This window comes from Peromyscus californicus, unplaced genomic scaffold (assembly GCF_007827085.1).
Source record: "Peromyscus californicus insignis strain IS unplaced genomic scaffold, ASM782708v3 Scaffold_7__1_contigs__length_154581171, whole genome shotgun sequence".
Classification (NCBI taxonomy): domain Eukaryota; kingdom Metazoa; phylum Chordata; class Mammalia; order Rodentia; family Cricetidae; genus Peromyscus; species Peromyscus californicus.
Genome location: NW_026294595.1, coordinates 125,301,289 through 125,362,236, shown reverse-complemented (window position 1 = coordinate 125,362,236; position 60,948 = coordinate 125,301,289). Strand labels below are relative to the sequence as shown.

The 60,948-nt window shown below is 45.6% G+C and overlaps 1 protein-coding gene and 1 pseudogene across 1 annotated transcript; one reads left to right on the top strand and one right to left on the bottom strand.

Annotated features, from left to right (window-relative positions):
* Positions 1 to 3,800: 3,800 nt before the first annotated feature.
* Nsfl1c (NSFL1 cofactor) lies at positions 3,801 to 21,496 on the bottom strand. Its single transcript, XM_052724317.1, has 9 exons — positions 21,342 to 21,496; positions 19,010 to 19,107; positions 13,082 to 13,156; positions 10,348 to 10,513; positions 9,762 to 9,854; positions 8,486 to 8,595; positions 7,482 to 7,619; positions 5,492 to 5,656; positions 3,801 to 4,317 (listed from the first exon to the last, which is right to left on the bottom strand). Exons 1-9 carry the CDS (start codon positions 21,444 to 21,446, stop codon positions 4,155 to 4,157), a joined length of 1,113 nt encoding a protein of 370 aa, XP_052580277.1. The 5' UTR covers positions 21,447 to 21,496; the 3' UTR covers positions 3,801 to 4,154.
* Positions 21,497 to 33,089: 11,593 nt separating this feature from the next.
* Positions 33,090 to 39,135, top strand: LOC128101000 (sperm motility kinase X-like; annotated as a pseudogene).
* Positions 39,136 to 60,948: the final 21,813 nt, after the last annotated feature.

The following is a 60,948-nucleotide window of genomic DNA, read 5'->3' as shown; positions in this document are numbered from 1 at the left end:
GTGTGGACAGCATCTTACCTTGGGCTGTAGGGAGGCTGGGCCCCCTATTGTCTCAGGGACACAGTTTCATCACAGTTTACCATCATAGGGGGTGTCACACTAAGCACTTCCTGCAGTCTGCTCAGCTGGAACTTTCCTTGAGGCAATGAAGGTCTGCTCAGGGCAGAGAGGGCACAAGGATGAATGTGTAGGATCCTTGGTTTGAGTCTTAGCTCTACTATTAAAGATGTGTTCTTGAAAAGCTTTTTCCTCTCTGATTCACCTGCCCAAGTGTTCAGTGCCTGGCTCTGCTAAGGGCCTAATAGATGGTAGCTGAACTCATCAGAAAGTTCTTCCTAGAGATAAATGCTTCTTAGGTATCTTTGGCCCCCACAGTGTGGGATGAGGGGACTATGATTTCTCTAATAGATGAGAAACAAAGATGCAGAGAAGCTTAGGTGACTGCTCTTAAATCACACCTAGCAGAAAATGGAACCTAAGCTCAAAGTCAGATCCACCTGTCCACATTACCTGTCTGCTAGATCTGGCCCGTGAGAAAAAGTCCTGCCCCATCTATCCGTCCATTCCCACCTCCTCTCCTTCTTTCTGTGTTTTTGTTTTGTTTTTTTGAGACAGGGTCTCTTTACATAACCCTTGCTGTTCTGGAACTCATTATGTAGACCAGACTGGCCTTGAATTTAGAAGAGATCCACCTGCCTCTGCCTCAGAGTTCTAGGACTAAAGGCAAGCACCACCACACCTGGTGGTTTCGCCTCTTTCAAAGAACCAATCCCCAGCTATCCTTTACCACCCAACTTTCTTCCACTGACTCCTCCACCCCTACATATCCTTGTCATCCCTGCCACCTCTGTCCTTAGGCCTTTTTCACAGCAGAAGAGCCTTGAGGTCAAGGGTCATCATGGCTTTTCAAACAAGCAGTGAGTGGTTCAAATGTAGTGCTGCCCATTTTTTTCCATTGGTATCATCTTCCATAAAAGGGTCCCCATGGTTGGTACCTGAGTGTTGACAAACTAAATGAGGTAAAGTACAAGGTTAGTACTCAAATAATGGCAGTAGCTGGCATTATTGGTGATAGCGAAGTCCTGGTGCTGGCATCAACCCCAGGTTCTCAGTGGGCAGTGACTGGCAGGCCAGGTGCTGGAGTGTTCTCTTCACAGAATGCCCCACCTCCTGAGTACATCTGGTTAGTCTACATTTTTTACCATCTGCACAGGAAGAAGTAAAAGAGACCAATGTCCTGGCAAAAAGCTACCTTTCTGGCTGTGAGCCTACTGGGGAGACTGGGGTAGGAACTGTAGTTACCAAGAATTTGCTACTCAGGGCACTTGCATCCTTTAGATATGAATCTCAACTCAACTTCAATTTCATCTGCCCTACTACTGCTGACCAGTCAAGGTGTGGGTGAGGGCCACCGAACACTGGACCCTTGTAGAGCTTAGGATCCAGTGAGGGCCAAAGTAAACACACACACAAATGGAGAGTATATGCTGTATCAGGCAGAAGTGAAAGACGAGGCAAGGGATGACAAAGGACAGTGGGCAGGGGCTGATCTTGCAAGATCCCTTAGTTGTTTCCAGGCAGAATCCAAGGCACCCGAGGGCATTAGAAAACGAGGCTGTAGCATCCAGTTAAAGTGGTGAAAGGAGCCTCTGCTGGGTGTGACAGAACTGCTGACCACAGGGCAGAGTCAGGGGAGCTGTGGAATTACTGCAAACTGCATGTAAAGTATGACGGAAGCTGGTCAGGGAGCTGAAGGGGAGGGTGGCAAGGAGCACCTATGAGGCACCAAGGGGTAAAGCTGCAGAGACTGATCATATGCAGGAGCTGGCTCAGACTTGGAGCAGGTTAGATGCTTTAACCATGTGCTTTCTACCCTGCTTCTCAGGCTTGACCTGAGCGTGTTGCCTGGAAGGAGATGGGAAGTCAGAGTCAAATCCTAAGACAGAGCCACATCCATTGTCAAGAAAGAAGACCTTTTATTTGGGCCTGAGAAGGGGTCTCAAGACAGCAGCTGTCTTGAATCTGGTAGTTAGGACAGAGAGGGCAGCAGGGAGCCTATAAGTCTGCACCAGCTGCTTCTTAAGATTTCCAAGTAACCGTGTAGGGTCTGGCAGGGGAAGGGCATCTCTGTAGTGCTGGTAGTAGGAAATAGCTAATGACACTCGGGAAGGAACTGTGGCAGTATCATCTAAAGCCAAGAATGTGCCCAGTCCCTGCCCACATGCTTCCTTCCTTCCATAATCATCTTCTAAGGAAGCCAAATGTATACAACCCCACCTGTGAGCTTTTTGGTGTAGTCAGTAAGACCAAATATGTTCCAGTGGACAAGCTTGAACTGCAGTTGTTAGAAAAGGCATCATGAAGCCAGGCATGGAGGCGCATACCTGTTATCAAGGGTAGCCTAGTTTCCACAGTAACTTCTAGACCAGCCAGAGGTAACATTGGGGTCCTGTCTCAAAAAAGAAAACAACAAAAGCAGGCATCATAATTAACTTACCTTTACTCTGGTGAATATGAGGTATCCTCCTGACAGACCAAGACATATCCAGGCACTGTAATACATGCTTTACATGGCCCATTTAATTTCAAGTGATTCTCCTACTTTCCATGCAATGCTGGGGATGATCTAAAATGTTCCAGTTGAGGACAACTGCCCTGAGTTCAACAGCCCAGGATCAGTGGTTGGAATATGCTATAAAAGCCCATTGGTGTGGACAGATGTTTCCATCTGAGCCTCCAGAACAGAAGCCTGAAGCTAGAAACAGCGTTCCTGGGCGTGGAGCCCATTTTATGCAATCCCTCTGGCCTTGGGCCAGGCCCAGAACTGGGGCAGTTCAAGCAGCTGCCACCCATATTCACAAGTAGGGAAAAACCCAGGACCCCTTGCAAACCACTCGAAGATGCAGGCTGCAACCAGGTGCTGGAAGGGGACTGAATTACGCAGCAAGGCCTGGGCATTACAGCAGTTTCTGGAACCTTGCCCATGGCATTCCACTAAGACCTGGGCCCCGTGAAGCACTGAACAGAGGTGCTGCTAACTTCCTTCCAAGAAACTCAATATAAAGGACAAACTCTAGTGTATTCATTCTCGTTTTAAATGGCCAGTTTTGTTTTCCAGACCTTTGTTGCTGGTTACCTTCACATGCTGGAGACCATATCATGGTAGATGCTGCAGCCACAGCAGGGAATTGCTTGCCATGGCCCTCTCTCAGGATGTTTCTTAGCTCCCAGTGTCAAGTTGGCTCCTGGCTCAGGGCAGGGCAGGAAACAGCATAGTATAGTCAGGGAGGCAGAAGAGTTCTAGCTAAGGTCCCTACTATCCTCCTTACACCTTCAAGGGTGGGGAGGTCTTTGCCAGGCTGGGATGTGGCTCAAGCGGCTATTAAGTCAGAGGTCAGCAGGGCAGGGAACAAGTGTGAAACAGAACTTATGACCCAAAGCCACATGCTGACATTAATTACATATGCCTGAAGAAAACTAGCTTCTCATAAGACTCTTGCAATTACCACCGCAGTTAAAGGTGCTCCAGACACGAGACACTTACCGCCATACCTAGATCTGCCATTAACATTAGTGACACTTTTTTTCTTTTAGACAAAGACATCCTAACTAAACTCGGTTTTGTGCATCCAGCTCTGGCCCCAGATGTTGACTCCTAGTTTGACTGGGGCAAGTGAGATGTTCCTATGGAAGGGAGTGGCTGCAGTCTCTTCCTGCATGTCCCCCTCCTTCCTTCTCTATGAAGCGGGAGTCCTCCACACAACCACCTGTGGCAGGAGGAACACACCAGGAGATGAGTATGTGTGCCACAGTGACTTTATGCAGAGGATAAATGCACAGTCTCCAAGATAAGATTTTCTAACAATCAAATATAGTTCCAGTGGAAGAGTTTCTGTACAACAGGGTTGGTGGTATTCCTTCAACTTTTTTGGTTGTTTTTATTTTTTTTCTTTAAAGTCCATTGATCACCACAAAAACCCAGGAAATACAACTAAAGAGAAAACATATGTCCAACTGAAGTCTAAGAGCCCAGAGCTACACATAAGACGTGGCACTGGAAGGGCTGGGTGTATACAGGGGGCAGGAAGGTGATCCCCATGGGCATGGCTGCAGTCATGGGAGACACATAGGAAGGTGAGGCAGCAGCTGGGCGGTTATGTTAACCGCTGCACGATGACAGCGTTGAGAAGGTTGGCTTCCTTCAGGGTCTGGTTCTCATCAGCCAGCTCTTTGTTAGGAAAGGTAGTCATAAGGACAAAGCTGGTGGCAGCCATGGCTGGCCGGGCATCCACGATGAAGAGCCGGATGTCGCTGATCCTGGAGGAGTAGGGTAAGTGTGAGGTGATGAGCAGGGTTCTCTGCTGCTGCCCTTAACCCTAGCCCTTGGGAAGAGGAACACATCTGGAGGACCCTCTCACCATGCAGGCCTGCTTCCCTTCTCTATAGAGCAGACACAGCTGTCACCCAGAAGCACACCAGCTCATTCCTTCCCCTGCCTAAGCTCTCTCTTCCTGAAGTCCTACGGCCTGCCCTATTCTGCTCTCCTTCCTTGTCCTTATTTCTCTTCTCCTTCCTTCCTCCTATATTCTGCCTTCTTTCATTATCCTATTCCACTTCAGGACTCTTTGCAAGGCTGCCTCCTATTGCCCCCAATCTTGCCATAGCACTGGCTGTAAGCACACATTTCTGGGACCACCTGACTCCTGCCTATGCCTACAGACCATGAATCCCAGCAAGGCAGACACATCACAGGAGACATTTCTCAACTGTATGCCAGCAACTCCTTAGTCCTAGGAATCCCTTCTCCAGGCACTGTCCTGCACCTGGGAGTCACAAGGATGGAGTCAGTGGAAACAGCATTTTTTTTCTAGATACCATCAACAGAAACTTCTTTCTGCCACTATGTAATGGTGACCCATGAGAGTACATCATACAAGATGTAGCCTAGACCTCTCATCCACACTCTGCACAGGCTGTCACCTGGGTAGGGTTAACCAGTGAGGTAAAACTAAAGTAGTAACTGGTTAAGATGGATCCCAACTCTTTCAGAGGGAAGCACCAATATTAAGGACATTTTGGAAGAATCTAGGAAGATCTTTGGACTTGCTTTACACCTTTATCCCATAAGCACATCTGGTTAGCACTCAAGAATTGCCAGACGACTCACTGATCCACACCTGGCTTAGCTGACCCACCATGGATGAAACTTAGAGGCCCTGTTTTAGAGAAAGGTGCCACCAAGTATCTTCACTGTTAACAACTCACTGGCACCTCTCCAGCTAGTCTCTTCATTCCATGGTGCCTCAGTTTCACTATCTTTAAAACCAGAGGTACTTCCTTTGAATAAAGAGCCTGGTGGCTTAATCCTGATGAGGAATGAGACCTACAGATGAGATGTGAACGGACAGACCCCGCTGCTGCCTGCTTCCCACAGGTCTATGCCGGACTCTAGGACATGCTGACAAAAGGTAGTCCAGACAGTGCAAAATACCTGTGGCTGTGGTTGAATTTCTGTACCAGCCTCCCACCATCTGCAAGGCGGATTTGGATGTTCGTAGTAGGTTCTGCCTCATTGATTAAGATGGACGAGCTGGCTTTGGCTTCATTTTCTGCTTGCTGGGCTGGAGAGCTGGTGTTCAATACCTGGGGGGCCGTGCTGAGGAGAATGGAGCACATCAGGGCAGAGTAGAAACAAGGCCCTCTCAGGCAGAAATCTCTGGGTTCTCACTGAGCAACTGTTATGCGCCCGAACTTGCTTCTGATGCTATTGTCAGTGACTAAGAAAGGTAGAATCCTGTCACCTAATATATTTACCTCAGAATCCAAGCAACAACCACTCAGGTCAGGTGCTCACCCTGCGTGTCCTATACGACAAAGGCTAGAAAGAGGACCGCCTGTGGTAGCAGAGATGAGACTGTCGAGAGGCTAACGAACCCACAGATCAGGATGTCTCAACCTCAGTGAAGTGGTGCTTGGAGGACGCAGTCCAAGTCCGTGACCAAGGCAGCCTTGGCACAGCCTGACAAGTGACTGGTTGTGCTACGGTCTTCAGGAAGTCATCCTCTAGTATGTCCACCTGTACCTGACTCAGTCTCGGAGGATGAACTCCCATGTCACTTGGCTACATAAAACTTTTTATGCTCAGTCTTCATATGCAAGCTAAAAGTGAAGATTTACTTACAGAGACTTGCATTGCAATGTTGTTCTTAGTGTTAGCAAATGTCCTAAATGTTCCAGCAAGCACTGCTACATTATAGGAGAGCAAACTATGCAAGCAGTAGAAATGAAGGAGTAAAAATACAACCACACTCCACTGATTAGACCAGAAGTAGGGGAAAATATTATGTATGGACATTAGTTTAATGTCTATCCCTACTCTGGCCTAACCAGTGAAGTAGAGTTATCATTCTGTATCAGGAGATGCATTGATGTATTTTATTTCTAACACAGTTTTTCTGTCAGGGGTGAGGACATGAGAGGGGTGAAGGTGTAGAGGAAGAGAAGGACACAACTGACAGGAAAATGGAAAGGTGGCTATGGGTGAGTGGTGGGAAGGGTATAAGGAGAGTCAGGAGAAGAGGAAAGAGAAGAAAAAGGAGGGATAAAAGAGCACATGTAGCAGTCAGCCTCTCGTCACTGTAACTAAGTACTTGAGGGAATGAACTTACAAAGACTTTAGTCAGCTCAGTTCTGACTGTCTGTTTCCAAAGGTAGGAATACCAAATGACAAGAGCAAAGCCTAGACAGCAGAACAAACTTCTGTACATCTCATGCTCAGGAAGTAAAAGACAGGAAGTGGAAAGGGTCTTAGAATCCTTGTCTCCAATGAACTAAGGAGCACCCAAGAGTGTGTGCAAGCACATTATACAAGTAAGTAAGAGTAGAAAGGCGTCTTTTCAGATACTAACTGAACATTTCTGGATGTTAGTGTTAGGCAGTATCAAAAAACAGTAGTCCTAAGAGTCGCTGAGCTGCCAGGACAGTGAGCAGCAGCCTTTCCAAGGGTGACAATGTCCCCGTGCTCCCGTGCATCCTGAGCAATACTCTTGGGAGGCAGTGTTGGATAAGGAAGTCAGAAGTTCCTTAACCCCAGTATGCTTATTCTAGGCTTAGCATCCAGGAGATCCCAGCTTCCCCAACACTCTGATTCTGAGTCAAAGCAGCAGTTATGTTACACTTACTGCTCATGCCAGGCAGTTCTACATACATCAGCTCCTTTATTCCCCCCAACAATAGTTCTGTGGGGTAAGGACTCTTGTCAATCCCAATTTACAGCTGAGGAAACTGAGGCTATGCAACCTAAGGGCCACACAACTATAAAGAAAACAGAGAGAGACTTAACTCAGGTCTGTAGACTCCACAACCCATACTGTCCTTTCTCTCCCTCCCCTGAAATAAACTCACTCTGTAAGCAATGAGGAGCTCTTCACAGTGAGCACATGGGATTGGCTGGTGGGACTGACAGTTCAACTGCTTCTCACCTGCCCAGTTTCTGGCCCTCGCCAGTGAATGCTTTGAAAGCTCCCTTGGGCTTCACGAAGTCCTCATCCCGATGGTCCTCCATATCCAAGTTCACCTGCCCACCGTGAGCTAACCTCCGAAGCTCTGCAGGCACCTCCCTGAGGGAAAAGGCAATGTTGGGTTTCATTGTAAGCAGGATGGACACTCTAGCCATGGTGTGTCCTGGTTAAGTTTTTATTATCAACTTGATACCACCTAGAGTCATCTGGGAAGAGGGAACCTTAAGTGAAGAACTGCTTTGCCCAGACTGGCCTGTGGCCATGTCTCTGAGAGGTTTTCTTCATTGACAAGTGATGTGGGAGGGCCCAGCCCACTGAGGACCACACCATCTCTCAGCAGGTGAATCTGGCTATGTAAGAAAGCCAGTCAACAGGAGTCAGTGAGCAGCTTGTTACCTGAAGGTGTAAGCTGAAACAAATCCCCTTCTCCCTTAAGTTGCCTTTGGTTGTGTGTTTACCCACTGCAACAGAAAGCAAACTGGGAAGAGTGCACAAGGTGAGAACCAACCTCTCAGTCCCTTTGCTGTCTCAAGCCCTGCTCCCTCCTCTTTGTCTCTCCATCTCTCTGTCTCCCTTCTACATCCCTGAGGACTTTCATGAGGAAGAGAAGAACTGGGAAGAAGGTGAGGGGGACCCTACCCCCACAGCTGGCACAACATCTCACACCTAACGGCCTGAGGAGAGGGAGACTGGTCATGGTAGAATCACCAGGGTCTGGCTTTGTAAGTGGCTACCTGCCTGACTCTACCTTCCCCACCTGCTCAGTCACAGCATGGCCTACTTAGCTTTGCCTCAGAGCAAAAGGCAAAAAATGGACAAAGTTTTTTAGAGTGACCTGTGAATCTTTATGCCAACTGTGCTAAATCTGCTTCAATAATTTTATTTTCCAAAGAAATACTGTTTCTTCCTTTCTTACCTAACATCTCATTCATTGAATCGAGACTAACGTGGGCTTTTCCACTTACCCTCTACGGATAGACTCCAGAAACTGGGCATTGGATGGGTCTTGGTAGCTTCTGAGTTCACCATTGTCAAGGCTGAATCCAGTTTTCCAGAGCTTTAGCACTACATGGACCTGTGACAACAGGAGGGAAGCAGTAAGTGACAATGACAGGAACTTAGAGAACGCACTAGGAACCTGCAAATGAGTGGGTTGTCACTATTTCACCACAGTACTATAAACCAGCAAGTCAGACAGATGTGCACACGAATAAAAAGGAGTACAACCAAGTGTGTAAGCACCAACCTAACTAGGAACATGTTATGACACAGGTTGGGAGAAATGGGCATTGTTTTAAGGAGACTTTGCTAGCAAGGTGACTATACAGTAGATGACGCAAATCACACCTGGGATCCTTAACTGTAGGGCTGCCAATGTGCTTCATGTATAGCTTGCACTACATGCAACTCCAGTGTCAAATCTAGTCCTGACCTATTTTTGCAGTTATTAAAAATGATACCTGGGGTTGGAGAGATGATGCAGTGCTCTTGCAGAAGACCCAAGTTTGATTCCCAGCCCCATGTCAGATAGCTCACAAATGCTTGTAACTCCAGCTTCTGAAGCTCAAACACCCTCTTCTGGCCTCTGTACTCAATGGACATATCCCCTGCCCCCTCTACACAATTCAAAAATAAGGGTCTGGAAGACTGACAACCAATGCCTTGATGACCACGGCTACAAGCCTATAAAAGTTTTATTCTCTTAAACCTGCTTGACTTTATTTGGAATAAAACTTAAACTATTTAAATTAATAGAAATGAATTGACACAAGACAACATCAAAGTATTTTGTAGCATACTGTTAAAAAAACTCAAAATTATATAGTATCATTACATGAGTGTGTGTGTGTGTGTGTGAATGTACGTGGAAAATAAAGAAAACGCAAGCAAAATGAAACAAAACAAAGCCCTTCCATATTTCAGGCCCTCTTTGGTATTCTCTTCACTCTATGCCAATTTACCAGAGGAATCTCCACACACTGCCCCTTTGTCTGAGATCCACAGAATGCTCAAAAACCTTCCTACGTCCATCCTTTTCCCTACCCTTTGCCCTGGCACTCTGCCCACCAAGTGAAAACTGTCTCATTCTTATGGTAAGTCCCCGTCCGGGCCACAGCAAGGACACCGCTCTGCAAGCTCCTCTTTCAGAGGCTGCCTGTTCATACACACGTGACCAATCCCTTCTGAAAATGGGCACAATAAACAGCCCACAAGTAATCCCCAAGGAAGACAGACACTTACATCTTGGCCTGAATGTCGCCTCCTTTCTCCTGCCACATAGGCAGACTCTTCCTCTGGTGCTGCTCCAAGGCGGTAGCCCCCTCCTGCAAACGGCTATAAAGGACACGTTCATAAACACTTGGGGGCAGAGTTACTCAGGTACAAAGACACATTTGGGATGAGGCAGAAAGCATGTTAACTACTGGGTATCAAACTCACTGGTCACAGGACCAGGTTAAGAGGTGAAAGCTGGAATGCCCAGCTAAAGGGAACAGCTACCACCAACCTCTCAGTAATAATGGCTATGCAGGAATTTGGGTTATAGGATAACACCAATGACTTTTTGATTTTCCCAAGGACAGAGACTTTTACATAAAAACTGGTAGTGAATTTAATTACAGTGAAATAAAGGAAAACACTAAGTTGGTCCAAATGGATAGGTGTGTTTCTAAGAACTGATCCAGAACACAGGCCACACTAGTCTTCTACACAGGAGAATAAGTAGCGAAGTGAGAAAAACAAAGAACCAGTCACTGCTGGAGAGAAGCAGGCCTCAATCACCACTGTGAAATTCAATTCCTTTAGGCACAACAACCCTTATGCTCACTCTCGGTTTACTGGTCTCTCCAGGGCTCTTGGTCACTCGCTCCACAGCTACAGCTCCATGCTCTTTGGCACCCTTAAAGAGATCATCCACCAGCTCGTTGGGACTTTTCTTCCGGGGAGGGCCAACAATCTGCTGTCCACTTCTCTCTGAGCCCCCAGCATAAAACCTGTGTAGAAAATGCCAAACAAAGCAGAAGATGAAGAGAAGATGCCCCAGGTTCTGGGTACACTGAAGCAAAGGGTACAATGTTTCTGTCTTTAAGGAACTTCCTGGCTAGCTAGGGACACATGTAAGGATGCAGGCAGGTATGATGCAATGGGAGCAGCCATGACATTGGTACGGAGGGTCTCTGGCACAATGCGGAGGGGGGTGGGGGGGAGACACGACACACAACACAAAAGTTAAGACTGTCTAGGTATTTCCTGAGCCCTTTGAGGATGATGTTATCAGGTGGAGAGATGAGGGAAGAACATTCCAGGCATGCACAACAACACATCAGTGCAGGAGAGTTTCAGCAAGGATCATCCATCTGGAGGCCCCGGACCAGAAGGCAGCAGCTATGGTCCAAGTCAGAAGCAGCTAACTCATAGAGCTCTGGATTAATGGTAGTGGTGCAGTTAGTACAAGCAGCTAGGATCCAGTCCTAGCTTGACAACTGTGTGACCTAAGTAATAAGCCAGTGCACTGCTCGCACATTTTCTTGCTTTGGAATGAGAGAAGGATTACATGCCCTACCTACCTGCTCCTTAAGTCAAGGTCGTGAGGTTCAAATCAGCAGATGTATGCAAAAGAACAAGCAGAACAATGCACACATGTGAGGCAGACTGACACCACACCAACAACTCCCCAAGACTCGCTGCACCTGCCAATCTGACGACGTACACTGGGAGCCTCAGGAGACATACTAGAAGCCAGGGAAGCTCCAATCTCAAAAATAAGCTCCAAGATACCTACACCAGGTGTTCTAGTGGTTCAAGACCAGCTTGAGATTAAGTTAGTACTTTTTCACTAATCTGGACCTAAGAATGAGTTGTCATGTAGCTGCTTCCTCATCTTATTTTTGGTTTTTCAGAACAGGTTTTCTCCGTGTAGCCCTGGCTGTCCTGGAACTCACTCTGTAGATCAGGCTGGCCTCGAATTCATAGAGCTCTGCCTGCCTCTGACTCACAAGTGCTGGGATTAAAGGCATGTGCTACCACCACCTCTCTTCATCATTCTTAAGCTAATTCTGCAATATGTCTCTAAAAGGGGCCAGTGGGAATTTGTAAAAATTAATCTTGGTCTTCTAATTCCTCATAATTACTCTAGAATGGGAGAAACAGGTTAAGCTCTGTTTACAGTTTCACGTCTAAAGTGTGTAGGAGCCTGAGAAGCTATAGGGATGGGATTAATGGAAGGTCAAAATGGCAGACATGACCAAGCTGGAAAAGGTAGAGGTGGTATTGGGGAACTAGGCAGTCAGACAGGTGATAGTCAGTGCCTTCTACTTGAGGAGTATAAAACCTTGAAATGAACAACACCCCAGAGTCTCCAGTATATTTAAAGCAAAGTTCTGAGGCAGTGTGAAGCACTACATGGCTGAAACAGAACACACCTGACTTCTCAGACCTCCACGGTGAGGTCACTACATTTCCACAATGGTTATCTTCTACTCTCTGAGGAATGTTTGGCAGATCAAAGCAGACCCATGGAGAATAAACACCTGAGAAATGAGGCTACAGCCAGTTTATTCTTGTTCAATCCAGGTAAATACAGTTCTGCCTGGACTGAAAGGCCTTAGTTAAAGGATCTTTAAGTCTTGGCTTAAGAACTGGGAAGCTGTGATCAACAGCCTTAAAAGTATTTACGTTCCTGACCTGGTATTTTTGTTAGAAGAATTACTGTAAAAAAAAAAAAAAAAAAAAAAGAAAGAAAGAAAAAAATTCAAAAGTGGTCAAAGATGAATATACAAAGATGCTCACAGCATTGATATTTACAGTAGTACAGACACACTATAACCACTGGGCATAGGGGCTAGCAAAGTTATGGAAAACACAGGAATTCCAATGTCAGCAAGGAAGTGTCTATAAGACCTTGAGTAATGCAACACAAGAAAACAAAATCATCTTCACCATGTAAAACACAAAAGTCTATTCTCAGAACAAGGACTGCATGGGAACATACCAAAATATTAATGATAATTATCAAATAAATGCTATAATCTTCATTCTATGAGTCTCATATTTTCCACAATGAAACAATAATTCCATTACAACATTCTAAAAGTGAAAGCAATATGATTGTGTTGTGAGAATACATATTTATAACCCCATTTTCCTACTTATTGTGTGATTTATTTATGTGAATAGAAATATATCACAAGTAGCTACTTGGCTATTTCTGCATTGTGATCTTATGGGTAACTTTTCCATTATTAGAGCTTCTGTTTCCCTTCCCATAATATTCTTCAGCAAACATTGTAACAATTAGAAATAAATAAATAAATAGATTGAGCATGGCCCAGAACATTTTTTTTTTTTGGTGTGCGGGGGTGGGGGTTGGGCGGCCGCACATACGTAGCAATGAGATAGAGATTACTTCTAAACTACATGGAGCAGACTGTTCTTAGGCTATCATACCCCTACACACAGCAGTGAGGGCTGGCAATAGTGAACATGTCTCTCACACAAAATCCTAGGTGATTTAAGCACCACTTTATACGCCCTATAAACTGTGCTCCCTTTCAAAGCCTTACCTCTGCCCCTCCTCTTCCTCCTCCTCCTCATCTTGGTCATGAATAAGGTCTCTGAAGGACGTCACCCTATTATCACTGGAGACAGAAAGGAGCAAAATTATTTCAGTAATAGTTGCAGAAAAGCAACGCCTATGGTCAGTTGGGGAGTTGGACACTAGGGTAAGATGTTGTGGTGTGAAGACAACACAGATGGAAGATTGACCTAAGTTTAGATAACAAAGAATGTGGCATTTGTCTGTTAAGGTCACACAGGACTGAGACTAACGTAGCAAGTACTACTGTGAGGTAAAGTGGAATCCAATTTAAGCTGTTCTGGGAATGAGGCATTTACTAATTTTAAAACTTACTATTGAGGGTTAGAGATGGCTCAGTGGTTAAGAGCACTTGATGCTCTTGCAGGGGACCCAGGTTCAGTTCTCAGCACACAGATGGTGGCTCTCAGTTCTAGGGAATCCAACACTCTTCTGACCTCAGCAGGCACCAGGCATGCACATGGTGCACACACATACACATAACTTTTCTATCATTTAATTTTTAACATGCTAGGCACCAACTAAGTGTTGGGTTTATAAAGATAATTAGACATAGTTCTTATAGGCTAGTGGCATAGACAAGTCACGAAACTATCTACTATAGTGCTGCACAACAGCGGCTGTGACAGTACATGTGACCTTATGAACACAAAGCCTCTTGTCTAGTGTGGGGGAGACACCAAGAAAGGCTTCCTAGAAAAAAGACACATTTGGACCATCACTAAGGACTGGAGGAGAAGCAACTGAGTGGGAAAAGGATGGTGGAGACAGTGGGAAGGGACTAAAATAGCATTATGGAAACACACATGGAAACGCAGAAACAAGAGAGTAACATACTAGAGAAAGGTCAAGGAGTCGTGGAGAATGAATGTGCGGCTGGCAGGCAGCCCTGGAGAAGAGAAGCTCCCTGCCTGCTTCTACTGCAGGATAAGTCAAAAAGGTTCTGTTGTTTAGATCCTCATGCCTCCGTCTCCCAGGTGCTCAGATTATAGGCACGAGGCACCTCACCTGGCAAGAACAGTATTATTATTAATATTCAGGGGGAGAAAACAGAGTCCTGAAGGCTGCAGAGGGGAGGCTTGAGGGGTTAGCTCTGCTAACATTGTTTTCAATTGCTAATTTCTTCCTTGTTTGGATGTCAGTGAACAAAAGTTTAAGGACCGTGAGACATGCATTTCATTTATAAAGAGGAAAAAAAATTCCATTATTCCTTGGGAAAAGTAGCTTTCCTAGAATGCAGAATGAGAAAGGGGAAATTCAGGTTCACAGGGCCAGACAGAGGAATAGCTGTCTACTAACAAGGAAGTTACAGCTATGTCTTAAAGATTTGTTTCCATGAAGCAATCAGAGGACAAGAGAAACTCTGAGGCTTCATCCGTTAGAAACGAGAAGATAAAACCCACAGCAAACACAGATGCTGCTTGAGTTAGTTGGGAGTAACCTCCTAGGTATTCTGTGAGGGGATATGACAGCACAAAGGGTCCCAGTGATAACGACTACACTAATACCTGGAGAGGCAACTTCCACTCACTTTCCCAGGTCTCTTTGAATGAATGACAGGCTAGGACAGAATCTATGGAAAAATTGCTACTGCTTTGTTGTTAAACACATTCATATACACAAATACACCTGCTTGAGCAAATAACACACTCTCCATATGGATTTTCCCTTTCTCCTAAACCTATATACCCAAATCCAGAAGCAATTGACATATTTTGGTGTTGGTACAGATGGTTTCCATGCTAATTCTGCCCCCTACTTTGGGATTTTGGACATTTAATTCTCTATTTAAATTCTCTAAGCCTTCACTTTCTCATATGTAAATGGACATAATGCCAGCACCAACCTCTTGGGCTTTCTGGGTACTGCTGGGGTGCTGATACATGTAGAGACCTCTGCATGCTATGGTGCACTTAGGGACTACTTTTCTGAAGCAATTCTAAGTGCAATACTTAGATCAGAAGTGCCAGGAGCTCCCAAAGTGAATCTGTGAATCCTCAACCCCACACTAAATCTCTAGACTCAGAACTCTGCAAGTGGTGCCCTGCACAGTCCCTGCTGAAGATGGAAAGGGGCCTCAAGTTTGAGAACAACTACTCTGGGGTAAAGCTTTGGAGAATCACCTTATGGCACAAATGTGCTGGAGGCATTATCAACGTCAGAACCTTCTATTCAGTGATCTTCATTTGGAGGCATTAACTACCTACCCTGCCCCCCAGGGTCCCTGGTACCCTGAAGCAGCACAAAAGTCCAAGTCCCTTAGTACATGCTCTGCTTTAAAGCTGGCCATCTTAGTTCTATGGCAGCTCCTTTCTGTGACTATGGAAATGCTCTATCTACATGTTCAACCAGAAAGACACAGGATATCATTTTGGCCATTCAGCATCTGAAATGTGGTTAAGGCCCAAGCATGGTGGTACACACCTATAATCTCAATACTTAGGAGGCTGAGGCAGGAGAACAGCAAACTACTTTATATGTAGCCAGCCCTCGCTACATGTAAAGAGCCTGTCTGGAAAAATAAAATACAGTGAGTGCAAATAAATAACTAAACATTTGCTTTACTTAACTTTAATTAATTTAAGTAGCTACAAGATGCTAATGGTAGCCTACTGAACAATATAGTCTTAGGGAAGGGGATAATGCAGGTCCTGAAACTTTAACAAGCATAGGTTCTGTTAGATCAAAGAGGGATTAAAAAATAACTGACGGTTACGTTTTGTTGGATTCAGTGACGGGGTGGGAAGTGCTGGGCAGGAAGGCAGCATGTGGCAGCTTTGGATTTAGATAAACATGGGCCTGAGAACACCAGGGCAGCAGCTGTGACTCAGCTTTTCTAAGACTCTACATGTTGACCTGAGACTGGTGGTCGAGAACACAGGTGACACTACCTGGCACCACTAGACAGATGGTGAGTGAAATACTCATGCTCTTCTAATTTTATTAGAAAATTTTCAGTTAAACTTCAGATGAAATTTTTAGAAATTAAATTTTCAGATAAAAAATTTCAGTGAAATTGTGAGAACAAGGGTTCAAGACAACATGGACGGATATGACTTAGTACATGGATATGGCTAGAGTGAACAGATTGGAGTTGCAAGCGGAGTTCTGAGAACAGGGCTGTGGTGTGCTGCTCAGCAGAGAACACAACTGGAGGCACACATGGGAATGGGAGGTGCACTGAGATTGACAGGCAGAGAGCAAGAGAGCCAGCATGCCTATTTAGAGAAGAGACACCAACAGAGACAGAGCCATACATGTGACAGGGATGAGTCATCAAAGAACTCAGTTTGGTTGGAACAAAGGATTTAAGAAAGGAAAAGGGGTTCAGATGAGGAAGGCAGAGTCAGGGAAAACTTTGGAGGACTTCTGAGCGTCCATGAGAAGTATCCTGCTGGGGCTGAGGGCTGAGATTCAGGAAGTAGGACAGCTCTGACCTTTTATCTCCGTTTGACTGGCTTGTGTGATCTGGGGAAAAATCCCAGCTCCCGTGTGTCCTCATCTATATAAGGGGGACAGTACAGTCTCACCTCACAAGGTGGTTAACAACTAAAAAACCATGTACAAAGGCTTAACTCAGGAGCTGGCACTTACTAAGTGCTCAGTAATGACAGCGATTCATAGTGAACTTCCATTTCCTCCCAAAGTAACAGTTATGCAAAACACTTCATGCCTTGAGAATCTAATAGACTCTCTTGCCAGAAGACAGCTGTCAAAGTATAGTTAAACCTGTACCTACAGTCATTTCAATCTAAAGACATTCTTCTGCCCCTTTCTAGACCCCTCCTAGAGGCTCAGGGGCTCCACACTAAATGCTCCATTCTAGAGTCAAAGGAGGAGCATAGTGACTGAGTCTTCTTGCTTGGCATCAGATACAACATGAAAGGTAGATCACAGATGAACAGGGATCAGTCAGCAGCAGGCTAAGTGTCCTGTAACAGCTAGGTCAAAGGTTGGAGAGCAGCTCCTCCCACCCCCACTCCACACACACATCAAATTCCTTTGGGCTGCCAGTACAGTTCAGTTTCTCCCAAACAAAGACAATGACCCCTTTTCCTTCCTTTCCTTGCTTCACCGAAACCCACTATCAAGTTTAGGGCTTAACCAAAACAGTAAGGTGAGGCCAATAGGCCTGAATATGCGTCCAGTCTTATATTCTTTTCAAGCTTAATGCTAATGTTTAGCTGTAGTTCCTTGGTTGTTTTACTTTAAAGCACACATGCACACATATGCACGTATGTATCTGCCTATGATGGAATGAGGCAGGCTACAGTGTCAGTACTAGCAGGCAACATATTATACTCTAAGTGCTACATAAAGTTATTGGATTTTTTTGTTGTTTTTGTTTTTGGCTTTTGGGGACAGGGTTTCAGAGATCCACCAGTTTCTGCCTCGAGTGCTGGGATTAAGGAAGTATGCCACCATGTCCGGCTTGTTGTTGTTGTTTTTGAGTCAAGGTCTCTTTACATAGTTGTGGCTGTCCTGGAGCTCACTATGTAGGCCAGGCTGGTTTTGAACTCAGAGATCCACCTCCCAAATGCTAGGATTAAAGATGTGTGCCATATGCCTGGCTTGCTATATAAGTAGTAATTCACTGACTCTGCCAAGTGGCAGACACTATTAGCATTTCCATTTGACAGTTTTAAAAACTGAGGGGCTGAGATAAACATCCAGTTTAGAGTCACAAGTCTCTGAGCTGGGGTTCTGAACCTGGCAATCAGCCTCCTTGGCCCTATTTTAATAAATCCTGCTGTGCTAAGACTTTTGGACTGCAGGGGAAGAGAAGGGAGCAAAAGACTAACATATGAGGCTACATTTCAACTTGTCCTCCATGGTACTTTTAACACACCAATAACCCAACAGTGAGGTTGGATCAAAGAGCTGGATCCCAAGAAATTAGCCACCTTTGCCAGTAACCCATACCTTTAAAATGTCCGTCCATCCCCCGTCGCCCGCGCCCCCCCCCCCCCCCCCCCCCCGGCAATAACATTATAATATTTTATCAATACCTCATAGCCTAGCACCTGCAAATAAACAAAAGATCACTTTCCTATAATCTCTCTTCTGCGGAAACCAAAGGCAGGGAAAGGTGCGAAGAACCAATGAGATTTGGTGTTATGTTTCTCAAAGGGAAGAAATGTACTTTAAAGCTCAGAGGCCCTCCAAGAGAGAATTCACCACTTCATGGCAGAGACAGTCTTTCTGCATTTTTGGAGTTAAATTCAAACCCAGCAAAGTTTTCTGGCTAAAACATACACTAGAGAGTTAGTGCAATTAGACTAAAAGCATATGAGTTCTGGGAGCTCAGACACTTCTGTGGGAAGAATCCCTGACTGCAACTGAGAGGACTAATGTTCTCCTGCAGTGAGCCAAAGGTCTAAGAAAGGTGATGTACCACACCATGTTAAGTTTACTTTCCCTAGCCAACTTCAGGAAAGGTGGATCACACAGATTTTTTTCCACAATCATCTTAATAGGGTGTTGGGCATTCCTGAAGTCATCTAAGCTCATTGATATCGCAGCACCCACAAAGGAATGAAAACTTCAGAGACGAGACAGTCATGAACACAAAGACCTTAAGCAGGAGCTAAAGACAAGGCCTAGTGGTTAGGAGCACTGAATGCTCTCCCAGATGACCCCCAGTTCAAGTTCCAGCATCCACATGGTGGCCCACAACCATCCATTAATTCCAGTTCCAGGGAACCCAATGCCTTCTGGCCTCCACAGTGCACAGACATACATGTAGGCAGAACACCCACATACATTAAAAACAAAAAACAGGTAGGCCCTTACACCCCTCTGCTTTCTTAAGTAGATCTTCAAACCTCTTCATATACCTAGGCCTGAACCCTCTGTCAAGTCAGAAACTCATGTAGCAACTGAAGTTGGTCCTTACCTGGGAGCTGTGCCTCTGGACACTGAACTTGGGGTTGCCTGTGAAATGGTCACAATGTCTTCATCCCCTCCATCCTCATAAAAGCTTGCTAGTGCAATCTGAAAGAGAGAGAGTACCTTGGGACCCTCTAGTCTTTCACTTGACACTTATCTGACAATGGAACAAAAACATGAAAATATAATTTACACTTAAAAAAGATGTCCTATACCTGGAACCAAAGAAAATTAGACAGAAAGACATCAAATAACCTATATTGCCTGAAAAAAAAAAAAATCCACCCACTAAGGGGGAACAAAGATAACAAGTAAGATTAGTAAGGAAAACAAAATAAGATCACCATCTATTTATTATTTATTTGTGTGTCAGTTTGTCTGTATATTATATATGTGTTAATTCATTTAATCCATTCAGAACTCCATTATTAGTATTATTATTATCTCATTTTTACAGCTGGTACAGAAGAACTGAGTAATGAAGACAATTTCTGGAGGTAAGAAGTGGGATCAAGTTCAACCCCAGGTAAGATGATCAGGTGCTCTCTCTTATGTTTTTATAGCAGAAGTGATGCAGTATAGGGATAAGATGCTGTATTTCCTTTCTTTGTGAAGCCCAATTTCCTATTTTGTGAAATGGGGATACCATCCCACCAACCCTCTAACACCAAATGAGATAATCATTAAAATTAATGCACTGTCATTTTAGCTTTACACATATGGAAGTCCTTTACACGTGAATCCTTTGGCCATTTGAAGCTGTCACCACCTCAATGAGTAGGCATTTATTTATCACATATTCTCTACACAAAGAGACAGGACACTACAGTGAGGTCGCACACAGATGAGGGAAGCAGATCTGGTCCACAAGGTGACAAACCAAACAGGAGGAAATGAGCTGTCATGGGACAATCAGTCTGAAGGTATCTTCATGTAATATAACCAGCCTGCTGGGAGGTAGTGTGCCATCTTACGACTCGCACTGAACTGCCATTTAGAGAATGTGCATTCAAATTCTGGCACTGGTAGCCAAGTTACCCACAGGTAAGAGCCTCAGTTCAGAGGATCTACTGGGACAGAAGCTTTTCCATTTTGTGTTTCTGTTCAGCACAGAGGTTTCACAGTGCCTGTAAGAGCATGTGATCTCTTTATTTGTTTTGTTTTTGAAACAGGGACTTTCTATTTAGTCCTGGCTATTCTGAAACTCACTATGTAGACCAGGCTGGCCTTCAATTCAGAGATCTTCTGCCTCCGAAGGATTGCTCCACCACACCCATCAAAGAAAGGCTTTATCTCTAATGTTTGGGAAGACATTTAAATGCTGCAGTTAGCAGACACGGTTAGGTTACACAGCTCACACACTGAGCACATTCTTTGTCCCTTTGAGGGTCCAATTCCTCATCCATAAAATAGGGTTCGTCTTTACCTGTTTAATTAGTAGTTAGTGAAGTCTTCAAGTTACTTATCCTCCAAAGTCTCAGCTGCAAAATGTGAGACATGTAAATGAGACATTTTGTAATGCTGAACAGTGTCTGGCTTGTAGTAGGTATTCAAGAAATATTAGTCATCATCATCTACCTAAGACGTAGGCTGGCCAAGGACATTTATGCAATCAGTTCTTTCTCACATTAAATACTGAGTGTTTCTGAGCACTGAGAGATGGGTATTGGATTGCTCTAGGGATCAGAAGTGTACAACATTCCCTGCCTGGTGAAGCTTATCTTGTCTTCTAAATTAATCAAGTACTTTGTGACCATTTATCACATGCCAGTGAACAAGACGTAACCCCCGAGACCCCCATTTTACAGGTAAATTAACTAGGAAACGTGGAGAGGCCCCAACTTTGCGCCACAATCCCACAGGTAGTTTCTCGCAGCCATTAGGCAAAAGGGGGGCGTGGGCCGACTACCAGGCAAGGTTCCTCCCTCCAGCACCACACCGTTGCAGCTGCGGAACTGGACGACCACCGCGTCCTAAGTGGGGCTCCATCTGGCAGCCGGTCTCTCGAATCCACCCGGCCACCCGCAGGCACTCCCCGCGGCAGCCACGCCCCCCAGGCGACTCCTCCACGCGGACTGCCGCAGCGCCCAAAGTCTCGCCGACACTGCGAGCCCTCGGGGAGACCGAGGCCTTGCAGAGCAGGCCGGGACCCGCCCGCGTCCCCCAACTCCCAAGCCGAGCCGGCGACGCGTGGCAAGCGAGCCCAGAGACCATGAGGCCTGGACTAGGGCCCTGGCCCGCAGGGATGACTGTGCGCTTCGGACGCGTAGAGATCAGAGCGCGGACTTCGCGCTCCGCATTCCCCAGCCCGCCTGTTGCGGCCCGCCTCGCGGCGCTACCTGCAGGTCCCAGCCGGCTGACTCCAAGAAGAAACGGGCCCGGTCCTCCTCAGCGCCCGTCACCGCCACGAACTCTCTCAGCGCGTCCTGCCGCTCCGCCGCCATCTTCGCCCCGTGCACTTCCCAAACCGCTCCGGCCGACACTGCAACAGCCCCAACCCCACAGCTGCGTTCCGCCCTCCGTTCTACCCGGTCCAGCCGCTGGGCGCCTGCCCGTAGGCTCCGCCCCTCGCGGTGCCTCACGCAAAGCCTTCCGTGCGGGAAACCCAGCCGCTTCCCGCCCTCTGGTGGCTGCTATGCGAACCCCACCCTAGTGGCGAAATAGAAGGTTGATGGATGTGAGTAGGGAGGAGCTGGTTTTCCCAAAGGATGTAGGACTCCAGAAGAAGTCAGATCCCGCAATTACTCATGGTCTCATCCCTTTATTTCGTTAATTTATTTACTTGTTCATTCATTTCCTTCTTGAAGCATTACCTGAGAGCTGTCTATGGCTTGATGTTCTTCCTAAGACTGTGGATATAACAGAGCAGAACAAAGTACATTGTCTTTTTGTTGCTTTTGTTCTTTGAACCTAACAGTCCAGTGCTCACAACCTCTCCATGGTTTCCTATCTTACCTTAGGAAAAGTCTCATGGCTTGCCACTTGTGTATGAAATAGGACAGTCCAAGCCGGGCTGTGGTGGCGCACACCTTTAATCCCAGCACTTGGGAGGCAGAGCCAGGTGGATCTCTGTGAGTTTGAGGCCAGCCTGGTCTACAGAGCGAGATCCAGGAAAGGCTCCAAAGCTACACAGAGAAACCCTGTCTCGAAAAACCAAAAAAAAAAAAAAAAAGAAAGAAAGAAAAGAAATAGGCCAGTCCTTCCAACTTGTTTCTATAGCTTCCTCTGATTCCGGTTCCTTACCCTTGATGGTTCTGAAATGTATAGGTATGCATTGGTGCTTCCTCACTTCCTCCTGGCCTTTGCTTCAAGGGTATTGTCTCAGACATAATTCTGTCTTTTAGGTCCTTGATTTCTATGCTCTACCCTGCCTAGGATGTTTTTCCTTTCCTCTTTACTTTGTTAACTCTTGCTCATTTTCAGGTTTTGCTTGCTAAGGGGGCTGGAGGAGCTCCTCAGCTCAAATCCTGCTCCCTTTTGATACGGAGTCGTGCTTTGTAGATCAGGCTGGCCTTGAATTTCTCATCTTCCTCCTGACCTCACGTGTGTGTGTGTGTGTGTGTGTGTGTGTGTGTGTGTGTGTGTGTGTGTGTTGAGAGACAGGATCTCTCTTTGTAGTCCTGGCTGTCCCCTAGAATTCACTATGTAGACTTGGCTGGCCTTGAACTGAGAGATCCGTCTGCCTCAGGCCTCCCAGGTGCTGAGATTAAAGGTGTACACCAAGCCAGGCAGTGGTGGCACACTTTAATCTCAGTTACACAGGGAAACCTTGTCTCAGAGGACCAAAACAAACAAACAAATAAAAGGTGTGCACCACCACATTTAGTCTCTGATCTCACAGCCTGAATTCTAGAATTAAAAGTGTGTGCCACCATGCCTGGCTTCCAAACCCTCTTAGTAAAGTTGTTAACTAAACAAAGTCCAGTTTTCTATTAACACTGTAGATATTTTTCTTGGAAATTGAGAGTATGCCTCACCCCACCACTAACACACTCCTACTTCATCCAGTGTTTCTCCCCTATTCCCTGTCCATTCTACATTCCTTCCCTCTCCAGCTTCACCTCCAGCCTTTTCCCCACCCAGTCCCACCCAGCCTTCCTTTGCCACTCCCCCTGCTGTTGCTTCTGGCCTGGTGGCTTCACTGTGGTATAAACTGGAGTGTCCTGAAAAAGCCACATCTGTGTTGAAGTGTCTATGGACTGAGGATAGAGTTGGAAGGTTGGAGATCAACAGCCAAAATGATCTTGGGCCATCTCTAGTTTCCCAAGTAGCCGCTCACCACCTGCTTCTGTCGATGACCTAAGACCCTTGTTGATGGGTTTTTGTTGTGGTTTTGTTTTTGTTGGTTGGTTGGTTTGTTTTGGTTGGTTGGTTTGCTTTTTTGAGAGCCATTGAGCCTTTCTTGGTTCTTGGCAGTATTGACTGGGGGAGGTAAGGTGCTTGATGAACAATGGTCACCAAAGCTACCCCATGCTTTTCAGTTCATTGTCTCACACTCAAGATGAATAAAGAAACACAGATAACTAGGAGAGAGAACTTCCAAGAGGGGGCAGGGTCCCAAGGGAGGAATACTGCAGGGCTGCCTGCCCAGTGATCTTTTGTGGATCTAATGGTGGGAACTGGATGGAGACTGAGGTCATCTTTATTGGGATTGGTCAGCTTTGGATGCCTTGCAGGGTAGGCTGATACTGGATGACAGGTTTATGTGTGTTCCTTCAGCTCCACTGGAGAAATGATTGTGTTTTACTAGCTCATGACCCATTACAATCTCTGGCCTTTGCAGAACTTCCCTGCTTTGCTGTAACCCACTGATATATTAGGTAAATGCATTTATTTATGACTTCTTCTGTGCCGTGACCACAGAATTTCACATGATTCTCTTCCATAGTGGAACATGTCATTTTTGGACAATCTGAATCCTTGTTCCTGGGACATGGTCATTTATATTTAGCTCAGACTATATTATCTCCTGTACTATTTGGAACAAGAGCTGTGCTTTTAAATTTAAAAAAATTGTTGTTACAGTATGTACATGATGGGTGTGCATGGGCTCATGTGTCACTATATTTGGGTGAAGATGTGTCTTTGGTCAGTGATTGGATGTCATATGAGAATTTTGAGTGCTTGGGAGAAAACTTCAAGAAAACAAGACAAGATTCTTGTGATCTCAGTTTCTGCAAAACAGAGACTTGTTCTTGGAATGTGCTTTCATGCTGCTCCCAGGTGTAGCAGATAGGAGTGAGTTCACTTTAGATTATTCATTGCAGCTGGCTGTGTTATTTGTTTACATGCCTCTATGAGAAAACATGCTTTTCCCACATGTGGCTTGTCCTTGTGATTGGACACTTTACCTGGGTGACTCTTCTTAACCCTCAGAGTATAAATTGTTTGATGCTCTGAGTAAAGTTGGCTATCACACAAGACATTAATTACTCCTCGTTTATCAGCACCATTCTCCCAGGTCCCACCAATGCTAGGACAGTAAATGCTTGGGGGTCTACATTGGATGGATAAGCTTTTTTTGTTGTTGTTATTCATGGTTCCCCGGAAAAAGGTCACTAAACACCCACGCTGGTCTTGAACTCACTCAATACTAGGCAAGCCTTAGATATTCCATCCTTCTCTATCAGCTTCTCTGGCAGCAGGTACTGAAAGGCTTGTGCTAACAGAGCCAACTTAAAGGTGTAACAATCATTCTGCCTCCAAGCCCCAATCTCTGCTTGATTGAAACTACTTGTACATCGAAATAAAGCTTTGTTCCAGGCTTGGTGCTTCTCGGTTCTCTCTGCTGTTTTGAGGCTGAAGTGTATGTATGGGAATGAGTACTTCACTGACACTGGCCAGATTACCTGGGAACTGTCTCCAGTGTAAGCACAGCCCTAGCAACTCAAGAGCTACTAACATCAAGTCTTCCCAGGATGCAGTTCTGCATTCCTTGAGGCAATGCTCCCTGGCGGGGCAAATCTGCTGATAGTGGTGTGTGTGTGTGTGTGTGTGTGTGTGTGTGTGTGTGTGTGTGTGTGTGTGACAGAGAGAGATGGGGGAGGGGAAGAGAGAAACAGAGACAGAGAAACAGAGAGACAGAGACAGAGAGTGACAGTGAGGGCGAATGGTTTCTCAGTACTCTAATATACAGACACATAAAAGGTCAATAGTAAAAGCAGAAAATCCCCACACTTTTACCATTAGACCCTGACTGCTTGGTACCTGACCCAGTGATGTCTTATACAAATGTTTAAAGCTAGCTTCCCGTGGTACCTTGTTTCAGATGTTCAGCTTCAGGAAACAATTAGTGCTGTAAAATGTACTATTTAACTAGATAATACAGACTCCCTCATCGCCTCTGATACAGACTCCCCCTGCAAATGGCCCACAAGATAAAACTAACCCACTCCTCATCTGTTATAAGACTTCCAGCCCCTCTCAGCGTCACAATGCAATCCTTTCTCTGGGTACTCACCGGCTGTGGCCTTACCAAGATGTATTTAATACACTTTTCTTCTGCTGTTTTTTTTTCTTCATTTTGGGGTGGTGGTGTAGTAAATTCACTTATAACACACTCATAACCAACCTGTCACTTTCCACAGCATCTAACAAGTCACCTTGCATCTCCTCTGGCAGGCTGGACCTGGAAAAGGAGGCTCAGAGCAGAGGTAAGGTGGACATGTGTCCCTACAGAGCAAGCTCGGGGCTCTCTCTCCAACAGCAAGCTACAGTGGAGACAAGTTAAACTGGGGGTGGTGGTGCACACCTTTAATCCCAGCACTGGGGAGGCCGAGGCAGGGGGGAATCTCTGAATTCAAGAACAGCTTCGTCTACAGAGCGAGTTCCAGGATAGCCAGGGCTACAGGAAAACAATTAGTGTTTCAGAAAAAAATAAGTAAAGACAAGTCAAGCTGAGAGCCTCCCAAGTCCATTTATATATCCCTCATTTTCAAGGTTCAACTGTTATCATCCTAGACTCAGCTTAGCTGTTGACCAGAAATTCCTTCAGCTCAGAACTTATTGAATATTTACTGAGTCTCATGTCAGCTGATTGCATGCTTTGTCTTTCTCTTCTTCCTATACCTGATTCAGTGCATCGCTGTGAGTGAAACCCCTATCAATGAATGAATGAATGAATGAATGGATGGATGAATGAGTGAAGAATGAAATGACACACCGATCAGACAATGAGGATCTCACGGAGTTGGGATCTGTCATTTTCAGCTTTTTTGTTCTACAGAGTCATGCTTTGAGGATGAAAAGCAGGAAGAAAGCTCTGTCAAGGACGTCTCCAGCTTCTGAGCCAGCCCCAAGGCATGGCTGCTCATCCTGACACCACCGGGCTGCTGGGGACACCATTCTTTGCTGTAACTGCAGATCGGTTCCACTGTAATCAATTGAAATGGTGCACAGAGGTGGTTCAGAACAAGACACATTACAGGAAAGCAGATGCCCTCTACTGGGTGACAGAGAATGAACAGGTTGAGCCAGAGAAGTGGGAGGCTGAGTTTCTAGTCAGGAGGGGGGACCCTGCTATCTCAAATGAGTAGGGAGGATGGGGACCCCCATCAGCTCTTGATGCTGGGCCGGTTCTGAGTCAGCCTTTCTGCCCAGCCTGAGAGCCATCGAGACTATAGGAATGAATAACTGTGAATGCGGGTCCCTGTGGCTCCCTCAGCCTGCGGCAGGCACTATATTCACATTACCATCTGTTTCACCTTAAAAGAACCTCTGCTAGATAGAGATTATTACTTTCATTTTATAGGTAAAGACAGAGACCAGAAACTCAGTAGGACCACGTCCAAGGGAAAACACAGCACTCTGGAGAGGCCTAGTAGCCTAGGCCTAGCACCCCAGCTGCCCAGGAAGCTGAGACAGGAGGCTCAGGCTGCAGAGCACGTCCAAGGTCAGTCTGGGCAACATAACTACACCCTGTGAGAAAATGAAACCATGCTAAAAGGTCGAGGATGGAGCACAATGGCAGAGTGCTTGCCTGTCATGTGTGATGCTATAGGTTCAATCCTAGTAAAAAAAAACTCCTAACTTCGCAGTTCGGAGAAAGACTGGAGCAATAGGACCCTCTCTCTCCTTGCTCTCTTGTCTCACAGCTCCACCTGTGGTTAGGTTATGGTTTCAAATCAAATCTGACTCTTTGCCACTCGGGTATGAGGTATAATACCCCAATACCTACAGCTTCCCTTCCAGCCAGTCCATTCCACATGTTCTCCCAAATATCCAAGATGTTCCATACACCAGTACCCATGGATTCCAGGCTACACACACACACACACACACACACACACACACACACACACACACACACACACTCACACACACACTCACACACACACTCACACACCCTTACCCGTGGCTTCCAGGCTAACACACACGTATCACCATCATCATCACCCATGGCTTCAGGCCAGTCCACTCTTCAAACAGCACAGCATGCCTGGGTTTCACACCATGCACATTCTGCTTCTCTGTCTTCAAGACACACGCTGTCTACATTTCATTGGTCTAATTCCAGGTCAGTCTGCACTTACTGTCTGTCTGCTACCCTGCTGGTGGGAGGCTCTGGAGTCACACAGAGACTGCAGGAAAACCCAGCCCTTCGTCCTAACCCAGAAGACACAATGACAAGCATTGATGTCACTGGAGTGCCACAGCCACAGTGTCATTTCATGTAGCCCCCTCCTCTGCCTCAGGAAGTGGAAGACACCAGCAGGGGGGCGGTATGGCTTCCCAAATGGCAAGGAGCTCTGCATCAACAGTGGGGTGGGAAGAGAGACAGGTGGAGGGGAGAACTGGGGTGGAGGGAGGGAGATAGTGAGTTATACTATCAGTTGTGACAACTGCCTGGGAGAAACAATGTAAGGGAGGCAAGCTTTTTCTCAGTTTTGGGGTCCATTCTGGGGTGTTGTGTTCAGTGGGGTATGCCCACCCTGAGATGCTGTATTCAGAGAGGTAAATGGTCACCAGGGTACATCTGTCCATCCTAAGGTGTTGCCAGCTGTGGGGTACCCTCATCCTGAAGTGCTGCCTACAGTGGCGTATGCCTGTTCTGAGGTACTCTCCACAGGAGAGTATCCTGAGATGCTGTGGTTAGCAACACATACTCCAGCTTCTTGCCACAGTGTGCCCCTGTGCCTGGCATAGAGAATGGGGGTGGGGGGGAGACTTTGCATTTGACGCAGGTCTCCTGGCCAGCAATGTCATCCTGGGGGCTGCAGGAGGCCTGGGAATCTATAAATGAACAAGTCTATAGGTGAGGGCCATCAAATGGCCCTGGAGCCGCATTTTGGAATGCATTTCAACAAATTCGCTGGCTTTCACCTAGTTCTCAAACCTGAGCCCAACACCCCCCCCCAACTTCAAGGTCACCCCCTGACCAGCGCAGCCAGGAGATTCACCTTTCTTTTAGCACCAAGGCTGATCAATCACCTGCACCTTCAATCTGGAAGCCTTGAGTGCAGAGCTCTGGATGTGATGTCCAGAGACATTGGTGACCAGACTGGAGCTCAATGGGGAGGTGGCAAGCAGTCAGATGCTACAGAGACCCAGCTTCTAAAAAGTCTGCACTTATCCTGGAATAAAAGAAGAGGAACAAATGAAAGCTAAAGGGCTTGGGAGGGAGTTTGAGGGAGAGAGACTGACGGGGGATTGTGGTGCTCTGGGCTCTGGGAATGTTGCTGCAGCCTCCGACCTCAGCGGAGAATCCACCATAGGGAGCAGGGTCTACTTGACTTGCACTGGGACCTGGAGCCAGCTCCTCTCTAACAGAGTGGCCAGGGCCTCCTAGTCTGTGAATCGTTGGATTTTAAGAGAGACTTACCCTGCATTTGTGAACAGTAACTGTCATAGCCTCTCCTCCTGCCAACCCCTGTGCTAGGAGCTCAGTTAGGGAGCAGACACTGGAGTGTAGGCCCAGCTCCTGGCGGGATGATTTTCAAGGATCCATAGGTTTTACCCACAAAGGAGACACTTTGAAACACACTCACCGCCTGGGGACTCACCCAACTTTACCCTGGTCCACCCTGGAAAAGATCCCATCAGGGCCAAAGTTCCCACAAAAGTGTCACCTGACTGTCCTACCCCTATATTTCTCCCATCAGTGAAGAGGCAGAGGCATACTGGGGAGGAAACTGATAGAAGAAACAAAATTAGCCAGAGAAAACAGAGAGTGTCCCCACCCCCAAAGAGAGGAGGGTCCTGGGAATCGACATGGCCTCCTGGGTACATGCATTCATGGTGGGGAATCCACACAAGTGCCTAGTGAATGTGAATGAAAAAATCCAGGGCACAAACCTTGGCACTGCCCTCACCGGAGCAGCAAAGGGCTCTTGGCCCTGGGCTGCATGTGAAGTGGTATGAGGGTAGGAGGTACAGAGGGATATATACCATTTCCTTTCTCAGTGCCAGCAACCAGAATCCCACTGGCCAGAGACTAAGTCACATAGCCACCAACACATGCAAGGAAGGCTGGGGGAGTCTGTAGATGTTGGCTCCCTCTGGGCAAAAGCTCAGTGACTTCCACTGTTAAAAAAGAGGACATTAATGATGAGGACAGGTGAGTGTCTCATTCTGACAGTGGTACTGGAGAGCAAAGTGTCTGCCTTGCTGTGGAAAGGGGTGAGTCAGGGTGGCTGACCATATTTGATAGTTGTCATACATTCAAAACGTAGAACTGTTTCTTGTGCTAACTTTACACAGCAATGCCTGTACCACCTGTGCACGGGGCAAATACAAACAAGGATGCTGCAGAAGGTTAGTCCTCTGAGAAGGCCCCGCTTCAGTGGGGAACATCTCTTAGGAGCTTTGCTAACATGAGCAGGCTCTTCCAGTCCTGATAACACTAAGGACCCCGAAAGACTGTGGGACAACCGCTGGACCATGACAGAAAGAGGCCTTCTTGGGATCATAGTGGCCGGCCAGCCTTTTAGTTCCTGTGCCCTTCTCTGCCTCATGAATGACCGCCAAGGGGAGCTGAGGCACAATTCTTTTTGCTCTGCTAGGAAAAAGTGAATTCATACTGACGGACTCTCATGTCAACAATCCTTTGTTTCCTGGAAACTGTCCTATGGAGTGTTGTCAGCTTCAGGTTCCCTTCAGCTGCTTCCTGAGGATGAGCTTACCCCTGTGGTGGACTCTGATAGAAGCTGAACTTCAGCCTCAGAGAGTGTTGCTCAACCCTGGGTTCTGTGTAGGACTCTTTACAGCTTAGCTCTGGCAGCATTGCAGACACTCGGTGCTCCCCTCAGATCTGAGGCAAAGGCTTGTAAGCCCAACATCTGACTCTGAATGTGAGCCAGAGCTAAAAAGCAGGAGCCCAGGCCTTTGCTGCTACCACTCCCAGGAGCTACTCAGGAGAAAACTTCCAGAAGTTAGAGTGGAAACAGCATGATTTGGGTATGATGCTGAGTCTCTGAACATTTTCTTTTTTTTATGCACTTGCATGTTATTTATTGATTTATTTATCTGTCATGTATTCTTCTCTCAGACATTGCATCCCAAGTGCAGTTTTCCCTCCCTCCACTTCTCCCAGTCCCTCCTCCCACCTCCCCCTCTCCCAGATCAACTGCTCCTCTGTTCCCCTTTAAAAAGAGAAAAAAGCAGCCGGGCGGTGGTGGCGCACACCTTTAATCCCAGCACTCGGGAGGCAGAGGCAGGCGGATCTCTGTGAGTTCGAGGCCAGCCTGGTCTACAGAGCAAGATCCAGGAAAGGCACAAAGCTACACAGAGAAACCCTGTCTCGAAAAACCAAAAAAAAAAAAAAAAAAAAAAAGAGAAAAAAGCAGGCCTCCCAGGGATAGCCACCAAATACGCCCTGACAAGATACAATAAAACTAGGCATAAACGCTTGTATCACATATCAGGACTGGATGTAGCAACCCAGTAGGAGGAAAAGGGTCCCAAGCATAGGCAAAGGAGTCAGAGATATCCCCCATTCCCATTGTTGGGAGTCCCACAAGAACACCAAGCCACACAACCATATGTACATGCAGAGGACCTAGCTCAGACTCATGCAGGGTCCTTGTTTGTCACTTTTGAATATTTTCTTAATCATGTAAAATAAAAAGAGAAAAAAAATTCCTTTTGTGAGAACCTGAATTTGGATGCATAGTTGTGCTTTGCTCAGGGACCTTCTCTTGCTGCAGGCTAGGGCTCTACTCAGAGAGAGTGTGGCAGGTATGTTAGTGGACAACTGTTCAAGGAGGAGCCTCGAGGGAGCTGGAGGCAGCTAACAGCTTAGAGACCCTCATTGTCAGGACAGCTAGGCCACCAAGGTGTCACTGTGGGAAGGAGAACTGTGAGCAGAGGGACAGTAGCACCCAAGCTTTCTCGGTAGAGCAGATGGGTGGAATGCACTAGAATGAGAGGATTGATGTTGATGTGAGAAGGTGCGTTAGATCTAAAACCATCGAGCTAACCCTACAGTTCAGCACCAGGGAGCACTGGCAGTGGCCCTCTGGTCCCAGCCCTCATGTGTGGAAGGCAGGTGCAGAGAATTGGGCCTGGGTTGTCTGCACTGGGTGCAGTGAGTCAGCGGGATCATCCAGCTGGGAAAGAGAGAGGGAGAAGAGACCAGGCAGGCTGGAACCCAGCCGCTCTGCAGCTTGTCATTTCGCCCCTGTGTTGGCCGTGAGGAACCCTCCGTGTGTGCCGTCTTGTGAACTTGGGGTTAGAAAGGCTTCACAGAGCTGCCCTAAGGTTGCTGTTTACAAAAGTCACTGGGTGGGAGTTGGGGAAGGGACAGCCTTGGCTGACGGGCAGAGATGAGGATTTCTCAGCTCTCCATCCCCTCCACCCCACCGGCCCTAACAAGAGCCCACTTGGGCGCACACTGTATCAACAGTGCTGCCTGTGCTCCGCACCTCTTTTATTCTGGAGTCTGGAACTTGGCATGTGCCAGGCAGAGGTGCCTATGGAGCCCGTCCCCAACAAAACCCTCTACTCTGAGTCTGCCACATATTCCTGGTAGACAGCATGTCACAGGAGCCCTCACAGCTCTCTGCCGAGGATCAGGGATATCCTCTGTGGCTGCATGGGATGAGAACTCGGGGAGCTTCTGTACTCCGATTACTAAAAGGGGTAGGGAGGGGCTCTGGTCACACAATTTGGTAAACGTGGGCTTAAACCATGTTGAAAAAGGGTCCTTTGAAGCTGGAGGTCTCAGTACCCTTAATTTGGGAGTCTGAGTTTCCAAGGAAGAGGTTAAAGGGTATTCCCCAAATGTACTAAACTATGGGATCCTTCTTTTGTGAACAGTGCTTGTCAGAACCTTGCCAAAGCACAGACATCTATAAATTGACCCATTTGTCAAATGATCAGAGAAGGCTTGCTCTGCACCATGATGCATGTGGCTCTTTGCTAAATAAGATTTCATTGTCTGATACATAGATTCCTTTCTTTACTGCAAACACGTGGGAATCTGTTGGTTCTGTCTGGAGTGTCCTTCTTTTGAGGGCTTTCCACAGCATGCACACATCTTGACTCTTCTATCCTCAACACACCACGGGTGGGTACTTGGAGCCTAGACATCTGTGACCATGTCCCTGTGGAAGAGGATCACTTCTGAGCAGGACCAGTTGGCCCCTTCTGTGTCAGGCACATGGAGCAGCTGAGGAAAGACAGGATTTTGGTTCGCTGCCTGGTAAAATGTGGGAAGCAGAGAGAGCCACAAGGACATGAGAGGCAGTCACAAAACAACTTGGTGTCACTAAATGCCACTGCCTTGCTAATCAGTTGGCATATGTTGCAGCCCTTACAGGACTGGGTGAACCCGTCTTGATCATGAAGTATAGTCCTTTTAAGTGCTGTTGAATTTTGTGTGAAGTATTAAGTACTCTTACTAAGGACTGTTGCATCTGTGTTCACCAAGGACATTGATTATACCTTTCTCTTGTTACTTACTGTATCTGCTTGGTTTTCGCACCTGAGTAATACAGGCTCCTAGGATGAGTCTGGAAGCATCCTTCCCCTCTTCATTTCATGCAATCGTCTGAGAAGCATTGGTGTCTGTGCTGATATTTTGTGTATGCTCTAACAAAGCTTGCCTGAAGATCAGTTGGTGTTGATACTGAGCATTTATATCAACAAAGATGAAGAGGTGGGAAGCGGCCAGAGGTACAACCCTGCAGTACAACCCCTATGATGAAGAGCCTTTAATGGAACATTACAAAATCCTAACGACCCTTCAGAGAAGTAAAATTGGCTAGCCATCTACTCACCCAGACAAGGGTAGCAGTAAAAGTTCTTCCAAAAAGCACAAAGAACATCTTCATCAAATCAGAAATTGAAATAATAAAATCTCTAGACCATCCCAATATTATTAAACTTTTGCACATAATCGACACCACAAATAACACTTACATGGTTATAGAACATGCCACAGGGGGAGAGCTAATGGTCAGGATTGTGGAGTTTGGCTACCTACTGGAGTAGGAGTCCCGTAAGCTATTTAAACAGATGGTATGTGCCTTCCAGTATTGTCACAGGAAAGGGATAGCTGATAGGGATTTAAAGCCCAAAAATATTTTAGTGGAAGGCAAAGAAAATATAAAACTCAGTGATTTGGGGTTGGGCATCAAGCTTAACATGGGGCAGAATCTAGCCTATTTCTGTGGAACTGTAGCAGGAATCTTAGAAGGTCTTATCAATAAAATCAAACCTGAGCTAGGTATTGGGGTGAACACTGGAAGGTCAGAGAGACAGAACAAGCCATAGCTAACCTCACCTGGCCAACTTCTCAACTGATCTTGTTTCCTCAGACTGGAAGCCTCTCAGTGTTCATCCAGAATGAATCTCAGCTGAACTGCTGCTCAAAACCTAAAAGCTTAACCAGCCAAATGCTTAACCAGCTAAAAGCTTAACCAGCCAAATGCTTAACCAGCTAAAAGCTTAACCAGCCAAATGCTTCTAGTTTCTGGTCTTCACGCCTTATATACCTTTCTGCTTTCTACCACCACTCCTTGGGATTAAAGGCTCGCTTTCTGGAATTAAAGGCGTGAGTCACCATGCTTGGCTGTATCCTTGAACACATGGATTTCTGCCTCTTGGAATGCTAGGATTAAAGGCGTGTGCTACCACTGCCTATCCTAAGTATCTAGTGGCTTTTCTGTTCTCTGACCCCAGATAAGTTTATTAGGGTACACAATATTTTGGGGAACACAATACCACATTTCCTCTCTTTTTGTCTAAAATTTAAAAAAGCTATAACTAATAAAAGAAAACCTATCTAATAAGTATATACAATATATACAGTCAAAAATTACATTAACAATGTCTAGTCCATTAACATTTGACAGATTCAGACAAAAAACTCCATTATATATATTAACAATGCCCAGTCCAGTAACATTGGAAAAACTCAGACAAAAAATTTTCATTACTTATCCTATTTAAAACAAGTAGTTCCTTTTTAAAAGTATTTTTTCTTTTCATAATAGATTCAGTAATCTACCTTTTGTCATTTTTATATCTTCCCCTTTTTCTTCAGTGTAGATTCAGTGATCTACCTATTTATCCTATTATTTCTTTATCTTTTTTCTCAGAGTAGATTCGATGATCTATCTCATATCTATATTCTCTTTTTCTTTTTGCTTTCTAGGGGTGAAGATATCTTTAGGAAATCCTGAAAAGAAAATTTTTGGGTTAATTGTCAAGTCCTGTATTATTTGTCCAGTTGCTGCATAATGAGAAAGTGCAGGGCTTGTTACCCTTCCTTATTGCACCGCAGAACTCTTTGAAGGTAGAGGCTACGATGGCTGTGCAATCCACATCTGGAGCTTGGGGGTTGCATTCTACTTTATGTCCACAGGGTGCCTCCCTTTCCAGGGAAAAACCTCTGGAGTACTAAAGGAGAAGATCTTGGCAGGAATGTACTCTATTAAATTCAAGCTGTCGCCAGAGCTTTGGGACGTGATTGCTAAGTTGTTAACTGTAAACCCTGGACAAAGACCAAGAATAGGTGACGGTTGTGGGTTTCAATGGCTAAAGCATCACAATGAAGGTTCTCCCAATCCCTTTAGAGAGAACGATGAGGACAGCTACCCAGACCCCACTGTGATGGTCATCATGGGGGTCATGGGATATAAGCAACGAGAGATAAAGGAAGCTTTAAGGGAGAAGAAATTTGATCAGGTGATAGCCACCTACTTGATTCTTAGGCAGCAGTCACCCTGGGGGGACAACTTTATAAAAAATCTTCAGCCCAAGAAGTCGGCTTGAACTTTGGACCTTACAGGGTCCCACGATACGAAAAGTGACTATAAAGAGGGGATCTAGTGTCCCTACCCTTCCACCTCCATGTTGCCCACTCTCCCTGAGAGTCCTGAGAACGACTAGAAGGGGAGAGCGAGGTCCAGTGCGCCTCCCGCCCTGACTAACCTAACAAGAAAACAGACCCCATTCACAGAATCTGCCCTTCGCGTGCACACGACGCTCACTTCATGAACAGCACTTGGGGGGATACAGAAAGCATTATTAACACTTCCAATGAAATATGTACCAGCCTGTCTTCAGCACCAGAGACTTATTCCAACCAGTTATCCTTGGGTGTGTCCAAAGCCGGCCCTAACAAATCAAAGAGCAAGGCGTCCTCACAGGATGTTTTATCTCATCACACCTCTATGGAGGAAACTCGGTGCAAAGACATCAACATACCAGGTGAAAATATCAGTTCGTCTCTCCCACAAACCTTGCCTCAGGAGGACCTCAGAGCACAGCCCTACAGTGTGGCTACAGCTGGTCTGAGAGAGAAAAATATCAGCTCATCTCTCCCACAGACCTCGGCTCAGGAAGACCTCAGAACACAGCCCCACAGTGTGGCTACAGCTGGTCTGAGAGAGAAAAGTATCAGCTCATCTTTCCCACAAACTGAATCTCAGGAGGACTTCAGGGGACAGCCTCATAGTGTGGCTACAGCTGGTTCAAAGAACAACATGACCTCACGGGATAGATCACCTCCATTCTCCAGCAAGGAGGCCCAGGATGAGGGTCCCATTGTATAAGAAAAAGAGCTCAGCCCATCTTCCCCAGAAACACCCCAGGGACACCTCAGTGACTGGTGCCAGATTGCACCCAGAGCCCCCTTTAGAAAGCGGGTGTGGAAAAGCCCACAGAGCAGGATTATGAAAGGCCTGAGAAGTTTATGTTGCTGCCTACCAACAGAAAAGAGGGAGCACCTAGCCAGCAACAAAATCCTGGCTGTGAGCTTGAAGGGCCGGGGAGGCAGTCGAGGTAACAGGTAGGTGGAGAGGCTCCAATGTTGTACTTCTGTATCTAGGACTTTTTAAAAAAAGGATCTTTTCTTTAAAGAAAAAATATTTATTTACTATATGTGTGTGGAAGTTAACTTGCAGGAGTCAGTTGGGTCCTAGGGAATGGATTAAGGTCCCAGGCTTGGGGCCAAGTGCCGTCACTCCCTAAGCTCTTTCCTGAACTAAATGATATGCTTTTAAATAAACAGATTATAAACATACCTATTTTAGGGGTAGGTGACAATATATTATCACACTAGAAAGCAAATCCCACAGTATCCTTCCTGAGAAACTTGACCTAGCTGTAGATAGACAGCAGAGGATAGTGGCCCGAGGCTGGGCATGGATGAGGAGAAGGATTGCTGAAGAGAGCACTGGGGTGGCAGTCAGGAGGAATCAGACAAGTGCCCAGCACAGCACAGGGCCAGCACAGTTCAGGACCAGCACAGCACAGGGCCAGCACAACCAGGCAGAAGACCTGCATGTTCTCCCAAGAAGCCCCTTTCCTGTGTCTGTTTCAAGTGCTGGTGGAGGCACCCTGCTCCCTGGAAGATGAAACCAGAGAGTGGAGAGCAGCGTGCTGAGGATGCACACAGTCGCAGGAGAGAGCCAGGTAGGAAGTTCAGATGGCTGTATGCCAGCAGGAAGCTGTGCCCATATCACAGGCTGAAACTAGGGGCAAAGTGTTCCTGTGTCTGCAGATGAAGACTGGGGAAGAGGGAGCATGCCACACCCTTCTCAGACCACCTGGACCCTAAGGACTGAGAAAGGATTCTGGGAGGCAGCTCTGACAGACTCATGATCCTCCTGACTCTCCCTTGTAGTAGGTTCATGATGGCTGGGGGTGCCACAGTTGTGCCGGTAAAGTGAAGCCCTCTGTGGGACTCAGAAATCCTTTAAACAAGGATCCACAGAGTGCTGTGATCATTAGGAAAACAGGCCTCAGAGGACCTTCTACAAACAGTGAGATTGTCAGTGCAGCTACCTGTCTCCAAGTGTACCTGTGAGCCATTAGAAGAGACAGCGGCACTGGGCCAGAGGAGGACCCCAGAGGGCCTGACCAGTTTGTATGTGTTCACGATGAATACTGCTGACCAGGTTGGAGCCAGACACAGAGGGATGAGTTTGCAGGGAGTGTCCGTCTTGTGCTCATTTGGAAGGTAGCGTGTGTGGGAACAGGTGAGTCCATTAGTTATGGTGCGGCTCTCGACACCATCCTGAACTACTAGACAGCTTGCTTCCCATCCCCACCAGATCCAGACACCATCACAACTCACCCCAGCACTATTACTGGTGAACTGCTTGTTGCTTTGCAACCTGAGTCATATGGATGCACTCTTCTGTACTCTGTATCTGGACAGACAGGGACATGGACACACACACACACACACACACACACACACACAACTCCCGATGTACCTTGTGCACAAGTTGACACTAGTAAAGTTTGCTTGAACTGGAGAGAACTCCCATTCCAAGCAAGGTAATTTCATATTCCATATGATTTCCCTCCTGGAAGTACCTCAAATTCCTCTAACTCAGCTTATTCCTGTCTCCACCCCCACTGCAAACACTTACCACCCTGCTCTACTGCTTCGCAGGAGCCATGTGAAGCCAGCACATGCCATGGTGCACACCTTGCCCCAGGGCATCTGGTCCTGTGCAAGGTAAGACCCACCAGCTGTGCTTTGAGTGGAAGCAAGGTGAAGTCTCGAGTGTTTGACAGTTGGATTCAGAGATGGAGCTGGTTCCAAGCATGAGCACAGATAAGACCTGTTGATGGGAAAACCATGGCAACCCCCGGCCTGACAGTGAGGGCGTTCCTCTGGGTGGCTCATGGTCTCCTGGCATATTCCCACCTCCTAAGATAACTCAGAGACACTTAAAGAGATTTAAGGGGTCAGATTCACACCCCCCCTTAGGCCCACACCCTAGTACACCCCAAGACCATACTCTAGTATACCCCAAGATACTATTTTGAACAGTATCTCACACAAAGATCCCAGATGTTTTCTTTCTGACATCCTGTAGGGACATTGCTGCTGTGAAGCTTTGTGTCCCCAGGCAGCGGGCTGGGAAAGACTGGTGCCTCTGCTGTCTGTGTGACCCTATGCTGGGGCTACCAGAGAGACTCCTGGGACTATACCTAGCAAGGGACATTTTCAACTGGATGGTGCTTAGAGCAGGAGATGCCACACAAGCCCTAACACACTGGGTGGAAGAGAGACACACAGGTGATGCTCCTCTGCTCAGGCCATGGGGAAGGTATGATTGGCTACAGGGTGATGGACAACTGAATGTTTGGTAATCTCACTAAAATGCCTTGTTTTCAGGTCTCGTTGATGGAAGAGGCTTCTTCTGATTGACAGAGAGGTTGAGCCAGAGACTTACAAACAAATGGACTAGAGGGACAAGAGAAAATGTCTACTGATCCGGGTAGCACCCAGGCCCTTGTACTAACCCCAGTGTCTGAGGCAGCTCGGAGACTTACCTCACTGAGGGCAGTGCCTCTCTGTCCTGGCAGGAGCCGTGTGAGGGTGAGGCGCTGCTCAAGTCCCCTCCATCTACTGTATGAGTCAGCTGTTGTTCCCTTGGTCACCTGGGCAGGGACACCACTTCTCCATCAGAAAGACTGCCGGCTGCAAGGGACAGACCTAGAGAACACTGACAGTAATTTGAGGGCTTTTTATAGTGGGGCCCCTTTTAGAGAGTGACATCGACCAATACCTAGAGAACTGAACCATGAAGACAGTCCCTAAGAAAAGGTCCTAGACAGTGAGAGCTGAGTGACTGATGACTTTATGCCTTGTGTATCCAGGTGAAGATCAGCCATCGAGGATATGCTCGGAGAGCTGGGCATAAGATTGCTCTGCAGAAGTGTTACTGAGAAAGACAGGCACCGGACAAAAGGATATATGGTACAAATATCTCTGAATAAAGACTGTTTTCTTACTACAATAAATTCCTTTGTATATTTGAACCACATGCTCTGGTGTCCTGATTTATATCTATGTAAACATTCTGACAGTGGGATTGGTCAGCATGTCTGTCTTCTGAATGCACCATTTCTCCCTGTGGTGAGAGCCGCACTAATTCTCCACGATGCACTTGGGTCTTCATTCTGTGCATCAGATCTCTGCCCTCTTCCTCCTACATACTGCCTGCTCTACGTCCTGGAAACATCTCCCATCCCGCTGTTATCACGAATGGAGAGTTTTGTTTAGGCTCCTCATATGCAGTATTTCTCTCTTTTGAGGGTAATTTTTCTTAGCACAATGTCTTTCAGGTGGACTCAAGTTGACCCCAAGTCTCAGTATCCCTCCCCCCTTTCTTTTTCTGAGACAAGGTCTTGCTGTGTAGCCTAGGTTGACCTACAACTCCTGATACTCCTGCTCAGAATTCTGGGTACTGTGGTGACAGGTTTGTGCCCCCTGAATTATAAGGCCTAATCACATTATTCTTCAACAGACATGTGGATGTAGGGTAGACACATTGTTAAAGGATTAGGTTTTGATTCGTTCTTGAAATACTTCCAACGTTCTCTGCAGTTGTCCTATCTCAGCATCATCAAAAAGATCCTTATAATTGGGTGTGGAAGTGCTCACAAGGCCCCTGACTCCTAATCACAAGGCACTGCCTTTGTGTAGCCTGTAATCTGGTTCCTTCCTCAACTTGTATTTCTGCCCTGCCATTCATATCCTGTTGAGGGGGCAGAGTTTCCTTCAAGGGACGAGGGATGCTCCACACTGTGTCTCATGATGGTTGTATCAATGTTTGCTCTGCCAAAAATGTGCAAGGGTCTCCAGTTCACACACAGGCAAATGTTTTTTTTCATCTTTTGATAATATCCAGATTAGTTCATATGGTGAATTTATGACAACTTATTTATCAATGGTTGGCCTATTCCCTAAACAAATGGAGTTTAATTCACAAAGTTCTAACCTATGTCTCTACCTTGGTGAGTTTTCCCTATCTTTCCAATAGAAATTTCAGAGTATCAGGTCTTACATGAAGGTAGTTGGTCCATTTGGAGTTGATTTTTTATGCAGGCAGAGAGATAAAGATCTAGTTCACTCTTCCACATTAAATGCCCAGTTTTTTCTAGCACCATTTGGGGTCTACATAGAAAGATGCAGGCCAGTCTGGGCTAAGCAGGGAGACTATTATCTATAGATAGATAGATAGATAGATAGATAGATAGATAGATAGATAGATAGATAGATGATAGAAAATGCAAAATGTAGATATCGAGATTTTCCCAGGGGCCTGCCCTGAGAAAATTCCTCCCAGGGTCCTGGGGAAGATGCTACATCCAGCGTGGGGTTATCTGAGGGAAAAGATCTATGTACACCATGCTCTTTTGTCTGTTTACTTTATTTCTCTAAGACAAACTTCTATCTACACAGCTTCAGTTCCATCCTGACACTCAGCTCCTCTCTGTCCCTTCTTTTTCTGTCCTCTCATAGTATTAGTAAGCCCCTATGCTTTGATCTCGTCTTCATCTTCAGTTTCTCCATCCATGCTCATTTCTTCTCTTCCTACTCTTGTGACCTGACCCAATCCTTTTTCTCTACAAAAGATCTGCCTTGCTCCTTTCTCTCCGGCCATGCGACTCTGCCCTACCATCCACAGAAACTCTGCTTCCGGCCACTAGACTCCCTGGCCAGGAATCCTGCCTCCCCTTCACTCTCACCTGGATCTGCAAAAATCCTTTGTTCCGAGTCAAATGCTCTGGAATGCCATTTGGCCAGTCTGGGGAAGGAAAGTCTGAGCTTCATTCGCACAAGAAACAAAGCTGTGCATCTACAGTCTGCCTGTCTCCTAGGCTCTGTAGGGGTGTTACCTAGTAAGGGGTGTTACCTAGTAGATCAGCAGTAGGTCTCAGAAGCTTGACTGTTTGCCATATGGCCTTATAGTACACGAGCACACAAGAATTTTCATAGCAGAAGACAGCTGATATATGTTAAAAGCTGAATAACACCAAAATATTCCCTGATAAATGGCTTCTCTCTAGAAAAATTTCTTGATCTTTCTAGGTATGGCTTTATTATATACAGCTGAATCTCTACAATATATTCTTGTGGCTCACAGCAGGTCGATACCTAGGATTCACTTCAAATTTGTCTGTTCTCTTCCCAATTGTCTATTAACTAATCAACAGTAAAGGTTCATGAAGAAGCTGAATTATGAGACTGGTCAGTTTCTTGGTTCCTAAAATGTACAGTGGGTAGATATGAGCTCTGTTTAAGGAGTAATTAGTGCTTTGTACAGCATTTGTCTACTAAAGACCTGGGGGAAATGCAAGAAAGTCTATATGCAGAAACAGCTGTCTATCACCTTGTGACATTAGAAAACATTAGAATGTCATTTAATTGATACTGTTGGATCCTTGTGTACTTGTTAGAATTTGGTCTATCTTAACCTCAGATTTAGGTGAAGGCTAAGAAGACTATAAGACAGAAATTAGCATCCTAACTCCAGTTATAAAAATTCAGAAAGTGTGGGGTCAGAAAGATTGGTTAAGAGTACCTCTTGCTGTTGCAGAGGATGGATGTTCGATTCCCAGCACCCACACAAGGTGACTCACAACTGGTGTCATTTCAGCTCCATGCATCCAACACCTCTGGTCTCCACAGGTGCCTTCATTCACATGGACACACCCACTCAGACACACATGTAAGTGTAAGGGAGGGAGCAGTAAAGCACTGAACCAGGCCACACCACAGGTGGAAAGGAGGTTTACTTGGGAGAGTTCAAAGCTGCCATGTTACCTCTTGGGGGCAAAGAGAAGCAAAAAGCATTTGGAGGAGTCCAAAGCTGCCAGGACTACCCCCTGGAGGCAGAGAGACTAGCAGAATGGTGGGGAAAGCCTTTCCTATTTTAAAGAAGTGGGGGAGGTGTGCAGGCCAGAAGAGCCTGGAAGTTAAAAGTAGAGGTGAGGAGGTTTGTGGGCCAGAAGAGACCAGGAGCCAGCATGGAGCTTTGATGTTACCAGTATGTGCTTATCGGGACCTAGATGCCTCATTTGCTGAGGTAGAGGGAGATAAGGGAGTGATAGCTCTTCCTAGCACTCAGAAGCCCATTTCACAGGTTTCTGGGGAGTGCTGAGTGTATACATCAGTAATCCTCTGTTGAACCTGTCGGGAGTCTAGGCTGAGCTGAGCCCAGACTGTCATTTAGGACGTTGTCAGTGGCACTGCAATTGAGGGGGTTTGGAACATAACATTCTAACCTTTTGCTGATGACAGGGGCTGATTGTAGTTATCATCTGACTTCTTTAAGCTGAATTGGGATGTTGTAGGGGTTCCAGGAAGGCTGGGAAGTAGTTCTGTCAAAGGTTGAGGGTGAGGAGGCAGACAGGTGAGTGATAGTAGGAGACGCAGGGAAATTTTGTCACAAGTGTCTGGTTACAGACCACTGTGTAATTTTGTCAGTTTTCTCTGGAAAGAACCTGTAGAGATAGAGAGCAATCATGATTGTGTGTCACAAAGAGACTCCACCTGGGACCAGCTTCAAGCGTGGCAATACTGACACCTGGGCAGAGAACTGCCCACACCCCACCTGCTGCCAGGATCCTGTCAAATTGTGAACAAACAACACTGGAGGGTCAACTACCCAACTCTGCCTTGCCAAGGTAGGTCAGGTCCTAAGGCTTTAGTAGAATCTCTGAGTCCAAGGAGGAAAGAGACTCAAGGAGACAGGAAAAGGGAGGGGTAGGAGGAGCCAGGGGCCTAAGAGAGACCCAAAGGAAAGCGCTGCAAAGGAGTCAGCCCCTGGAGGACATAGTTTGTGAGTCAGCTCATGGAAGTCTTTAACCCTCTCTTTCACTTGGCCAGACTGGCTCCCAAACATTCTTCATCAGCATGTTGATGATTGCTTACTGGTTTGGGCAAAGTTTGCCCAGTAGTTGATTCCTGGACGCTGTCTGTCTTAGGGTTTCTATTGCTGTGATGAAACACCATGACCAAAAGCAAGTTGAGGAGGAAAGGGTTTATTTGGCTTACATTTCCACATTATAGTCCATTACAGAAGAAAGTCAGGACAGGAACTCAAACGGGGCAGGAACTTGGAGGCAGGAGCTGATGCAGAGACCATGGACAGGTGCTGTTTACTGGCTTGCTTTTTATGGCTTGTTCAGTCTGCTTTCTTATAGAACCCAGGACCACAGCCCAGGAATGATATCATACACAATGGGCTGGGCCCTCCCCTATCAAGTACTAATTAAGAAATGCATATAGCTCAATCTTATGGAGGCATTCTTTTAATGCCTCAGACGTACCCTTCTCTGGAGATGACTTTAGCTTACGTCAAGTTGAAATAAAACAATCCAGCAGTGTCTGTCAGCTAAGTGGAAATCTGAGACAGATACAGACTAGGGAGAGAGGACAGAAGGTAAAACTAGGGAGCTTAGAGGTATCTTTATCTTGGGCATATACTGGATCACCCAACGGAGTGGGGGCAGGAAAAGCCCATCCCCAGGGATAGGCTGTAAGTAGGAGAGCTTAAGCTGCTCACTGGAAGGAGTGGTAACTAAACAAGGGATCTAAAGTCCTTTTGACTTGTGGCAGATGGATCCAAGTCCTGGCTCCCTAAAGTTTACATGGATTTTTTTTTTTAAGTTGACAGAAAAGGTAAAAGTTTCAGCAGGACCACTGTCTATAATCTGCCCTGGAATCCTTACTGGAGAGAAGGCAGTCAACAAGTATCTGCAATCAGCTTGAGTAGACTCACGTTTGAACAACAGCAAAAAATAAAGCTTGAAAAGTTATCAACACGATAGAGGCATGGACATTCATCTCTAATAAGACAAATTTTCTGGCAGAAAAGAGACCAAAGGGAAAGAAGAGCCTGAGGACCTGAAAGACAGTTTTGGGGAGAAAAGCACAAACACTCGTTCCTCTTGGACGGAGCTGTTTTTAGCACAAGAAGCAGTTTGAAGTCGTTATTTAGAGAAGGAAATTAAATTGTTGGAGCCGGTAACTATGATAATTTTAACTATTTTTTTTAAAGCTTAAGTATCCAGTGCTTATAACTGTTACCGAGACTAGATTAATAACTTACCAGAATTCTGTTGGATGATATGTTAAACTTGGAACTTTTAATGTCCTCTGTGTTGTCTTTAAGTCTCGTTTTTCACATTCCTTAAGTCACTTCCTCAGAACTTTACCACTTGCCTAAACCTTCTATTTCTTTTTATTCTGAAAACATCCAGTCATTTACTGTGAGACATAGGTGCTTGGTTATTGAGAGTTGTCATTGAAAAGGGGGCTCGTTCAGTAAGAAACAACAGCATGGTAGTTTGGAGTTCGCCTCTCCCTTGAAACCTGTTTTGTGAGTTTACCTTTCTTTCTTTTTTTTCTTTTTTTTTTTTAAAAGCAGGAAGCCTGTTAGCTCTAGGAAAAGCAAGGCCTGATCTTACATTTAACACCAGCTTTTGGCTGGCAGGTTTTAGCCTCAGTTTCAAAACTTTTTTTTTTAATTTAAGAGGATCATGTAACTTAAACTTTCCTTAGAACTCTCAAATTTATATCACCTGCAAGCAACATGTCCATCTTTTGCACCCGAACTTATTGTAAAGCCAGACTGGTTTTAAGGTGGAAGTACTTTCTGTCTCTGGATCGACCAGGCTGCTGCAGCCTTTGGAGAGGAGCTGGCTGAGGTCTGTTTGCTGCTATCAACAGATAGCATGACTGCTAAGGTGTCAGACAGGGCCTAGGACAAGGTGGGCCCTACATTCCATCACAGAGATCTGAAAAGGACACACTTTACTGGAATCAGCCAGAAGGATAGACCAAATGGCCCCCATATCAATAAAAATGGCAGAGACTTACCTGCTATCCAGACAGTCAGCCTAGGCTCCTCTGTGGCAATCTCAATGGTTTTGTTGGGGCAGAGGTCCCAGGGCAGGGACACTCTCTGGATTCAAGGCCCAGGAGATCTGAGAAATTCTCCTGTGGAGGAGAAACTTGGAGGGGGGTGGGGACTTGACCTATCTTGGCAAGGCGGAGTGGAGTATTTGACCTTCAGGTGCTCCATTTGTTCACAGTTTGGGCAAGGTCCTGGCAGCAGGTGAGGTGTGGGCAGTTCTCTGCCCAGGTGTCGGTGTTGCTACACTTGAAGCTGGTCCCAGGTGGAGTCTGTTTGTGCCACATTGTCTGTGGAGGTGCCCTCAGAGCTGCTGCCAGAAGCTGGTGTTTTTGTCTATTGGAGAGCTCTTTCCTGCTCCTCCCTTCCATTAAACACCTTAAACACCATATTCAGCTGACCTCTCTGAGGGGTTTGAGGGCCATCATCTAGTCTCTGATTTTGAATCTTACTTTACATTAAACAAACTTTACTTGTTTTCAGTTACTTCCTTTAGGCTTAACTTTGACAACATATATAGAAGGTCAAAGCTTGTCCTTGTAAATGAATCACATTTGTGTTTATCATGACTACAAACATAATTCTGAGCACATTAAAATATATGATAATTTTAAGGTGATTGACCAGTAGCTTGCATGTCTTAATTATCTTCACCGGTTTACAAGTTGGTACCTTAAATAAGATTAGGATGTTCTCATTGAAGATCCTTGAGTATCAAAATAAACACTAAACCATTAATACAGTCCATGGAGAGACTGGGAACTTCACTTTCCTGATTCTTTTATAGTATAATTTTATAAATTATCACAGTTTTATATGACTCAGTTTATCCAAATAACTAAAGCTTAACACAATTACCAAAGACATAAGTGGTTAGACATGTATCTTTAAGTCAGCTTCTGCTAACCTAAGTGGATCTTAGGAATTTATCAAACATATGTTGTTCCTTATCCAAAATATCTTAGAGGCCTCTTGTCTCCTTAGTTCAGAAAGATCTATCTTTGTTCAGAAAGATCTACAAATGGCGCCCAACGTGGGGCAAGAGTTTCCACCTAAAACCTAAGAAAAGATTCTAAAACGGAGCTAAAAACAGCTTCCTAATTGTCTCTCTCAAATGAGCGGCAGTCTGCCGGTTTGAGCTACTGGCGGGTTCCTAGCGTGCACGCTCAATCTGCAGTATTGCCGGAATGAGGCCTCTGCAAGTGACACATTAAGCTGCGTGGTGGATTTAGCCTTTGCTAGTACAAAACAAAAAAAGAGGTTTCTGGGCTACACACTGCTTCGATAAAAGCATAGACCCAAGATGGGTCTATGGTAAACATACCACCACCATGTTAGGAAGCTGATGTGGGCAGAGCCAGAAGCCACAGTGCCGTCTCAGTCTTGGAATGCTGCAGTTTAAAGCAATAGACTCAAGGTAATATAAAAAATAAGCCACGTAAAGATGGCTACCACACAGAGAATCTGGATTATGTTCTCTTTGATATTCATAACTAAAGAAAAACATTTGATTACAAAAGCTGTTGAGTTATGCCAAAATGTATATCTTTTTTTTTTAGGTTTTTTTTTTTAGTTTTTCGAGACAGGGTTTCTCTGTGTAGCTTTGTGCCCTTCCTGGAACTCACTTGGTAGCCCAGGCTGGCCTCAAACTCACAGAGATCTGCCTGGCTCTGCCTCCCGAGTGCTGGGATTAAAGGCGTGCGTCACCATCGCCCAGCCAAAATATATATCTTAAAGGTACCTTGACTTCAAAATTTGGATGTAAAAATATGTTGCTTTGGAAAGAAGGCTCTGCTTTTGTTTCCACAGAAAGCCAGAGGCTATGGGTTTGTTCCAGATTAAGATAAATCAGGTTTGACCAGCCAAGACCCCCTGAAAGGTCTCTGATGACACCATGGCCCAGATAATCCAATATCCAGATCGGATTCAAGGCAACTGGCTCAGACAATATACCCTCACGGACTACTCCATAATCCTGAAATTTTCTTTGTGTCCCCATAAGATACAGTGCCCCCCTCCAGCAGGAAGTAGTAAAAAAAAAACTACGCCCAAATTCCCAAATATACCAAGCTGACTTTAGAGATGTGTAAAAGTTAAAACCTTCCTTTAAAAAAAAGGGGGGGCGGAGAAGTGCTGTGGGATGGTCTGTATGTGCTCTAATTGGTCAATAAATAAAACACTGATTGGCCAGTGGCCAGGCAGGAAGTATAGGCGGGACAAGGAGAGAGGAGAATTCTGGGAAGTGGAAGGCTGAGTCAGAGAGACACAGCCAGCTGCCGCCATGACAAGCAACATGTGAAGATGCCGGTAAGCCATGAGCCACATGGCAAGGTATAGATTTATAGAAATTGATTAATTTAAGATATAAGAACAGTTAGCAAGAAGCCTGGCATGGTCATACAGTTTGTAAGCAATATAAGTCTCTGTGTTTACTTGGTTGGGTCTGAGCGGCTGTGGGACTGGCGGGTGAGAGAGATTTGTCCTGACTGTGGGCCAGGCAGGAAAACTCTAGCTACAGATCTATTTTTTTTTTAAAACAAGAGTTGTGTGCTGTAGAAAATTAAGATTACCTATACATATATCAACCACCCCTCTGCCTTTTGTTTTTTTGAGACAGGGTTTCTCTGTATAGCCTTGACTGATCTGTAACTCACTCTGTAGACCAGGCTGGCCTCAAACTCACAGAGATTCACCTGCCTCTGCCTCCTGGGTGCTGGTATTAAAGGCATGTGCCACCACTGTCCAGTTGTACTATCAGTTCTTTTGTTACAGATTTTAAGCTAACTTTTTTGCTTAGGATCTGACAGATTTTTTAAAAACCAAATGAACTTTAAAATCCTGGGATAAATTTATTTTCCCGCAAAAGTGTGAAAGATAGTAAACAAAACCAAGAAAAAGAGGAGAGGAGTATTCAGAGAGCTAAACATCTGTGATTATACTGTGCCATTTGTAATCTCCATTGAAAAAATCCATTGTCATCTTAGCTGTCTCCAGCATGTAGTGTCTTTGTCCTTGGTTGTTCTGGTTTGCTCTTTTCCCTGTCACAGAGTCAGGTGACCAGTCTGACCTGGGTCAGAGGCTTTTGAGGAAACCTTTACACAAACATGCTTAGGTCTAGAGGGAGCAGCCCGAATCCCATCTCCAGACTCAGATTTTCAGTAGCGTAGAACTGCATGTGTCAATATTCCAGTGTTATCTACACCCAAAGGATATTTGAATCTCTATAAAACTGAACTCAGGGATAAGAGGGAGGGACAAGAATGGAAGGCAAAGAAAGTTTGGAGATAAGGGAGGTTTGGGATCATTTGCTGGTGTGGTGGCAGAAGGTGGTACAATCTGGGAATCTGAAAATCAAGCATGCCGTTTTCTGGCCATTGACACCAATTATCTAGTTTGTACTGAGACCAAGACATTTATAGCAAGACATCAAGGCTTTAATGAAATGCCTGAGTCCAAGGAAGAAAGAGACTTAAGAAGACAAGCAAAGGGAGTTGAAGAGTGGGTGGGAAGAGTTCCTGGTTAGTTCAAGCTCCAGAGAGAGAGAGAGAGAGAGAGAGAGAGAGAGAGAGAGAGAGAGATGTCCAGGAGCAGAGCAAGGAAGAAGCGGGAAAGAATTTAGGAAAGGCTGTAAGAGTCCCACCAGTGGGATTCCAATAGCATAGAAACAGAGACACAGGAAGAGAGAAGAATAAGTGTCATGGAGGATTTTTCTGTCCTGCCTGCCAGCTCTCAGATAACCACACAGAGACTTAATATTATTAATTATAAAAGCTTGGCCAATAGCTTAGGCTTGTTTTTTAACTAGCTTTTATAACTTAAATTAACTCATTTCTATTAATTTACTTTCTTCCTCATGACTTTATTACCTTTACTCTGTACAGCCCATGTTGTTTTCCTGCTTTATCCATGTCAGGCTGGCAACTCCGCCTTTCTTCTTCCCAGCATTCTCTCTGCCCTGAAAATCCTGCCTAGCTATTGGCCATTTAGCTTTTTATTAAACCAATCACAGTGGCATATCTTCAAACAGGGTAAAGGAATATTCCACGACACACACACACACACACTTCTTCCTTCCTTCCTTTCTTTTTTTCTTTTTTCTTCCTTTGAGACATGGCCCATTATGTAGCTCTGGTTAGCCTGGAACTTAATATATAGACTAGGTTGGCTCTGAACTCACATAAGATCTACTTATTTCTGCCTCCCTAGTGATGGGGTTAAAGGCACATGCTGCCATACCCTGATCAATTTTGCATTTTAAAACCCTGGTCTTTATTTACCCCAGCTAAATCAGCATTTAGTTATCATATATATAAGATAGGCTTCTATTCTACACAATCTTTTAGTAATGAATGGAACTCTTCTCGACATTTGTAAGAAGCCTAAATTTTGATATATCTTAGGTGGATAAAAATATATTTTAGATACTAAATCTCCTAATTTGTCCCCCAAGATCAAACTATGGAATTCCTTTCCTTGTGAAACATGTTGAATTGATTTAAGTGGAACTGGGGGCTGTGAACCTGCATATGCTGATGGGGATTCCTGTTCATGGCTGGCTCCCTTGGGTGCACCAGACAGCAGCAGTCACCTACCGCTACAGAAGAGTGTTTTCCTCTATTAATCTCTAAGAGCTGCAGTGACTCTGGCTGGGAAGGCACATGAATTCTTTAACTCTCTTGTCTCAAATCAATACTCTCTCTGATAACTCATCCTCTAAGTGTCTTCTGCTGACCAGATCAGAGCAAGCAACAGAAGACTGAGAAGCAGCAGCGAGGGTCCATCTGTGTCCAGAAGTGAAGACAGAGTGGCAGGGACAGCTCAGCCCCACAGCTCTGGTGCAGGCTTTAATGGCTTGCTACTGCACCTGGCTACTACTGCACAGCCATGCTGAGGGAGATCCTGAAGCCTTCACAAATCACCCCATCTCTAGTCTCTGGTTGTGCATGTTGTTCTGAAATTTGAGTCATATGGTCTGTACTCTTTATAACTGGTCAGAAATTCTCTCTCTCTCTCTCTCTCTCTCTCTCTCTCTCTCTCTCACACACACACACACACACACACACACACACACACACACACACACACACACTCACACACACACTCCTAATGTGCCTTGGGCATAGTTGATGCTAGTGAAGTTTATTTGAAATGAAGAGGGTAATTTCATATTTCATGACTTGCCCCTTTGGGAAATGTCTTGTTGGCCTCCTAATCAGCTTGTGCTTGTCTCCACCCCCACCTGGAACACTAATCATCCTGCTCTACTGCTTCATAGGAGCCATGTGACGTCAGTATGCGTCTTGTGCCCCAATTTGCCCCAGGGCATCCAGCCATGTGCAAGGTGAGGCTGACCTACTGGCTGTCCTTTGAGAAGATCCAAGGTGAGGGCTGAAGTGTTTGCCGCTTGAGTCCAGAGAAGGAGCCGGTAACAAGTACTGCAGGGGGCAGGGACAGTGTGGGCTTTCCTCTGGTAGGCCCATGGTGACTTGCCACATTCCCACAAAGCAGAAAGACCTGGAGACCCTCCAATGTGGTTAAAGAGGAACCAGATTCCTCCACCTCTAGCCCACACTCTCTAGTGCAAACTATTTGGTTTATTCTCATCCGTTTCACCACAAAGCTGGCACCTGGCACCCACAGGTCCTTGCCACCTCTGCTTCTACAGCTGCTGCTGCTACATTGTTATCTGTAGTTTGTTTGTTTGTTTGTTTAACTTTTTTGGGGCCTGCTACCCAGCTCTCAAATGAATACACAGAGACTTATTCTAACTTATGAATGCCCAGCCTTAGCTTCACTCATTTATAGCCAGCTTTTCTAACTTACATTAACCTGTTTCCTTTTAACTATGTTTTGTCTCTGGGCTTTTTACCTTTCTCTATTACATATTATCTTTCTTCCCTTCTAAACTCCATGGCTGATTGGGTGGCTGGGTGGCTGGGTGGCTGGGTGGCTGGCTCCTAGTTCCTCCTTTCCTTCTCCTTTTCTTGCTCCTAGTTCTTCTTTCTCTCAAGTCTAGATTTCTCCTCTTATTTATTTTCTCTGCCTGCCAGCCCCGCCTATCCCTCTACAGACTGGCTCATTTCCATCCTTAGACCAACATCTTCCTATCATTTTAGCATCTCGCTTTAAGTCCCTCTAAGCAATATTTTCCCCCTCTTGTGGCTTCCTTCGCTCAGCATTTTACCCTCCCATTTTACCCATGTTGACATTAATGGCAGGATCTTTTCCTCTTTCTTTCTCTGAAGCAGGTTGCTGTTGTGACAAGCAGGCTAGCCAGTAACTCACCATCCCTTACAGGATCCTGGGTGCTGGGGTGACAGGCTTTCTCCCCTTGCATTTTTAGGCCTAATCCCATTCCTCTCCCTAGACATGAGGGTGTCTTGGGCAGGCACATCATGGATTCCAACCCATATCACACATGTGTTGACTCCTGGACAAACATTCACTGTGACTGGAATGTTTCTGTACTTTTTGTTTGACATACCTGTTGCCTTCAATACCTTAAAGATTTGATGGCTTGAAGATGTTCATAAGAGCCTAGATTTTGATGCCAAGGCACTTTCTTCCAGTGTCTGGTTCACACCCAGTTTAGCGTCTCCCTCTGGAACAGGAGATGGGGGCCCTGTCTTGCACATCCTCTAGAGTCATCTAAGCAAGGGACAGCAATTTTTTATTCAGGGGCCACTCTATGCCTTCTGGTTAAGTGGTTGCAGTCTGGGGGTGATGGGATGGTATGTTCATTCCTGAGAGGACAGTTGTTATGGGGGTCTTGGATATTCATTTAGGGGTACTATGAAGTTCATTCCATGGGATGGACAAATCACTGTACATCCTAAACATGAAGTCCAGGCAGAAAGCCTGAAAGTGGCAGCCAGATAGAGATGAGCCACTGCTTTGGGGAATACATGATACAATAACAATCTCAAACTTCACTTGAACAGAAAAACACTCGCCATTGGAATCAAATGAAGGGCCCCAGACAGAAGTGGCCTCCACTCCATGTGTATTGGGCCCACACAGGAGGGTAGTATGTGAGCAGACCACTAGGAACTTGACCTGCCCTGAGAGCCAATATGCATTCAACCTTTAGGATACTAAGGAGCTGTGGGTGGGGCATTTACTCAGCCTCTTGAGCATTGGGTCTGCCTTGTGGTCTGCCTTTAGTGGTCTCCCGGATACTAGGCTTGTCCTAGTAGTAGTGTGAAGGAACTCTCCTGAATACTGTGACTGCCCGGAGGCCTGCATGTTGTGTGGCTCTCAGATCTGGGCCTTACCAAAAGTCAGCATGTGAGCAGTCCCTGGTCACCGGGCTTGCTCTTGGGCCTGTGTGCTGGAGACCTGATATGGAGGCACACTATAAATCTCCACTTGATGTTTGGCATAGGGGTAAATTATCATTGGATCCCTGGTTACTGTTCATGAACTGGGTTGAAACATTTGTTCTATGCCTAGTCTGAGGTCAACAATGGGCCAATCTCCTGGGCAGTAGTCCTGCCTTGTGAGCAATGTTCAAGATACCTTCCTGGGTACCATCCCGACTTTGTGAAGCAGTATGGGCATTCCTCTGGGTACTGAGTACCCCATGGGTATATGTCTGCCATCACAGAAACCTGTAGGCAATCCCCCTAGTACTAAACATGCCTCAGGGTCAATGCCCTGGGTCCAGCCTTCCAGGAGGTCAGCATCCAAGCAACCTTCTGAGTCTTGGTCTTGCCCTGGTTGCACCAAAGTAGTGGCTGCCTGGGCTGTGGGCGTGCTCAAAAGTCAGAGAGTGGTCTCCTTATAAACTGGGAGTGCACATTTGTTTTTGTCAACGTGCCACAAACTGGAGTTCCCTAGTCATACAGAGGGAACTATTAAAGAACTGCCTCATTTATCCAGAGGGCCTGGTCCAGTTGGGGGCTCTTCAGCCATTGGTTCATAGTTCATGTGTTTCCACTAGTTTGGCTATTTGTCCCTGTGCTTTTTCCAATCATGGACTCAACAATTCTCGCTCATACAATCCCTCCTCTTTCTCGCTGATTGGACTCCCGGAGCTCCCTGCACCCGCTCCCATCAGTCATTGGATGAGAGTTCTAGCACGGAGGAGATGGGAATGGGGGGTGGGTGGCGAGAGGAGGGAGGACAGGGGAATCCGTGGCTGATATGTAAAATTAAATTATAAAATAAAATAAAAAGAATTGCCTCCTTCAGATTGGCCTGTGGGTACATCTGTGGGGCATATTCTTGATTAATGTTTGTGGTGGGAAGGATCAGCCTACTCTGGGCAGTTTATCTCCTGGGTAGATGGTCTTGAGTTGTAAAACAAAATATCTGAAGGGTAGCTGGGACTACATAGTCAGACCATGTGTCAAAAATGAAGTAATTACTTTGGAATGACAAAAAGACCAACAAATTTCGGGCTACAAGGCATTTTCTAAATTAGCGATTGATCGGGGAGGGCCCAGGCCATTGTGGATGGTGCCTTCTCTGGGCTGGCAGTTCTAGGTTCTATAAGAAAGCAGGCTGAGCAAGCCATGGAGAGCAAGTCAGTAAACAGCCTACCTCCATGGCCTCTCCATCAGCTCTTGACTCCAGATTCTTGTCCTGGTTGAGTTTCTTTCCTGACTTCCTTTGATGATGAACAGTGATAGTGATATAGAAGTGTGAGCAAAACAAACCTTTTCCTACCTCACTTGCTTTTTGGTCACGGTGTTTCATCATAGCAATAGAAACCATAACTAAAATATGGCCCCATCACCCATATCCATGGGAAGGATACTTTTGTTCTGTATGGGATTCTGGACTCAGTTCTTTCCTTGTCATTTAAAATATGTTAACCCACTTGGAATCCTGGAGTTCTGGTGAGAAATATAATGGGGAAAGCCAGAGAGGTGGCTCAGCAGTTAAGAGCACTTGTCTGGTCTTGCAGAGGACCAGAGTTTGATTTCACAACACTTAGGTTTAGTGGTCCCAATGGTTTGTACCTCTAGCTCCAAGGGATTCAATGTTCTCATTTATCCTTTATGGGCACATTCTCTCTCTCTCACACACACACATTAAATAAATGAAATTAATGTTACAGGGTTTTTTATTTTTGGGAATATATGGTGAAGTTTTCTCTGTCTCAGTCCCATTAATGTTAATAAAACATTCTGCTACCATCCTTTTTCTTTGCTATCAATCAAAGTTTAGAAAAAGTAACTTCATACTTCAGTGGTATGATAATTGTAAAAGCCAAAAAGTTACTAGAGAATATTAGGATATTAGGGACAGTTTTAAAAGGCATTGCAGCATCATACATGTTCACTGTCAAACTAGTATATATAACACAATGAAGTATAATCATTATCCTCATTATTATCATTATTATCTTAAGGAGAAGGTCCTTGCTATGGGTTGGATGTGAAATGTCAAGGACAAGCTCATGCATTTGACTACTAGGTTCCTGACAGGAGTTGCTCTTTTCAGAAGTTATGGAACCCTCAAGAAGTGTGGCTCAGATACATAAACAGGGTTAATGGGGTGTGTGTGTAGGGGGGATAAGTGGTGTTATGTGACTTTTCCTGAGGAAACACAAGCAAATATCTACTCACTTCAGATAGGGAACCAATGACAGACCAAAGTAACAATTCTACCAAAGTCCATCATTGTTGGAAGCCATGCAGCCTAGTCTTGGATCAGCATATGACTACCTGTCCAGTGGGTTTCCTTGGGGGAAGGCACCCATGGAAATGGACTCTCACTTGGAAAGAATCAGTAGTCCATGGGACAGCATAGGAATTTGCAAACATGCAGCTTGCAGGCTCTTTTCTTTCTCACTATAGTGCTGACTCTTTAGGTGGTTTTTAGTTTTACTTTGTCAGTCACACATGCAACAGCTGTAATTTCCCCTGGAAATTCTGTTCTTTCTCGAGTATTTTCCCCTAAGATTTAGCACGGAGTTAATGCTTCTCAAATCTCTTATATGGAATTACTAACTATAACTCCTAACCCTGGGAACTTTTCTGACTCTATAGAGACAGTTAGGTAGGTATTTTTGAGAAAATAACACTTGGAACATTAACCAAATCTCATAGTTCTAGAAAGGAGAGTAAGGCATGCATACACAGAATAGGGAGAAAGCCTCAGGAATTCACATAATGCCAAGAGAGTATGTTCCCTGGACACCAAACATATAGAATCAATGATGGGACCTAGTACGATCCAATGAAAAAATGCAATGTAAACTATGGGATAGATAGATCCATCTTTACCATAGACAGGGGCTTATATTGGTGGAAGAAGTATAGTATAGTGGGAAGGGGGAAAAGTGCTTTGTCAAAGTCTGCCTTTTATAGAGAGATTGAGACATGGAACCCTCTTGTAGGAAAGGGAACTGTATAAAAGCATATCTTACAGACATGAAAAAAATTGTGTGGGTTTGAATATTGCTGTCCTTAAAGCATTTTACCTATGTTTATTACTTTTAACTTTGTAACCAACCACTTTTTAACGTTGTAACCTCAAGTAGCCGCCAGCTGACATAAGTGCTACAAGAGCTGGATGTGTCTGGCTCGATATTTAGTTAAGCCTACAAAAATGCTGAACTCTATATCTAGAACAAGATTATTAGGAGGTGGAAAACTTGGGGAAGCATAAAGGGGAACAATGGGGGCTTTTATAATGATTATGATCTATTTCTTAAAATATGATGTATTTCTTAAGAGTCAAAAATAGGAGCCAATAATAAAGCTGTTCATGTAAGCCTGGTAGAACAAACTCCATTAAAGTATAAATAAAGAGGCTCAAACTATTTGGGCCCACTTGAGTGCAATTCACCTGGTGGTCAGAATTTTTCCTTCAATGATGCCTCTTCCCCATCTCAGTTCCTGAACCTGAGCCAAGGATGGACCCTGACACATCATATAAACCAACGTGTTTATTAGATTTATTTACAAAAATATGGGGTTGCTTGCAAGAGTATGAGTGACTCATAAACAACTATAGCACTGAAATGACCATGCTTCATAGGTGATAACTCTCTACAGGGTTTGCAAACAGCAAACCTCCATATTTAGGAGAATCACTCCCCCAGCAGTTGTTTCTTATATCTATAGCTTTGGGGAGGGGGGTCTTGTGAATCTTTTTAGCTTCAGGAACTTCCTCAGATTTGTGAGTTATTTATTTCTTGAGTTGGGTGAGCCTCTCACCTCCCTTCTAGAGGGAACATTTCAATTCTGGGAGAAATAACAAACAAACAAACAAATGGTACACAATATTCCACCCCTTCCTCTGGCTCTTACAATCTTTCCGTCCCCTCTTCCGCAATGTTCCCTGAGCCTTGGAGAGGGTGATATTGATGTGTGCTTCTGATTAAGGATTCGGCCACTATGCCACAGTAATAGTCACTCATTCTCAGGATCTTCATCAGTGGTTGAGTCTCTGTCACACACCATCATTTCCGAGAAGGAAGTTTCCTTCCATGATCAATTGCAGCTGACAGAAACAGTGATCTATAGGTGTAAGTAAGCACAAATGTTTAGAAGGCAGACTGACAGACTTACCACATCCACTTAACAAAACAATAACAGTTGCTTCCCCACTGGGGCTTTAACTTTTCAGCCACAGGTTTCTGCTCTGGCTTACAGTACCAGACATGAATTCCTTCTGGTGGAAGAGGTCTTAAATCCAATCAGAAAACTGTGGTTGTATCCATAATAGTCATGCCAGTATTGTGCCAGCAGACAAATTCTGGGATTGTAGTATACAGGGTCCATAAATGAACAGAAATGTTGGGTGACACTTCTCCCCCAAGCACCTTTCAACACTATGAAGGCCAGCCAGTAAGGAGGGAACTTCCAGGTCAGTATCAGCTTTGTTTCTCCATGACCTGTAACCAAAGCATATGATGTCTTCAAGAACAGGGCCTTATCAATTAGTTCTGGTATGTAACCAATAACAGTGCCAGAACCCTTTATAATTTGTGTGCCACAGGAATCTCCCTGGTCAACACTTCATACAGAGGTAGCCTACCCCTAGCACTAGAATTCATTAAAATTTTCTATGACATCTGGGAGTGCCATTTTTGACCTATGAAAGCTACCTCCTGTACTTAAACCATTTAGCTGCCGTTTTAATAACCCATTTTTTCCTTCAGTTAACCCAACCCCAGTAGGATCATAAAGTTGGTGGGGGTATCATTATACCTGGTTGTCTGCATCCCAGTTCCATACGGCAGTTTTTAAGAAATGGCTATCTCTGTCACTGTCCATTCTCTGTGGGGGTGCATGCCTACCACTGAGTTGGCTGAAACATGGATGGTGGCTTCACCTGTTCCTTGTTTGCCTAAACAACTGTGGTGATATCCATACAGGTGAGGGTATACCTGCGTCCCTCGCTGGCAAGCACAGTCCCCATAGAGGCTATTTTTACCACTTACTTACTGAGCAAACTTACATATGCATGTGCCCCATCATAGCACACATGTGCTGAGCCCACAACTGGGAACAGGATTAACATGACTGAATGGTGCACAGTATTATTATGAGATTTTATAGACATGCCAGTAGCTTTCACTATGTGATTCCATGTTGGCTCCCTTTGTGTCTAGACTTTACACAAATCCAATGAGCAGCCTCCAGTTGGCACCTGAGAGTAGATGGCCTATATTTTGGTAAGGACATCTGTCTGCTTCCTGATTTTCAGGAGGTCTCAGTAGGCTGTGAGCTGACCCATGGAAAACTACCAGAAGTTCTGATTCCTCTTGAACTCTATTATATCTTCCTCCCACATCTGTTGTCCTCACTGTGGCCAAACCAGTGCTTGCCAGTTTTCATTTTCCTATTGGGCCACCCATAAAATGAGGCCTCTAAATACTGCTCAACTGCCAGGACAGATCGACACAGACTATGTCCCATGAGTTACTATTAAACATACTGTTCTTAACTAGACCCGTGGGCTACATTTTCCTTCTTTCTACAGCCATATGATGCTTACGCATTATGCATTTGTATGTTACTGCTACCTGTTCCTATTGGTGCTTCTACTCATACCATACACATACCAGGTATTCACAAGTATGGGTGATGCCCTTTCTAATGCATTATCTGCCATAGCTGTTCATTCAGTTATTTGGAGGTGGCTCAGTGGCTTGAACAGATACTGCTGCCAGGGCAACCTACAGGGTGTCAGGACTTCCAGACACCATGCCACATTATTGTAAACATGCAAACTACCATTGTAGGGTTTGATTCTGTGCCACCATGGAAAAAGGCTTTGCCAAAAGTCCTTCACTACAATTCTTTTTTAAAAAAATATTATTTTATGTATATGAGTGATCTGTCTTCATGCACATCAGAAAGGGGAATCAGATCCCATTACAGATGGTTGTGAGCCACTATTTGGTTGCTGGGAATTGAACTCAGGACCTCTGGAAGAGGAGCCAATGCTCTTAATCACTGAGTGATTTCTCCAGCCCCCTTTACTACAAATCTTAATTGGACAAGCTTGTCCTTATGGTTGCTGAGATGGAGCCATTGATGGATTCCATCTGTTGTAATGCCTTATATGTTGCTAGAAACTACCATCTAGCAATAAACTGAGCTTCTTCTCCTCCCCATGTGTAGTAAGATAAGGCCTACAAGGTTGAGAGACTAGACAAGCTGGCTATGACCAACTCAAACCAGTTGCTAAGGCATATTCATAAAGTACTTCCTTATGAGCCAACCTGGAGTCTGCTTGAGGACCTAGCCACAGATGCTGCCAGAGCTCCTGATGGTTGCACAGCCAATGAGGGGCAATCACACAATGTCACCAGATGGGGACCCAGCCTGGGTGCTGGAAGGAGGGTATATAAGGCTCTCCCCATTGCTGAATAAACGAGTCTGCTGTTTGCCTTTTACCTGATTCCCGGTGTCTGTGCTGTTGAATTCGGACTTTCTCATCCCCTCCTCTGAGAGAGCCATTTGGACCCAGCAACACCCATGACTGAGAACAAAACCCCATTAGAATCATTTTTTTCTGCTTAATTTTTCCATAGTCCCCAATCATAGCCTCCTGAAGTTCTAGTGACTTCTGTCAGGAAGAGATACTGTGGCAATAGTGTAGGGAAAAGGAGCTGGCTAAAGAAACCCACCTTGACCCTGGAGCCCAGAACTAGGGAAAGATGGCTCAGATAAAGCCAGTGAAAGACACACAGTTTGGCTCAGACAGAGCCATCTCTGCCCCTGGCCAACTGACTCATGAAACCAACCAATCACAGAGCAAGACAGTAGAACCCTAGGCCCCAAGTCAACCACTGGTTGACTCTACCTCCAAGACATCCTGGGTTTTAAACCACCCTGCCTGGTCAGTTAAAGAGAGGTGTTCTTTCCACCCTGGTAGAGGCAGCTACTCTCTTGGACTCCTCCTTCCCAAATAAATCTTTTTTTCACTAGTTTTGGGTGAAGACCTTCATTCACTGGTGCACAGAAGAACCTTGCTGGGACATCCCATAATGGATTGAGCAAGAGGGGAGCTAAACAGAAGAACCTTGCTAAGACATCCCATGGTGGATTGAGCAAGGGGAAGCTGAACAGAAGATCCTTGCTAAGACATCCCATGGTGGACTGAGCAAGGGGGGGTGCTGAAAAGTAACACTTTTCTAGTGGAATGAGCAAGGGGGAGCTGAACAGAAGAACCTTGCTAAGACATCCAATAGTGGATTGAGCAAGAGGGGAGCTGAATAGAAGAACCTTGCTGGGACGTCCCATAGTAGATTGAGCAAGGCGGAGCTGAACAGAAGAACCTTGCTAAGACATCCCATGGTGGATTGAGCAAGGGGGAGCTGAACAGAAGATCCTTGCTGAGACATCTCTCAGTGGACAGAGCAAGGAGGAGCTGAAAAGTAACACTTTTCTAGTGGATTGAGCAAGGGGGAGCTGAATAGAAGAACCTTGCTAAAACATCCCATGGTGGATTGAGCAAGGGGGAGCTGAACAGAAGAAACTTGATGAGACATCCAATAGTGGATTGAGCAAGGGGGAGCTGAACAGAAGATCCTTGCTGAGCCATCCCTCAGTAGACAGAACAAGAGAGAGCTGAAAAGTAAAACTTTTCTCCTGAGCCAGAGGAGATTGTTACATTTTTGCAATTTCTTAGGCCGGAGAAGCAGAGCTCTGCTAGGAAGCCCCCTTAAGTGGGGCCTGAGTAAAGCTTAGCTGTAATGGCTCTCCAGGAGAGCCATTACACCATCACACCATCTCCCCCATCACACCAGGCATAGCCTGAATTTCCCGAACAGTCAGGATACCCTTCCCTGCTGAAGCAGTTCCAGGCCTGACTTTCCCGAGAAGTCAGAAAAACTTCCCTCCAGGGCTGAACTGTCTCCTAGCAGTTCCAACCATCAGAGCTGTGCTAAACAGCTCCAGGTGTCCAGGACACCTTCAGGGCAGAGCTGTTGTTCTGAGCAGCTCAAGGTGTCCAGGATACTTCACTCTCCAGGGCTGAACTGTCCTTGCAGTTCAGCCGAGCTGTCCTAAGCAGCTCAATGTGTTGCCTGACTCCTAGGTAGTCAGGACACCTTTCCCAGAGTTGCAAAACTCATGTTTTAGTGCCAAAATCCAGGACCAAACCCAGAGTGATTGCAATCAATTTACTTACAAATAGATCACATAGCTGGTTGGCCTATCTTAGAAAGATCTTAGCCTGTTAAAAAGCCTTTTAAGTCTCTTTATCCCAAACCCACATTGTTGCAGGATATTTGAGCACACAGTGAACCCTGAAATTGCATTATTTACTGGCAAAACCTGTTTCTAGTTGTGGTGTGGCTCAGCCCTAGCACATACCTTTAATCCAAGAGCTTTCTGCTTATTGTAAACAGGATTAAATAAGGTTA

What these genes read in the sequence shown, in the direction of transcription:
- Nsfl1c (XM_052724317.1), bottom strand. Translation starts at nt 21,446, where the DNA reads ATGGCGGCGGAGCGGCAGGACGCGCTGAGAGAGTTCGTGGCGGTGACG. An exon ending in GAGGGCCAGAAACTGGGCAG is followed by an intron (nt 5,657 to 7,481) that starts GTGAGAAGCAGT and finishes CATTCTCCTCAG; the next exon opens with CACGGCCCCCCAGGTATTGA. An exon ending in AAATTCAACCACAGCCACAG is followed by an intron (nt 4,318 to 5,491) that starts GTATTTTGCACT and finishes CTACTCCTCCAG; the next exon opens with GATCAGCGACATCCGGCTCT.